We start from the raw sequence: 71444 nt of genomic DNA, 5'->3' as shown, positions 1-71444 counted from the left end.
AAGGAAATCTTTCCGGATTTGCCGCTGTGGCGACGTTTCTAATTTGGACTTTAGTCAAACAACCCAGCCCTGGAACTCAGCGCCTGTTTAGAAATTGGTACGTAATGCAATCGAAGGAATGTGACTTGGGAGCAAATTGGTGCAGCGTGCACGTAAAATAAATACAAATTGAAATTCGATTTGCACAATCAGGTAGAACACGAGAGACAATGTAATCAACAGTCTAGCGCTGCTTTCTTTAAGTGGAGTGTAATTTTTCAATGATGACATCAGTGAACATCTACAACTTCTATCATAATGAATTGGTAATAAGCAACTACTCATGGACCACTTGTTCAGCCCTTAAATAGCTTTACGTACACAAACACACACACACACACACACACAGAAAAGAGAGAGGAAGAGAGAGAGAGCAGATTTCTCTCTCTGTGTGTGTGTGTGTGTGTGTCTCTCTCAGTGTCAGGCATTTTAACCTTTGGAGACCTTTGTTTTGGGGGCAGATTTCTCTGTGGGACATTTGAACATCAGAAGGCTTAGAAGATTTGAGCAGTAGTTTGGGGTTCGACGGGGCAGAACGGACTGCACTTTGAGGCTTGTCTAAACGCCATTTGAACATGCCAGTGTACTAAAAAAGTCCAGAACACACTCTAATTTGCGGAGCAACGAGCAGATGTAAGAGGTCATTTAAATTATGCATGGGTGTAGTGTAGGGAAAGGGCAGAATGAGAAAAAAAAGGAGGCGGAGTTTAAAAAAAGAACACAACTCTTCATCTTGTTCTGGGTGGGCCCAGCCAGCTGCTGACCGCCTCTGAAATCACTACAGCACCACGACTCTATAAACAGCATCCAGCACAAGACTGCACAACCTCCGCTATGTACTTACAGTGTGTGTAGAGAGAGGGTACAGCCCGCTCTAATTAATAGACTCAGCATGGCTCAGTCCTGGCCCCTACAAGCAAGGCACTGGGGCCTTTAACTCCATAAATATGTGTGTGTGTGTGTGTGTGTGTGTGTGTTATGAAAATGGCAGGATAGACACACCCTGTGGTTAAACTGGGGTTGCTTCCTAGTTCAGTTTAAAGGTGGAACTGGTGGAGCCAGCATGAGGGTGTGTCGCCACGACAACACTCGACTACTGTCATGGGTGTTAAGAGTGAATCATGCAGGAGAACATATATTTAAGCCAGTCTTTTTTTAGGAATATTGTGTTTTTTTCCCAGAAGAGCCAAACACAGCATCTCTCTTTGGTTGGTCATCAGCGAATCGGTGTCAAAAAATGCCCTGTAGGTCATCTCATACGCCAGTCTCATGTTACTATGGTAACCCCACTACGGCTGTATTTTGTGTGAAATGCCGTAATTTGAGGGAAACCTCAGGAAATCAGCCTGAGTTACCTAACAGCGCTAACGAATTGCCTGAATCCAAGACGACAGCGGAAAGGTGCTCCCAGAATCTCTCATTTGGTCTGATTTTTTTGTGATGTTTGATTTGATTTGATCACGGCATCATCCACAGAGCCCTCTGTCTCTCTCTCTCTTATTCCTTCTGAAACCTGACTCCACGTCTGCTTCAAACGGCACTGTCATCATAAAACTGTTACCAACAATCATGCCTTTATCAGAAATCTCTGTGATTCAGTTCAGTTTTTCCACGGTCAAACTTAATCTCCTCTTCTCTCTCTGTCTCTCTCTCCCCACACACACACACACACACACACACACACACACACACACAGAGTTTGTGAGCCAATCAATTTCAAACTCAGAACATCACATTTCAGATTGTAAACCACTCTTTGACCCCACCCTCTCTCTTCCCCCACCCTAACCACCACCTTATCCACACCTGCACACACTCCTCCCAAACCCTGGGCTCTAGCCACTGCTGGGGAGGGGAGTGTTTCTCTGGGTTTTAGGGGAGGGTCTCTCTTGACTGGCTGTGATAAATGACAGCTCCCCGAAATAGAAACATGAAAATAATAAATAGCAGAACGACAGGAAACAGGACCTGCGCATGTCCGCCACTCCCTGAGTGGTGTGTTTAAGTGTGTGTGTGTGTGTGTGAGTTCACGCATGTGTGTGAGTGTGAGTGTGCGCGTGCGTGTATGTGTATCTGTGTGTGTGTGTGTGTGTGTGTGTGTGTGTGTGTGTGTGTGTGTGTGTGTGTGTATGTGTCTGTGTGTGAGGGTGTTTGTATGTGTGAGTGTGTGTGTGTGTGTGCGTGTGTGTGTGTGTGTGTGTGAGTGTGTATGTGTATCTGTGTGTGTGTGTGTGTGTGTGTGTGTGTGTGTGTGTGTGTGTGCGTGCGTGTGTGTGAGGGTGTTTGTGTGTGTGAGTGTGTGTGTGTGTGCGTGTGTGTGTGTGTGTGCGTGCGTGTGTGTGAGGGTGTTTGTGTGTGTGAGTGTGTGTGTGAGTGTGTGTGTGTGTGCGTGTGTGGTGTGTGTGTGTGTATGTGTGTGTGTGTGAGGGTGTTTGTGTGCGTGAGTGTGTGTGTGTGTGTGTGTGTGAGGGTGTTTGTGTGTGTGAGTGTGTGTGTGTGTGTGTGTGTGTGTGTGTGTGTGTGCGTGCGTGTGTGTGAGGGTGTTTGTGTGTGTGAGTGTGTGTGTGAGTGTGTGTGTGTGTGCGTGTGTGGTGTGTGTGTGTGTATGTGTGTGTGTGTGAGGGTGTTTGTGTGTGTGAGTGTGTGTGTGTGTGTGTGTGTGTGAGGGTGTTTGTGTGTGTGAGTGTGTGTGTGTGTGTGTGTGTGTGTGTGCGTGTGTGTGTGTGTGTGCGTGTGTGTGTGTGTATGTGTGTGTGTGTGTGTGTGTGTGTGTGTGTGTGTGTGTTGATGAATAAGCACAGCTGGGGAGTGAAGGTGACGGATGAAAATGCTGTGTCATGCTGTGGACACTCCTACATGTTCACAAACAGTTAAACAAGCTTCCCTTCTGTCAGAACACCACTATAAGTGTTTGCAAGTTCTAGGAAAAATCAACACGTCAAAAATGCACGTGGAATTCTTGACACAGAAGACTGCAGTGACATAGATTAAACTTAAACTAAAAGATTAAGACACATAAATGCAAATGCTCACAGACATGCCTGGGAAAATCTTATCAACCTCTATTATCTACACCTAAGTTTTTGTCATGACATCTTATAAGGAGTGGCAGTGTATCATTTGCCTCTGAGGTGAAGTGACGTTGAGTGAGTGAGATGTTGTGATGAAGGCCTGTGCAGTGTCTTCACGTACTGATGTAGAATGTACTGGGAGCCTGGCTTCCCTCAAACTGCACCATGAGGATTCTACTGGTCTTGTTGTCATGGCGAAGCCACAGACCCACACCCAAAATCACGCCGCCAGCCAACTACATGAGAAAGAGATAGAAACGATGAGAGAGAGACAGAGAGAGAAAGAGAGAGAAGGAGAGAGAAGGGGGGGTATAAAAAGAGAGAAAGGGACAGAGAGAGAGACAGAGAGAGAAAGAGAGAGAAGGAGGGGGGTATAAAAAGAGAGAAAGGGACAGAGAGAGAGAAAGGGAGAAAGACAGAGAAAGAGAGAGAGAGACAGAGAGAGAAAGAAGGGGGGAGAAAAGGAGAAAGACGGAGAGAGACAGAGAGAGAGAGAGAGAGAGAGAGAGAGAGCAAGAGAGAGAGAGAGAGAGAGTGAGAGAAAGAAGGACATACTTAGTTTAACAAGTTACATCCTAACATGTATGTTATGTCAAACAGTTTCAAGCAAAAGTTTTATAAACACTCAGCTGTTTACAACTTTAAAGAATTTATTTAGCTTAGAAAAGTAACATGCGCTCTTCTCTTGACTCAGTCAAATCAATGCTGTTTACCCGCTGTCAATAAAAAAAAAGAGACAAAAAAAAAAAAAGACTGAAAGCTTATTTACAGGGTAGACAGGAATTTGGGGGGGAGGGGATTCTGGGAGATTTCACTATCAGTGTTTAAAATGCCTTATTATAGTGCAGTGTTAGAATCTCAGTCCTATTGTTTGAAGACAAGCAGGAAAGAGCTACTTCTGTAAGAGAATGGGGGGAGAAAAAAAAAAAAACAGAAGCTGGCAGGAAGGAGTGACGTGAGTATATATTTTCACTGTCACTCAAAATGCCAACCAGCAGAACACAATGGCAGGAAGTATGAAGTATCAGGAGATTCACAGCCTCTGTGTGTGTGTGTGTGTGTGTGTGTGTGTTCGGCATACACACACTTACATATCTAACACCACACATACGCTTCTGCACTCTCTCCCTCACTCTCTCTCTCTCTCTCTCTCTCTCTCTTTCTCTGAGTAAAGGCCATATTAATATGGGAAATGCTTGGGACAGAAGATGAAAGTACAGAACCAGAAACCATAACCATAAAACAGACGCTGTTCGCTGTCCTTTATATATTATGCAGTAGAACAAACAGAGTGAGGGGCCAGAAACTGTAACAACATCCTCAACGTGGCACTGAGGAAGGTCACTGGATGAAGGTCACGGGAATTGAAAAGGAAGTGACATTGTTACATCTGTCAAACTTTGCGTTGCACTGGGATTGTTATCTGTCGATACATTTCAGATTACGTGACAGTTAAAATTAAGATTCCATTTACGATTAAAGAGGTACTTAACACCGGTTTACCGTCGTTGTTCTGTGAGTGTAACAGCACAGAAGACAGTCCCACGATAACCAAACTCAGTGTCAAAATGCATTTGAAATGTGTGAATGACTGGGCCCTGTTTCTCACATGACTCTGTTTGGGCTAAGGGCTTTTCTACTATACTTATATAACATTCAAATGGCCCTGAACGGGCTTAACTAATACCAGATAAACATCCCATGAATGGCGTGAATGGAGACTTCATCGGTCTCACTGACCCAGGAAGGTGAGAGTAGTGACTAAGAGCCAAATGAGAAGGAAAAGGAACTCTGATGGGTAGAGGGAGGGGTCAAAGTTTTAAAACACAGCAAATACATCTTTGTTCCAGGCCTTGTTCACCACTGTCTCATACACAAAATGGAAGCACTGTGTTTATTTTAAGGTTTTTTAGGAGATTTTTCCCCCCACAAGAGTCTATTTACAACTCTCATATACATAATAGCACAAGAAACAGTCTCCAGCCAAAGACTGGATAACAGCTTGGCTAAGTTCAAACAAACCATTAGGCAAATACATCATTAAGACCCCTGTGCTGAGGGCGACTTTCCTGTTTGCTGGCGTGAAGAATGCATACAAGTAAATACTTACAAGATAAATGTGATGTTATAGTTCCATCTATAGGAATATCAGGAAACCTTAACAAAGGATAAATCCTGAGATATGTGGCTTTTTTTTTGTTTTGTTTTGTTTTTTACAGTAAGCTTATACTGAGGCCTGGTGTAATTTTGTCTTCCTCTATGTATGGAACTCTGTTGGCAGCTCTCTCCAAAACACCGCTGTAATTATAGAGTAAGTAAAAATACTAAAAAGCCACAGATTGCCACAGACTGCAACAGGGCTACACACACACACACACACACACACACACACACGCACACACTCAGTCCCCCTCATAGACACATGCACATGCAATCTTTACACCCACATGATGTGCATACACACACACGCGCACGCACACACACACACACACACACAGCCCCTGTAGAGCATGGGGTGGTTTGCAATAGGTCTGAAGCGTTTAAAGGCAAAGAAAGCAGATAAGAAAAGCAAAGCCATTCATCTGTCTGTGCTGACGTTTGTTTATTCCTGTTCTCAGAAAGCCACAGTAATGTGCACGACACGGTTTGTGATCCTGTCACAAAGTCAGTGAAAAGATGTTCGTCTTAGTTCTGTGTTTAAAAATGGCAATCTAAGCCCCCAAAGAGCAGTCTGTGTCCTTACATTACAGTCTGGCCATTGACTGTCATGTCGGACAAACAGATTTCTATCAAATACAGCAGGGGGAAAGAAAGAAAGAAAGAGAGTAAGAAAGAAAGAAAGAAAGAAAGAAAGAAAGAAAGAAAGAAAGAAAGAACAAGATGCAAACTTCAGATGAAGCGTAACATAAGTTTATTGAAAATAAATTATATTATTTATACGTTTATACTCATTATTTTAAAGACCTATACGCAGTTGGTTTTTGCAAGAAACAATCTGATTGTTGACGTTTTTTCTTTATACAGACTATCAGTGGTTATTTTACCCAAGCATGTCTCTAAGCACAATGTAAAACATAATAAAACATGCATAATAAAACCACTTGTGTGGCATGGACAAGAACAGAGACATTTACAAAACCATGCTCACGGACGTAAAATACGCACTCACCCAAAAAATGAAGTTGAAGAAAAAAAGCGTGTATTTAATACACTGATTGCAGCCCGTGACAGCCATGGTTTACGCTATTCTATTTCTCAGGAGAGTTAAAGCAAAAAAAAGAAAGTGTGCGCTGGTGAGAAGATGTTCTATCCAAGGATGCGCGACCGTTATTTGAGGACAGGAAGGTGTCCGATTCCCATTCGGAACAGAGCACTCTGCCGTTCTACTGCCTGTGGGGGTATTTCACTGTGTGTTTATGGGGAGCGGGAATTCAGTTCAACTCTGGTCTCAAATTAAGAGTGAAAACCGAAACCAAGAGACTGCCCACTGAGCGACGCGACTACACGAACGCACCGAGGCGGACACATGAATTTTCTGCGCTCGAAACAAGTAATAGAGAGGAAGCAGAGAGGAAAGAAAGAAAGAAAGAAAGAAAGAAGAATGTGCCAAGCGCAATCCTGTTTACTGCGATGGTCGGCATATCCACGTACCCACTCCCATTTTGGCCTGAACACTCCTAATTAAAAAAAAAAACTTTAACAAGCTATTTAATAGACTTATATTCAGTACGGGGTTGACGTAATGTACGTAACGTTTTAATGTAACAGTACAACGGGAAATATCACCAGTGATATATCACCAAACTTTTAACGTATTTTTTAAAAATCTGAAATTAAAAGAATGATAAATTATGAATTCCGAATAATAATCATGGATAAATTCATGACATGATTGTGGGTATGATATTTGGTGCAATCGCTCTGCAAAGCTCGCTAAAACAGTATTTGAAACAACTCACTATTTCAGACTAAAACACACTTAACTGCAGGGGCGTAGGTTTGGTCTGAACATTGATAGAGACGCCCCCTCCCAAACCAAATGTCTAATGCAAAACCAATGAATAGGGAGGGTGTGTAACCACTGCAAAAACAAAATGAAAAACAAACAAACAAAACAAACAAACGAACAAAAAAACAGAGGACTGTTTAATGCTTACAACCGGAGCATATCACCAAATTAGCCAAATTGACAAACACACGCGCACACACAAACACTATTTAGGGTTGCCGCCCGTCCCGTGTAATAGCCTACGTGATCGTCTCATATTTCCAAATAAAATTCAGTGTCCCTCACTGAATCAATACGAGATGCAACTTGTCCCGTAAGTTCGTGCACAGAACTGTTAGTATAAGGAGGGTGTCTTCCTCACTTAGCCTACATCTAGTTGGCAGGGTTTTGGCGCTTCTTACAACCAGATGTAGCCACAGCCTCTCAAGTTAGAAACGGCAAAGCCAATCCTATTAGCGATATTGGACTATTGCTAGGGACAATTCAGTAGTGGCTGGATATTAGTAGGGACATGCCCCTACCGTCCCCACCAAATTCTACGCCCTTGCTTAACTTAGATTTTTAACTATTTGTTATTTTAATTAGTAGCGAGCGGTGCTAAATCTGTCAGTTACTGGGAGTCTGTTTCCTCCAGTCCGCCGGTAAAAAAAAACCCCAAAGTGTAAGACCGCCCTCTTTTGGTGAATACAGGGTACATGTTGCAGTTTGTCATAAATTATCCAGACAATGTCATGCCAATCAATATAAAATCAGATGTACTGAGTTTATTCTTGATAGTCAGGCCAAACGTGTATATCGAACACTTAAATTAACCCGGTGAGATTTAATCTTTTCATCGGACAGCAGTTGACATGAAATGAAATCGTTTGCACCATGATATAGAGGAGGGGGAAGAGGAGGAGGAGATGTTTGTCACTTCTTCAAGCTACGCAACAGCCGAAGGCACAATCAACCGGTACGGCCATCGCCTAACAGCTTTCTTTCGTGTTAAATTTACGTTGATGACAAAGAGAGAGCTCAACATACAAACGTCCCAAACATAAAAATATCCAACACGCACAATACACACACACAAACACGCACTGTTGGAGGCAGAGAGAGAGAGAGAGAGATGTTTTGTCTGAGGCAGTGATACACACGCTCACACACACAGACGACTGACACTAAGGGAGCCGCCACAGCACAGAAAAAAAAACCCAGCCGTTCTCTTCACACCCCCGTTATTGAATCCCAGATGTGTGTCCTGAGGGAGGATGGGAGACACGTGAGCAACCAGGAGCCGAACACCTAAAAACCAGGCAGTTTCCTCCACTAAGAGCATATTGGCGCTGGGCTTCAACAGGCTACAGCCAGCGAGCTACTTAACAAGTGTGGTACGATTTGGATGCGGAGGAACACGATTTTGTCTAAGGGAGAGATTTTTTTTCAGTGAATGAAAGACCCTCCCAGTTGCCTCGCCGTCTATCTCAAGCAATTTTCAAGACAGGACCGTTATCAGACTGTTGTCATCACAACCTACCAGGAACAGGGTTTATGTTTCTCCAAGCCGCATGACTGGTTACGGGCATCAAGTAGGAGAATCGATCGGGGCAATTTTAAATGCATGATCGAATTTTAAATGCATGAACTGACGACTGCTGTGAAAAGACAGTCAGATTTACAGCGCTGAATTGTTGCATCGGTGCCGAGGGTGGACCAGTGGCTGCTTCATTTTCAACAAACAGAAAACGGGTCTTTCGCTACGGCTGATGGACGTTGCTTTTAGAGGGGAGGTTGCAACACAATAAGACACGCGGCTGTGGAGTTATGAAGGCTCGGCGGTTAACTGGCGCTGTCAGTTCAGCAAAGCCACTGTCACCTTGCGCCGAATGATACTATCGCCGAAACTGGCTCCCCAAAATCAGGGAAGGGGAAGGGGTGTCATGCTCTTGGATTGAAATCCATAGAACTAAATCTCTTTTTCTGTCGCACGGATTAATTAAACGTTTGTGACGTTTGTGTGTTTTTTACCTAGCGGATGACAAGGTTTTGGGTTTCTATTGTCTGGTTTTGTGGATTGGTAGAGGGAACGACAACGCTTTCTATAGCACGCTGAAAAACAAAGGCACGTCTGGCCACAGCAATACATTTAACTCTATTTTTGTATAACGACAGAGGGCTATATTTTTTCAGCTCATTAATTAATTAACATCCCTTTTTTCTTTCATTTTTGTGTGTTTGACTGCTAATGCTCCAAGTCCATTCTCTGCGCTCTTTCTATGCACATGTGTTATGCAGGTATAAACGACGGGTGCTTGTAGCCTTTTAGTTAGCGTAGTGATGCCCGGTGCTGGTTGGAGATATGCCTAGGGGGACGCGATGGGCCAAGGCGACGAGAAGGATCGCATAGTGATAAACGTAGGAGGGATCAAACATCAAACCTACCGCAGTACCCTGCGCACCTTGCCTGGCACCCGGCTAGCTTGGCTTGCTGAGCCCGATGCCCCGAATAATTTCGACTACGATGCCAATATCGGGGAGTTCTTCTTTGATCGTCACCCGGGCGTCTTTGCGCACATTCTCAACTATTACCGGACAGGGAAACTCCACTGCCCGGCCGACGTGTGTGGGCCGTTATACGAGGAGGAACTGTCATTCTGGGGGATTGACGAAACCGACGTGGAACCATGTTGCTGGATGACCTACCGGCAGCACCGCGAAGCCGAGGAAGCGTTAGACAGTTTCGGCGGAGGAGCGTTGGACATTGGACACGAGGAACCAGAGGTCGACGGTGTAACAGAAGCGGCGGAAGGGGATGAGGGCGTTGAGATGACCCGGAGACTGGCGCAGGGAGACTCACCCGACAACCGCTCCGGGCGGTGGCACTATTGGCAGAAACGGGTTTGGGCGCTTTTTGAAGATCCGTATTCCTCGAGATATGCACGGGTGAGTAACAACACAGATCATTCGTGCTCACCTTATGTCTGGTTTTTAAGTCTCTGGTAACCACCAGCGTCTGTATCAAAGCAAAAGGATTGCCTCAAGAATGGATCAAATAAGCCTCCATAAATGCTTTATTACTGGAATATGAGTCATAAATATCATGAATCAATCTCGCTGCATCGTTTGTGCCATTATTAAATGATCACAAGTGAGCTAATATAAATTAGCCCCCCCCCCCCCCCCCCCCCCCACCACACACACACACACACACACACACACCCTTCAAGTCTTTGCACTTCTGTTTCCAATGACCTTGAGATGAAGTCTTACTGATTTTTATTTCAAATGGACACACAGTGATTCTGAACATAAAGCCAATGTAGCGAAAAGGTACACCTCGATCAACAGTCAGGGTTTATATAGAGGCAGAGACGAACAGAAGCCACAAAATGACAGAGATCCATCAACATAGATTGGCTTCTCCTCAGTAGCAGTGGTGCTGTTGACTGCCTGCTTCTCTGCTTTGATGTGCTATAAGCAGCCACCTCGCCCTCAGGAGACACACACACACACACACACACACACAAACACACACACACACACCTTCAAAAAACATGTGCCTCTCGTTTGACAGGATTGGTTTGTCATTACAGTATTTTCCATGTTCTCTCTTTAACCAATACGACCCCTCGGTGTGATCCTGACACTAATCACTCCATGTGTCCTGTAAGCCCTTAAAAGGGGCTAACCGTGAACCCTGCTCTCCTGGCACGCCTGGCAAGCCCGTGCACAGGTAAAACGGGTCAGGAGGACTCTCTCTAACTCACTGTGTTGGCACAGACAGAGACTGGCATGGCTCAGCTCCAGACACAGAGAGAGAGAGAGAGAGAGAGAGAGAGAGAGGGAACTGGCAGTGGAAAGAGGTTAGAGCGTGTAGCCTTACAAAGAGCTTTCTCATCCACTCGGACTCCTCTGGTGCTGCTCTGTTGAGATAGTAGGGGGATTGTGGTAAAACTGGGTTTGGATGGGAATGTTTTATTCATCTGGTTTTCTTTTTTTTTGGGGGGGGGGGGGGCTCTAGTCCCTCTCCACTGCTGGGAAGCAAGCTGTCATGTCTGTGGAAACGCAGAGCTGAGAGGAGAGAACTGAGCGCTCCTCCTGAACACAGCACTGACAGAGAGACAAGGCTTTTGATTACGTTTTCACTGCCAGCTATTCAAATATCAAATATCCTCTCAGAGCTAATAGGCTGGATTCATGTCTTCGGTTTTGTTATGTTGCATGAAACACTGTCTTATTGCTTTCTGGACTAAGCCATTGTAGACTGTGCATATTAAAAGTAGAGAGATATGAAAATGCATCCAACATAAACAAAAAAAAATGTCAGATTTTTTTTAAGTGCACAGTTTTTTTTTTTTTTACTGTTGAAGCTATTTTAAACACAATTCCATTAAGTCACTTGATCTTAATTACATTATAAGCAGACAACTCAATTACTCTCCACGCACAGTGAGAGAGAGAGAGAGAGAGAGAGAGAAAGCAGTACTTTCACTTAATGTGTGTGTGTTTGTGTGTTTGTGTGTGTGTGTGTGTGGGGGGGGGGGGGGGGTAGCTCACTTTTCACCAAACAAGAGAGCAGGGCTGGACAAGCAAGTGGGTTGCACTGAGGACAATGCAATAATGCAATGGCAGTTTCCATTCTCAAAGAAAGCTTTCATAACATCAATACATATCTGTAAGAAATTTGACAGTATCCCACTAATCTAGCAGAAGTAAAAAACCATGACCGGTCAGTCATGCCCAGTGTGGAGCATTATACAGCATGCTTTAATGTTTTTAGTTTGTTTGGATTAATATGAATTATGCAGAGAGTAATCTCTCTATCTCTCAAACAACAACAACAACAACAACAGCAACAAAGAACAGAGGGTAGAATCCAAGAGCAATCAAACTCACCTTGAGAGCTCCTTTTATAACAATTGCATAAGAGGCAATAGCTGAGCGTTTTACTCGTCAAACAAGCATTAACAGCAGTAGGATTCATTCAGTATTGATCAGTCCATCTACAGTTGTCATATGCACTCACTGTGGTTGGTTCCAGGGCAGCTTTGTTTTGAATGGAAGGCAAAAGGCTTCGACTGGGTGCCTTGGATGGCCCTAACAGGATGAGATCTGGGCTTGTCTAGGCTTGACTAATGATAATTACCTCCCAACATGTCACTCATTACCATAGCCTGGCATGAAAGATGGTTAATACTGCAGTATCAGCGAGACACATACATGCACGCGCACACATGCACAAGCATGCATACATGCATGCACACACATACATACACACGCACACACACACATTATACACTCCTGCATGCATGCGCACACATACACACACACACACACACACACATTATACACTCACACATGCATGCGCACACATACACATACACATACACACACACTCACACACAGGTGTGAGTCAGCAACATGCATAAAGTTGAGACATGCGGGTCATATGGAAACAAAAATCTGTGTGTGTGTGTGCGCGTGTGTGTGTTTTTAAACAGCAAATTAAAGGAATAAAAACAATCCCAAAATGTCAGAGTAAGTGCCTACAGCTGATGTTTGTGTCCTTTGTTATTAATGTTTTTATTTGTTTTAACAGTTGACTTGGTGTTGGGAGGGGGTTGTCTTAGCTCATGTTACACTGATGAGCGCAGGGGCTAATTGTTGACACGTCTGCTGTCCGTTCCTCACGGTGTGTGAGACACCGTAGAATTAACAGCAGTCTCATTTCAGCTGTCTCTCAGAACCAGCCGGCTGGTCATGACCTCTGACCCTGGCTCCTAGCCTAAGCAATTAGCCGTTGATAAGCCTACCGCGGCACAGCACGGTCACACCTGCAGAGGTCAGTCCCGCCAGTACAGGTGGAGAAAGGAAAGAGAGAAAGAGGTTCTATTGGACAGGACCCCGTGAGATTAAGGTAATCAAGACTTAAGAGTAATTAATGAGAGAACTTAGTTAGATTTAATCCAATCACACAGAGCTTCTAAATGACAGATTCATTAACGGGGGTTATAAAACAGGCAGAGATGCGGCTGTCATCACGCTTTTATGAGTGTTATCACTTTTGAGAATTAAAAAAAAAAAAAAAGGAGCCTTAGACAAATGGTCTGTTCATCTAAATCCGTTTGTCCTTCGCATGACAAAATCCATAAAACTCAATTTTCAAAGGAAGCCACAGTTCCACCCACAATTTCTTAGTAAATTATCACCAGTTTTATGCAATAAATAATAACAATAATTAAATAAAACAGAGTTTAGGAGTGCTCTTTCCTTGGAAAATAGACAAAGCGAATAAAACATGAAGATGAAGAATAATCACACAGATTCTACTGCTGTCTCTTCAGGAAATATCTTGAGTAATATATACAGTCTCTCTCTCTCTCTCTCTCTTCCTCTCTCTCTCTTCCTCTCTCTCTCTCTCACTCTCTCTTCCTCTCACTCTCTCTCTCTCTCTGTCTTTCTCTGTGTCTTTCAGTGACTGCTTTGGGAGAGCTCCGAGTTAAATGGAATTAAAAGTTCCATGCAGGGCTTACTAACTGACTTTGAGCATGGTCATGGAGAGAATGAAGTCATACTTGCGTTGTGATTAATTACATGTATTTTCAATTGGTCTGACCACTTCACCTCCCATGTACAAAGAACCAAAGGCAAACCCCCCCCCCCCCCCCCCCCCCCCCAAAAAAAACAGACAAACATACAAAGTCAGATAGTCTATTCTTTCACTTTTCAATGGATCAGTCCCTCACATCTTCCATTCATTTTCCCCATACTATCCTCCTGTGTTCAGTCTTTCACATCCACTCCCTCTCTGTCCTCTTTACCACCTTCTTTCTCTTTCTCTTCTCTCTCCCTCTCTTTTTCCTTTAAATTTCTACTCAGCTTCCCTCCTGCGTGTAAGTGACCCATTTTCACTTCGTAAATGTCTTTTCTCCTCACTTCTCTCTCCTTTTCACTCCTCTCTCTTCCCTTCAAACACATTCACTCTTTTCTTCTGCCACTCCGACTTTAAATGTGACTCCCCCACCCCATTCACTCCCTCCTTAAACACACTGGTGTGCTCTCCATCTTTCCTCTCCATTTAAAACATATTGCCTCTGTCCACGTTCTCCGCTCTGCTCATCTGTCTCAGAGTGTGACGAGACAGGATTGCCCTGAAAGAGCATTACACACACGCACACACGCACACACGCACACACGCACACACACACACACACACACACACACACACAAACACACACACAAACACAGACAAACCACTCCCAATCTAAGCACAGTCACTATCTGGGTACACAGGGAGAGAATGATCCTAATGATAAAAGAAAACTGCCTATTTGGGGGTGTGTGACTGCAAGTGTGTGTGTGTGTGTGTGTGTGTGTGTGTGTGTGTGTGTGTGTGAAAGAGAGAGAGAGAGTGAGACAGAGAGAAAGCATGTGGGGTGAGTGAATGGTCTGTGTGTGTGTGTGTGTGTGTGTGTGTGTGTGTGTGTAAGAGAGAATGTGGGGTGAATGAATGGTGAATGCGTGTGTGTGTGTCTGTATGTGTGTCTGTGTGTCTTCACTGCCTCAGACAAAACATCTCTCACTCTGCCTCAAAGAGCCAACAAAGGACGTCTAGGGAATTTGGTCTGTTTGACTGAGTAGTCTTTGACCCAGATACTGTAGAACAGTGCCTATGGAAGAGGTCTTAATGCAATGTCTCCTGTTCCCTTCCAAGGTCTGAAAACTGCTAGCAGTGCCTATACTCTGAAGCATTGGACAGGACAGTAATTATAAATGGCAAAGCGGCCTCTCAGTCGTCTCACAGAGCCCAATTACAAGTTCATTTATGATCAGTCAATAACTAAATGGCTGCTAATTTATAGTTGCTTGGCTTCCAACAGACACTAAATGTAGTCCTCCTTTTATTTAACAGTGTGACCCCTGCAATTATTAAGTGCATATCTGACCAAGAGACACAGATCAAACATGTTCTCAGAGGAGCAGTGTGATAACTGCCTTTAAATGGTCTCTGTGGTTAGAAACTGTTTTGAGAGGTGAAAGTGTAACTATGGATGATGCAAGTTGTACAGCCCATAATAACTTTGATTTACTTAAGCCTTTTTTTTAAACAACTTAACAGCAACAGCAACCACATAACATTTTCTGGGCTGATTCAGTCAAAGTGAATATTTTTTTGATCAGCTGAGATAGAAAGGCACAGTCTACCAGCTCTCAAGATCGTATGAAGAAAACCACGACCAAGGCAACAACGAGGAGACTAAAATATGCAAAACAGAGCACGTTGGACGCGCAAAATGAAATCCCTTCCCCTTCATAATTAAATCGCCGTTCCAAACAATCTTCCGCGTCACCATGGAAACCGATACAACGAAACACGCGAACCAGTGGTCTCCGCGCTCTGGTCTAACTCTAACTCAGTGATCGAAGCTCTTGCGCGTTACGAGGTTGGAAGCCAGCTCCCAGCTTCGTCCTTGGTCCCAGGGGACTGGAGCACTTAGCATGTCCGGAATGACCTTGGCAGGGTAAGCCTATTGTCCCTGGTGTAGGGAACCAAGGCTAAATTTAGACCGCGAGGCTGGGAAGGAGAGCTCAATCGGCGCCATACTCTGTCATCCTACGCTGCCCTTGGCCATGTGCAGTGACCTTGGCTAACGTTGACAACTACAGTAAGAAAACAACTGCGTTTCGTTGTACTTGTACTTATACTATGCGCAATGACAATAAAGTTGAATCTAATCTAATCTAATATAAAAAAAAAAGAGGCAGATCTGGGGAAGACTGGATGGCCCTCTGTTGACACGGCACTGTTCTGTCGAACGGTCAGAAATACTGAGGCGGAAATACTATCCCGTCTTACTTTGCTGTCCCCGTTTCTGCTGAAACAAGCCGTTTATCAGTGATTAGTAATGCAGAGATGCTGCACTGAATCTAAATGTCCCTGAACTGTTTTTGTTCCTTTGAACTGTTCCAACTCTTTTTTATATTCTGTTGTTCGTCTTACGCTGATGCAATGGTTCTGCTGTTAAGACAAACTGTACTTGTTTTCTTACTTGGAATATATTTATTTTGCTGTGACACGATGTATTTACCTCTGGAATTGTTCCAGGTTTGGTATATGTTAATGACTACGTTAAAGTCATTTTTCTTCACTTTTTTTGTCTCTGTGTCTCTCACTTGCTCTATTGCCTCCTTCCACATTCTTTCTACTGTCTTTCTCTCCCTCTCCCTCTCTCACAGTGGATTGCTTTTGCGTCTCTGTTCTTCATCCTGGTTTCCATCACTACCTTCTGTCTGGAGACTCATGAGGCCTTCAACCCCATCTTCAACCGTACGGAGATCGAGGTCGTGAACAATGAGACCATGGAGCGTACCTATCAGGAGACGGAGACCATGGTGCAGCTCACCTACATCGAGGGCGTCTGTGTCGTGTGGTTCACCTTCGAGTTTCTCGTAAGAATCGTCTTCTGTCCCAACAAACTTAAGTTCATCAAAAACGCCCTCAACATCATCGATTTCGTGGCCATCCTGCCGTTTTACTTGGAGGTAGGCTTGAGCGGGCTCTCCTCCAAAGCGGCCAAGGACGTCCTGGGCTTTTTGCGCGTGGTACGGTTCGTCCGAATCCTACGTATCTTCAAGCTGACGCGTCACTTCGTGGGTCTTCGCGTCTTGGGTCACACGCTCCGCGCTAGTACCAACGAGTTCATCCTCCTCATCATCTTCCTTGCGCTGGGAGTCCTCATCTTTGCGACCATGATCTACTACGCTGAACGAATCGGCGCCAACCCGGCGGACCCGAGAGCCAGTGCGCACACGCATTTCAAGAACATCCCGATCGGCTTCTGGTGGGCGGTGGTAACCATGACGACCCTCGGCTACGGCGACATGTACCCTCAGACTACGTCGGGCATGTTGGTGGGCGCCCTGTGCGCCCTGGCGGGAGTGCTGACCATCGCGATGCCCGTGCCCGTCATCGTCAACAACTTCGGCATGTACTACTCCCTGGCCATGGCAAAACAAAAGTTACCAAAGAAAAAAAACAAGCATATCCCGCGGGCACCGCAGCTAGGTTCTCCGAACTACTGTAAGTCGGTCATAAATTCTCCCCAACCCAGCACTCACAGCGACACCTGCCCATTGGCACAGGAAGAGGTCTCTGAGATCAGATACCAAGGTAGGTCACATGGCACAGATACATTACATTACATTTACATTTATTCATTTAGCAGACAGCAGCTTCCAAGACAGACAGAATACAAACTAAGCATATAGCCATTAAGGAGCTGACTGCTTCTCTGTTCTGAAAGGCACCAGTTTAACAAAAATACAGGTGATAACATACCCATAGTGTGTGCCACACATAGCCTTTGTAAAACCTTTAGGACAACACAATAAGAGCTGTTGGTGGTTTTAATAAAATTAACTGATTCTTTACATGAGGGCTATGCATATTGTTTAGACATTTTGGTCAGTCATGAGAGCATACTAGAATTTTCCATCTCATTATGTTGAATGGCATCATTAAACTACATCCATTGCCTGACATGACCCTGTCACAGAGTGATAAAAACCATGGTTCTTCTTACATGGATTACAGCAGGCTTATGTCATGTAGCTAGGATGTGGCATCTCAGTGGTGTCTAATATTGTTGTCATGGTTACGATACTATTGTGCAGATGTGATAAATATTGAGATAGTGTCAGGTACTATGTCATTGTCTTTTCTGAGCTGTCATGTGGTTTGTCTGTGATATTCAGGTAGGCTTTTCCATTCTAGGGACCAGGGGTCATATAGGTTGTGAGATAAGAAGCTGAGCCAAGTGACTTGGTCCTTATCTTAACAGACTAATTGACAGTCATATGGTGTCACGTGGCAAGGTCATATGGTAAAATCAGTCAGACTAAGAACCAGGCAGGTTCAATCTCTGGTCTCTAGACGTTTGTATCTCTGCGAGATATGTGTCCTCCGATGAATTGCCGACGCAAGGGCATGGGAAAAATGACAAGTGTTGCTGGAGCATGGCAATTAGCCGTAGCATCCGCAATCATCTCAATTACAGGGCTATTATCTGTCAAAGTCATGCGGTGCTAATAGCCAGACTTCCTGTGGGCCGAGGAAAGGGCAAAACACTCTCTGTCTTTGATTAACGTGAAACTAAGATCCACCAGATCCTCGTCTTGCATCTTGTAATATATATGGTAACACTGGCTATAGTCGGAACTGAGTAAACCGCAAAAAAGACAGTCTCTCAAATGTTACATTGGATCCCCCGCATTTAAGAACACAATTCACATTAACAGGAACTCCATATTAACAGGAATTCTGGGTTAAATCTGGGATTCTCCAAGATAATTGTGCTAAGAGGAAATGGTATCACAAGGTAATGATGTTATCTCTTACTGAAGTGTTGCTAAGCAGCAGAGAGTTTTGTAAGCCTCAGATGAAAGTCAAACTCTGTATTATTTAATAATATTGCCTCTCCACTCATATAAATACACATTTTGGGATGTCTTAACAGGCTTTTTTTTAGCAGGTGTCTCTCAATATACATTATTTGTATGTTCCTTACAGCTCCTCTAAAATCTGGACCATGTCAGAAAACATTACTTGCATGGACCTAATATCATATTATGATGTACTTAAAAGGGCACCTATTCCATTAATGAATTGACCTTAGCTTCATGATAAGAAACCGCACATTGCCTTAGCAAGCATAGCAGACAGGCTTTCCTAATCTCTTTACAGCAAGCTATGATCTTCAGCTCAGTCTGTGAGCTGCCTCAGGCCAGATGACGCACCAGATACAGGCAATTTTACACCCGAAGTTAAACTGGCAGATTCTCTGGATTCTTCTACACTGCAATGGTTATGTAGACCATAAACAGTGGTGTGAAAAGTAGACAGAAATCAGAGAGGAGCCATGTGGTGCACTGAGATGTTATTAGGGTGGCATAAAAGTGATATAAAATGACATAAGAGAGGTGACATAAAGTGACAAGATGAGACATAAGGCTCTCATATATATGTATGAGGCCATAGTTGTTCCTGTTTTCCTTTCTCTGTTGTGTTTTGAAGATTTCAAAGTGAACGGCGAGGCATCAAAAGCAGCCCTAGCCAATGAGGACTGTCCTCATATAGACCAGGCGGTGTCTCCGGAAGAAGTCTTCAGCCCAGTGGACAGAGAAAGACCTTGTTTCCTCCTGACCTCGGGAGAACGGACCAATCACACAGGGGCAAGAGTCAGGAAGGGTAGGTAACCGGCCAATCAGAGCTAAAGACTTGCTATTCAGAGCACAATGAGTGTGCTTCAGGTAAAAACGGAGCAGCGGTCAAACAAAGAGGCTCTTAATCTATTACAGCACTACAAAGCATGTCAGTTTAATGTAACAGGCCGACCAATCAGCATTCAGCTTTTCCACACACACAGCCAATGTTCACTCTTCTCACACTTCATTGTCAGGTTCAATGTAATGGCACTGCACTTGAAGAGGGACAGGGATTTCAATGTGAAATACACATCTGTTTTTCCTTAGCCCTAGCAACTGGCGTAATCCAAGATAGGATATTACACCAAAAAAAAAAGACAATACAAGACACCTGTTTAGCATATTTAGAGATCCAAAGAACAACTACCAACCGCACTTGTTTATGAAATTGCATGAAACCAGTTGCTATAAACACTTTTGTTTAGTTCACTGAGAAAAAAACAAAATGAACACGTTATCCTTCAGTCTACACATGGACAGGCAGAAGGGTACACTCTCTTCTATAGTGAAGGATTCAACAATGCTCCAGTTTCCTTGGCATGAATGTGATTGCATCAAAGCCTCTTTCTGAATGATAATGATATGCTTATGTCAGGTCTAAAAAAAGTGCTTGTTTTGGGAATTAACTGATGCATGCATATTCACAGTTAGTTGGGTGGTAGCAGTGACTCACACAGAAATGCAGCATGGGATACTAGGCATGTGGGCACATGACAAGATCTCAGCCATTCAGAGCTCACACCTCTAGCTGACCTGGGAACAGTTCGTGGCCACCTAAATACCAAACAGAGCAGAACTCAGGAGTGTCATGGCAACCATGACCGGCAAAAGGCCATCTGTGAAACAAAATGACACCTACCACTTCAGGGGGGAGGACAGACACTGCTCCTAATTCTATTCAATAACAAAAACATCATACCTGAGTTTTTGTGGAGAAATTACTCATTGCCATGCCAATTTCTAGCTTATGAAATATTGTTGATGACTTACTGAAAAACAGAGTGAAATTTCTGGTGTGGTATAAGAGTGGGGGGTGGGGGGGGGGGGGCTAAGCTGTTGTTTATGATTACAAGTATAGATTTTTATTTATTTATTTATCTATTTATCTAATTATTTATTTATTTATTTGTCATGTAGCTCAAATCAGTAACACAATCAGCCAAACTGAAAAAAAGAAAAACAAAAATCAAAGCAAAATCCAGTTGCTTGTTGTAATACCTTAAATGAGAAAGAGGGCCTTCTCACAGGAGATGTGATGTTTTCTACGCCCAGTAACCAACGTGTCTTTTGATCTGTGATTACCTGGGCAGAGCTGGGGTAGGGTTGGGGGGGGGGGTCGAGCTGAGGAGCCTGGCTGAGGTCTTTGATGTCTCTCTGAAGCTGTGTGACGCTGTACGAACACGAAGGCCCCCCCCCCCCCATGCATGCAAACACATTGTCTGAAGCATACAACGCATGGTAGAGGGACGCAGCTGACTTGGCAATGCTCTTGTCTTCTCAAGAGGATCATCACCAAGCAGATATTCAGGATAATCCATAGAACATGATAGTGACAGTGTATGAGTGCACACAGACATGTACACACATACACACACGCACACACACACACTCACTAACGCACATGCACATGCACACACGCACACACACACACACACACACACATTCTCTCTCTTTCTCTCTCTCTCTCTCTGTTTCACCCTCCAGACCTCTACACAGACATATTCATATATATAAAGGTGCACAGAGGCAATTTTTTTTTTTTGGTTGTGCTGCACTGAAAGCCTTTTCTCTCTTCAAATGAAGGTTATGAAAAGCCATGGAAGCACAGCAGCATGTCTGGAGGCGTGGCCTCTGTCTCAGCTCCGCCCTGCAGCCCGCCCTGCCTAATCCAGCAGACACACTCCCCCATTCCATCCATCCTGTAGCATGGACAAGTCCACTAACCTAGCGATCTACTCCCAGAGACGCCTGTTCACACTGTGTGTCATCAACCAACCTCTCATCTGGTCTCTGACTTTCCCCTCTTCAGTTTTCATTTCTCCTACTGATTTTTCTGTCTTTCTTTCTTTCTGTTTTTTTTTTGGGGTCGAGTGGGAGGACTCTTAGGTCTTCTCTTCTCTTCTCTTCTCTTCTCTTCTCTTCTCTTCTCTTCTCTTCTCTTCTCACATCTCAACTCATTCCCTCCTTTTCAAACTTCTGCACTTTCACGCTTTCCTTTTTCTTACCCCCTTTTGCCCCCCCTATTCTTTCATTCCTCCCCTCCCTTCCCCATCAGTATTTTTAAACCAGTGGTTTTTCATCAGGTGCTACTAGACACCAGTTAAGCAAGACGAGAAAACGGCTACTAATTACGAACGACAGGTTGATTAGATTCATCAGACGAGAAGTACTAACCAGTCAAGATTTCTAGTGATACACACATCACTGACACAAAACTTTGACTGAAGAAAACTCATTTGCATTTGCATGTCTTGCATGCGAATCAGTCTGAGAAATAATGTAAGTCTAATCAAAACGTGTAAGAACATTTTTTTTTCACATCCAAAGCTTCTTCAGGCATATTAATTGCAGATAAAACATGGAATTATGTAAGATCACATAGCAGTAGCAAAAGAGACGTTTTCTTTGCTGACATTTTGTTTGCCTTTCCCCAAAACTTCTCTCTCTTTCTCTCTCTCTCTTTCGTGTTGGAAGATGATGATAACCATCAGATTAGTAGCATCAGTCAAACTTTTCCAAACAAAACAAAGGCTAAAATACAAACATGATGCACTTTAATGAGTTATGACGGAACCACGTGTCTACCTGAGCAAACGAAATGAAGCTTATTTAAAATACCAGCCAAGAGAAAAAAAAAAAAAGTCATTTTATTTTGAGCAGACTTTGACATTTATTTTTCATAAATTTAGTTTCAAACTGTGATGATTTGGAGTATAATGTAGATATCAGTGTAAAGTCCATTTAAAAATCATTGCTCGCCTACTGTAGCATATTTCAAAATCATCTCTCTTCAAGGCGATCACTGAAAAGACAGGATAGAGATGTATTATACTAGAATACGTGTAGTCAATTTAAGTAAAAAAAAAAAAAAACAATTTTAAAAAGTGAATATTACAATATCTATGTACTTTTGGGGTTACTTGGGGAAAGGTAAATGCATGCACTTTTATGCAAAAAAAACAAGTATGCGAATGACAAACTGTGTAAATAAAAATCCTTGCATGAAATAAATTTTGTATTGAATCTATGTATAGACTCTGTTCTTATTTGAAAAAAAAAAAACAAACAAATGAAAAAAAGACAAAAACAAAACAAAAAAAAAACATGCATACATCTTGCCTCCTTGTTGCCTGGCAACCAGCTATGCACCTCCAGTACTCCGATTTCTCTCTGATCCCTGACCTCGGTTTGTGTTAATTTTCAGTCAATCCTCTTTCAGTCTTCTTAAACGGACGTGTGTAAACCCAGCTACTCCGAATTCATTAATCGATTCACAGTCAACTTGGCATCTGCAACATAGGAATATGCAGTGCTTCTCAGACAAATCTCCGGAGAACTAAGCATTTCTCCTGATTTGCCAAAAGGACATTGGATGAAACACGGCAGAGAAGCTTGATTTGATTTGATGAGGCTTGTTTGAGGTCAGGGGTCAAAGAGAAAGTATGTGAGTGAAAGGAAAGAGAGAGGAAGCAGGTGTAGCCTTGCCCTGCTATCCATAGACCTAATGCATGGTGCGCACGCGTATGCACACACACACACACACACACACACAAACACACACACACACTAAAAACTATCAAGCATGAGTCAGCATCGTTGTCATATTCAACCTTCCTCATACTTGCAGCATGACTCAACGTATTGATGCCCGAAAAGGGCTGTATTCTGTGAAACGAAATCGTGTCGTGCCGTGTCGTGTCGTGCAGCAGAATGCTTGACTAAAAAGCATGGAGAAGAGCATGGTAAAAATGCAAGAACTTTTACCATGGAAAATAAACAAACAAACAAAACAAAAAACAAACAAACAAACAATCGAAGCACTCTCTCATGATGCTGGTCTTTCCTCATTCTTCTTCTTCTTCCCTCTCTCTCTCTCTCTCTCTCTTTCTTTGCCTGCATGCATGGTTCAGGGGTTCCTTACCCACCCCTTCTCCATCTCCATCCTTTCTGTTTTTCTTTTTTCTGTTTGAGTGTGTATTAATATGTGTTTTGTTTTTCCCTTGTCGTTGTTGTTGTTTTTGTTTTTTTGTTTTCTTGTTTTCTTTATGTGTTTTAGAGGCCCAGAGAGGGAATCAAGGCAGAGCTCCTCCTACAGAATCAGTGTGTGTCATGAACCAGGGTGTGCCAACCACTATGTGTATGACACACGCTGCCACATCTCCCACCTGAGAGAGAGACAGAAAAAGAAAGAGAGAGAGAGAGAGAGAGAGAGAGAGAAAGAGAGAAAAAGAGAGAGACTGTGCGTGCGTGCGCGTATGTGTGTGCGTGTGGGGTAGTTCAACATTTCTTTCATGGGTGTAACGCAGGCTAACTCAGCATAGATGTAGCACAGTAGCACAGAAGAACCCATCGTTGTCTAGCCATAAGTAGCTCTATTTTATGTGAGTGGTTTTTGTGCTGTCGTACTGTGTGAAGTGCCTATGTTCAGTGTGTGTATGTGTATGTGTGTGTGTGTGTGTGTGTGTGTGTGTATGGATCAGTGTTGTACATAGTGCTTTCGTGTGCTGGTGTTGTGTATCCAAACGTAAACCTTTTATAAGTGACTATCAGATATTTCTGTTTTTTGGTGTGCCTCTGTTTCAATGTTGTAAAATCGTTGCCCCCTCCAAAAACGCTTGTCACCACTCAGAATGATATTATCTGCACATATTCTCCAGTCATGTCCACTTAAGGGAAAAAAAAAAAAAAACATTAGCAAAGAAAAGTTCTTTCAAGTTTTTTGTACAACCGTTAGTGACCACGTAGTAAATGCCTTTTGCACTGTTTGCACCTGTCAACTTTTACATTCCTTTCAATATGTTTTAGAGTTTGAAAATACTGACACACCTCAGTTTATGACTTCAACCTTTTACATTTTGTTAAGAGGAAATAAGTATTACATTTACGTATCAGTTGACCGCTAAAAAAAAAAAAAAAAGGAGAGAAAAGAAAGAAAAAAGCAGACTGCAATCATGAGTAACTCTGATTCATTTACTGACTGAAGTCCTTCAAGGACAAAGAAACTTGCTGAAACGTTCTTAAAATGTTTCGTTTAGGTTTCAGAAACATAAGCTCTAGGGAGTATGAGAAAGGCAGTAAACTATGTGAACTGCTTTTGAATAGAAAGGAACATTTCCGGCTGATGCGTTTCTTGACTGACAATCCTACACGACGAACAGCAATGTTCTTGAGATTGTTTCAGCTCAAGATGTTATCAACATACCAGAGACGACAGATGTTTAAAAACAGGGTTCTTAGAAGACGGCTTAATGAGACAACAGAACCCGTAATGTGTCTTAAAAGTTTATTTCAACGTTTCTTGCGTAACAGTGAAACTGGGAGCAGTACAGTAAAGGAACCACTGCAAACACACTGCCAGTCATCTGTACGATGTCAGCTGTCCCTTTACAAACAGGCCAGACCTTCTAAACATCTCAGACCAGAGCACAACTTACTGATACAAACAGCCATTGTGGTTTTGAGAAGTCTGCATCACTAATGTGGTATCTCCAAAAGGAACAAATGCTAGTCCACATCTAAAGAAGAAACATCTAGGCAAAAAAAAAAACAACTAACTAACTAACAAACAAATAAACACACAAAAAAAAACAACCCATCTCCTCATGTGCTGTTTAGTGAGACTGTTTTCAAAGTGTGTGTTTCAACGCCATGCTATTCATAGTGTGGGTAGTTATCCAAAACCAGGTGGTGTTTTAACTGATTGTTTTAGTTGACTTCTTGTTAAGGCAATTTTGTGTCTTTTCTGAGAAAAAATAATGAAATGAAAATAAGCAATGAAAAAAAAAAAAACGAATAAAAAAAAACGAAACTCCAAATATATCCGTGAAAAGTGTGTCATTGAGTGCTGAACAGGAGTTGATGGGGGTTTTTGGATCGTGATCAGTGTTCACTCAGCACGCTCAAGAGGATGCTCTAAAAACATCTTTGTCTGAAAATGAGAAACATGAACTATCTGGCTGAGTAACTATAAGGAGTGACATATTGTGCGTTCTAGCGGCAGTAAACAAGGTTTAAGAGATCAGCCAATATCAACTAACCAAGTCACTGACCTTGAGTGAAGGTCAGGCATTCTGAGAAATGAATTAGAATGCATTCTTTTTCACCTTACTACACATAATCTACCATTATACACCCCAACAAATAACAACACATAAAAACTGAATGCAGGGGGTTACTGGCTTGAGGGAGGGGTACAGATACTTCTTTGTAAAGACAAAGTAAGTAGTGAATGGGATTCTCATGTCCCTTTGAGTGAGGTTCAGCTGGGGGGAGACAGATAATTAAGTCTACACTATAAAACCATAAAAAGTTGGAATTCTGGGAGATGAAGTTTTTTTTTGTTTTGTTTTTTTTTTCCCTCCTGACAGTTAACACCATTGCAGTGAGCCAGAGGCCCGGTTCAGTTAAAACTACATCAGTCGTCAGTTGGTGACTGTAGAGGGCTCCAGAGTAGGGTTATTTAAGGGGACCCACTGTCAGGACTGTCAGAGACAGGGGGAGGTGATAGAAAGGGCCCTGCAGGAGAAAGCCGCCCAAGTCCTGGACACTGGCGTCAGGGGTGGAGGGTGAATGATGAGGCCAGTACAAGACAGTAAGTCATCAAGAGTCAAAACTCGGGCTGTATTTCACAGGCCCAGCTCTCGGCTGCCCGGAACAGACACAACAGCACTTGTCCTGCGGGATTTATCCCTGGTCATTGCCTATGAGTCATTCTGACCAACCATGAAACATTGGCGAAAAGCGTGTGTGTGTGTGTGTGTGCGTGCACACGCACGTGAGACAACCACAGGTAGGGATAATGACACACTGTATATTTAGACTAAACCATCAGCTGTGTGTGGTCACTGGGTTAAAAGCTTTACTTTCTCTGTTTTATCACTGACTATCACTCACACATGGATGTGATTTAAAGGCACTGTTTCCTGTTTGTTGCCACACACACACACACACACACACACACACTGATAAATGTTTGCAACAGTGCACAGAGTTGCACTGTTGACAAATTCAACCATAAACCTCATTTAATTCCCTTTAAAGACATCATGGTATTTCAGCCTAGGCTAAATAAATCACTAGATCTAAAGCAGAAACTCAACTCCGCAGAACACAGACCACTTGAAGCATTACAATGTATTTTTTCATATGTGTTTTGCACGAACTTTATATTTTGGTAAAAGTGTCTGACCATACACCTATAAGGCTGAATTATTAAACAAACATTAAGACCTTAATTTGGTTGCACAGGATCTTAAAATTTAATTGTACTTTGGAAAGGAACATATTAATGACTTGTCTTCAGATGAATTCTGAAACAGATATTACTTTTTAAAATTATTTTTACATTTATTTATTTATTTGTTTGTTTTGCTGCAGACCACAACAACAAAACTAGCATGACCTCGTTTTTGATCACAATAGCAGTGTGTTTGCAATGCAACTATCCAACTGACTTCAAACTTTAGAAACAGCTTAGGTCTCCTCACTGCTCTTCATGCAACATAATGCTATGGAATGGCCCGCACCACAGCCAATCAGAAGAGGTATGGTTTCTCCCAGCGCAGGGATTGGCCGTGGTTCTGTGACATCACAAAGGGAACCATCTCCACACATTCCATGCTCGTTCCAGCCCCAAGAGAGCAGTCGACCACCTGAACAGAAAAGCACGAATCAGACACAACTGCACAACAAGCGGTTACACAGTGAGCTGACACAGGTAAAAAGGACACGAGTTGTTTTTTTGGACACAAAAAGAATAATCAGATGGAGTCAAAAAGACGGTCACACCTTCTTTGAATTCACAAGTCCTGTAATGAAGTGCATTTACAACTGACTAAATGGTCATAAAATACTACTCATCAGCCAAATAAAGACCCACAAAACATTATCCTTGTATCTACACCAAATATAAAATATCAAATATCAAGTATCAAAGATCCATACTGATATCTGAATATTTGGTCATTTACAATATAATTACACTGGTGCTTTTTTTTTTTTTTTTTACTGTGCTTGATTCTTTGCTTCAGAAGAAACAAAACAAACGGACAAAAAAGCCTAAAAAGTCCTTCAAAGAAACGTTTAAAAAAATCAGATGCTGAGACAGATTTAAAAAAAAACAGAAAAAAGAAGTCAACGAAAGTGAAGCACAGGGTTGATTAAAACAGAGTCAGAGACAAGTACTGTCACTTCAGGCAAGATCTCCAGTGTGAGTGTGTGTGTGTGTGTGTGTGTGTGTGTGTGTGTGTGTGTGTGTGTGTGTGTGTGTGTGGGGAGGGGGGGGGGGGGGTTGACTTCTTACGGGACAGAGAATATAAAGAAGCTGGATATCTGTGCTGGGACACAACATCCACACATAGATATTGAGAGAGTACTGGCACAGGGAGGGAGAACCCAGAGCAGAACTGACACGTCACGAAAATAAAAAGTTAAAGCAGATTTTGAGCCTTGGTAAGGGAATGTTAAATGGAGTCCTTATGAATATCTTAGGAGTGTGAGTTTGCAGCTGCACGGAAAGGCGTTTAGCTCATCTTCTCACACACACACACACACACACACACACAAACAGACACACAGACAGACACACAGACACGCAAGCCTGAGGTGAAACACTAAATATTCTAAGGGTGAGTCCAGTACAGTACGAATGGATTCAAATGCTTCTCCACATGTCCAGCTGGTGGGTGTGGTCAAGTCTGCATCACCGTGGAAACACGTGCCGTGGCAACACAGTTGCATAACAGGTCCCGTCGCCACAGCAACCGAAGTGCACTTGCCTTCTAAAGGGTAATTCGTTCCTCCAGATTCGCTCTTTTTCATCCCTTTCGTTTGCTTTGAGACGTTCGTTCTTCATTCTTTCCCTTTTTTTTTTTTTTTTTTTGTTTTGCTTGTTTTTCTTTTTGTTTTTTTGTTATCTGTGACCTCAATCTCTGTACATTTACAATCTAACCCTATTTTTTGGACACAGAACGACAAAGAACTCATTCATGACTTCTTCATCATTTTCTTAAATCTCTGACTAAAGACACAGAGCTATAAATGTAACCCTACATTAAATAACCGTGGAGGAACATGAGCGCCCAGCTCACTGTTCACCTCACAATGTGTCTGTCACACTGGAGTGAGTGCTTTATGCTGGGAACCCTGTAGTATTCATTCAGCAATAGTTTCCAAGTCTCTTCGCTCGCTGCTGTGCAGCACACTGTTGTTTCCATGGAGACGACTCCTATAGACCATGGCAACATATAGAGCAGCATACTAATCTGTAGAAGGATGAGCAATAAAACAAAGAGACAAGGACACTTTCCCTTTCTCCTCTTTCACTAACACACACACACACACACACACACACACACACACACACACACACACACTTTATTATTTGTGTGTAAGCACTGCACTAATTCAAGAATACAGTCAGAGTGCAAAACTCTCATTATTGCAGCAATACTTTATTGCTTACGGTGATCGGAGTGAAGATGATGAGATTGTTGTGGGGGTATCAGAGGAGTTTAAGGAAAGGGGTTAACCTGCATGGTATTTATGAATCACTGCGAGAATGTCTCCAGTGTAGACCGGCTTTCTGCACGACCTGTTACAGTGGCATAGATACCAGCTGAACTCCAGACAGACACAGAGAGAGAGAGAGAGAGAGAGAGAGAGAAAGAGTCAAAAAAGAAGGATCTGAAAGAGACACTCAGAGAAATACTGTTATAATGTCACAGCCTTAAATTTCCATCCCATAAAACAACTACCACAACCCATCAACTCTGCCTGTACCTTTAGAGTCTAAACACAATCAAGAAAAAAACTGTGCCCCTGCTCTCTCAAATAATTGTGATTAAACTGATTGGATTCTCTTCTCTTGGTCTCCTTTACTTTTCTGCGACCTGCATTTCAAGTGTCTTGACTGCAAAAATGCAGAAATATTTCAGTCGGAGCACCGTGAAAATCCACAGGACAAGCTTGATACGGACCCAACGTTTTAAGCGGCTTACGAGTCAGTGCAGTGAGGACGGGAACGTAAGACGAGTCGGTGCAGTGAGGAGGGGAACATAAGACGAGTCGGTGCAGTGAGGACAGGAACGTAAGATGAGTCGGTGCAGTGAGGACGCTGTGTGTAAGACGAGTCGGTGCAGTGAGGACAGGAACGTAAGATGAGACGGTGCAGTGAGGAGGGGAACATAAGACGAGTCGGTGCAGTGAGGACAGGAACGTAAGATGAGTCGGTGCAGTGAGGACGCTGTGTGTAAGACGAGCCGGTGCAGTGAGGACACTGTGTGTAAGACGAGTCGGTGCAGTGAGGACGCTGTGTGTAAGACGAGTCGGTGCAGTGAGGACGCTGTGTGTAAGACGAGTCAGTGCAGTGAGGAGGGGAACGTAAGACGAGTCGGTGCAGTGAGGATGCTGTGTGTAAGATGAGTCGGTGCAGTGAGGACAGGAACGTAAGACGAGTCGGTGCAGTGAGGACGCTGTGTGTAAGACGAGTCGGTGCAGTGAGGACGCTGTGTGTAAGACGAGCCGGTGCAGTGAGGACGCTGTGTGTAAGACGAGCCGGTGCAGTGAGGACGCTGTGTGTAAGACGAGCCGGTGCAGTGAGGACGCTGTGTGTAAGACGAGTCGGTGCAGTGAGGACGCTGTGTGTAAGACGAGTCGGTGCAGTGAGGACGCTGTGTGTAAGACAAGCTGGTGCACTGAGGACGCTGTGTGTAAGACGAGTCGGTGCAGTGAGGACGCTGTGTGTAAGACAAGCTGGTGCAGTGAGGACGCTGTGTGTAAGACGAGTCGGTGCAGTGAGGACGCTGTGTGTAAGACGAGTCGGTGCAGTGAGGACGGGAACGTAAGACGAGTCAGTGCAGTGAGGAGGGGAACGTAAGATGAGTCGGTGCAGTGAGGACGCTGTGTGTAAGACGAGTCGGTGCAGTGAGGATGCTGTGTGTAAGATGAGTCGGTGCAGTGAGGACGCTGTGTGTAAGATGAGTCAGTGCAGTGAGGAGGGGAACGTAAGACAAGTCGGTGCAGTGAGGACGCTGTGTGTAAGACGAGCCGGTGCAGTGAGGAGGGGAACGTAAGACGAGTCGGTGCAGTGAGGACGCTGTGTGTAAGACGAGTCGGTGCAGTGAGGACGCTGTGTGTAAGACGAGCCGGTGCAGTGAGGAGGGGAACGTAAGACGAGTCGGTGCAGTGAGGACGCTGTGTGTAAGACGAGTCGGTGCAGTGAGGACGGGAACGTAAGACGAGTCGGTGCAGTGAGGACCCTGTGTGTAAGACGAGTCGGTGCAGTGAGGACGCTGTGTGTAAGACGAGTCGGTGCAGTGAGGACGGGAACGTAAGACGAGTCGGTGCAGTGAGGACGCTGTGTGTAAGACGAGTCGGTGCAGTGAGGACGCTGTGTGTAAGACGAGCCGGTGCAGTGAGGACGCTGTGTGTAAGACGAGTCGGTGCAGTGAGGACGCTGTGTGTAAGACGAGTCGGTGCAGTGAGGACACTGTGTGTAAGACAAGCTGGTGCAGTGAGGACGCTGTGTGTAAGACACGTTGGTGCAGTGAGGAGGGGAACGTAAGACGAGTCGGTGCAGTGAGGACGCTGTGTGTAAGACGAGCCGGTGCAGTGAGGAGGGGAACGTAAGACGAGTCGGTGCAGTGAGGACGCTGTGTGTAAGACGAGCCGGTGCAGTGAGGAGGGGAACGTAAGACGAGTCGGTGCAGTGAGGACGCTGTGTGTAAGACGAGTCGGTGCAGTGAGGACACTGTGTGTAAGATGAGCCGGTGCAGTGAGGAGGGGAACGTAAGACGAGTCGGTGCAGTGAGGACGCTGTGTGTAAGACGAGTCGGTGCAGTGAGGACGCTGTGTGTAAGACGAGTCGGTGCAGTGAGGACGCTGTGTGTAAGACGAGTCGGTGCAGTGAGGACGCTGTGTGTAAGACGAGCCGGTGCAGTGAGGAGGGGAACGTAAGACGAGTCGGTGCAGTGAGGACGCTGTGTGTAAGACGAGTCGGTGCAGTGAGGACACTGTGTGTAAGACAAGCTGGTGCAGTGAGGACGCTGTGTGTAAGACGAGCCAGTGCAGTGAGGACGCTGTGTGTAAGACGAGTCGGTGCAGTGAGGAGGGGAACGTAAGACGAGTCGGTGCAGTGAGGACGCTGTGTGTAAGACAAGTCGGTGCAGTGAGGACGCTGTGTGTAAGACGAGTCGGTGCAGTGAGGACGCTGTGTGTAAGATGAGTCGGTGCAGTGAGGACGCTGTGTGTAAGACGAGTCGGTGCAGTGAGGACACTGTGTGTAAGACGAGTCGGTGCAGTGAGGACACTGTGTGTAAGAAAAGCCAGTGCAGTGAAGACGGGAACGTAAGACGAGCCGGTGCAGTGAGGACGCTGTGTGTGCTCCGCAGCTCTGCCAGGTCTGGTGTGTGACAGATGTCTGGTTCTATAGACACTACAGGTGGTATAAAGGAGAGAGAGGGGTATGGCCTTGTCGATGAAGACTCTGCTGTCTGCAGGATTTCAGACAGAATGACCTCAGAGGTAATGTTTGAATCCCTAAATGAAAAATGGCATCTCAATGACTTACATTAATAAAAACAACACACGGAGGCATGTAAGTATAAGAGATACTGTTTTATTTGATAGAAAGAATGGCTTGTGTATGTATGTGTATATATATATATATATATATACACACACACACACACACACACACACACACACACACACACACACACATATATATATATATATATATATATATATATATATAATGTTATAATGGCCACACAAGGAACTATCTAGGTTTCTGAAGTGTGAAAATATATTTTAAAACTCGTTATTTACACATTAACACATCCGTAAAAAGGAATAGAGCCAGAGACACAGGAAAAGCTGTGGTTTCACATCGTGTCAGATCTCATAACAACACTGTAATAACACCATATCAAAATGGCATGGGTTTTTTGATTTCCCCCTTTTAGATTCAAGTTCTCACTCTGCTTCCTCAGGCTTCAGCTTGGCCCACATCCTGTCCCAGAATGCACTGCGCTGGTCTGGATCGCGAGGCCAGTCCAGGTAGGTTCTGGTCCTCATCAGCCTAGCCAATCTGTGGTGGGCCAACAGAAGGTGAGGAGGGATCTTCTCCAGAAAAACCAGGATCAGGATGTCTCTGTGCTCCACCTGTAGCCTGCAAGTGGCCAGCTTCAACTCCAGGGAGCACCAGTTGCTGCGGAGGTAGCGGTGACTGACCTGGCACAGGGTGTGGCGACTGTGGTACAGGCCGTCCGTGATGTTCTCCACGATGTCTTTCCCTGGCTGGAAGTCCCTGTCGTGCAGACAAAGGCATAAGTGCGAAGGGCCTCGCCGCTCCAGGTTGGGCAGGAGCTCCTCCACAATCCAGTTTTCTCGTCTTTCCCGCTATAAGACACAAAAGCGTCGTAGCGGTACTTCCGCTTTTCTTTCCTCCGCGTGGTCTCATGTCGCCAGCCGCGGATAATGTAGGCTAGTAGAGCGGGGGTACATACGGCCCGGTAAAGTGGTGGAATGACGCCGCTAAGATGAGGAGGAACATGGCCAAAAACATGGACAAAAAGAGCAAAAACCCCACGTTGAAGGGGCAGTCCTCCTCGGCAAACCTCGAAAAATTTGCCATGCTGATACCGTTGGCTGACAGGCACTGTAACTCATCTGAACGAGGAAAAAATGCAGCAACCTCGACTTTTTTTTCGTCTTTCGCCCACTTGACAATCCACGTATTGTCACAACTACAAAAAAGCTGAAGTTTAGTCAAAGATAAAATCCGGAGGCTGGACAGATTTTCGGCAAAGCTGTAAAATAGAGTCACGGGACCTGTGAGCTGAAGCGAAAACGTTTTCAGAGATTTCAGGTCTTTGGTCAAGGACCCATCCAAATTTAAAAGTCTGCAGTTGAACAGGTCCAGCAGCTGAAGTTTGGTAAGGTTGTGGAACATGACAGCAATATTTGGCTGTCTGGATAGGTCAACATTCTGAAGTTTTAATATCCTTAGATGAATAAGCTGATTGATAACTGATAAATCTCCAATGTTCTCAGACCAGTCTGAACGAAACTCAAAGGTCTCCACAGATCTGATATATTTTCCAGCAAATTCTGATCCACCGAGGAAGTATCTAGAGGCTGTTACGAGTTTGATGACAGAATTTAAGAATGTTCCGTTGCAGTCCTCGATGGTCACTCCCTTGCCTACAAGCCACATGGTTAATCGTGATTTTAAAGAGCTGTTCCTTCCGATACTCACATGCAACGGTTTGCCACCTGTGTTTATATGGAGATATTTCAGTAGACAAAGTCTGTTATCAAACATTTCCGTTAAATTCAATCTGACCACAGGTTCAGAGACCGGTGAATTCAAATATTCAAAAAATAATTCCCGAAGATTAAACAAGTATTTGAACGCTCCAGAATCCACATACTTCAGAGGGTTCTGTTGGAGATTGAGACTGCTAAGGCTATTTAAACCAGTAAAAGTACGCTCACTAATAACCGAGATCCTGTTTTGTGACTACTAATGTACTCAACTGGCCTAATCCATAAAAAGCATCCTCCTCAATAAAAGAGATTCCACTCTGTTCCACATGCAGCACAGTCAAACTGACAAAACAAAGAAACTGTCGAGAAAATTCTAGGCACTAAGTTATGTATCAAACAAAGCTCTGACAACCATAGCATGTCTTGTGAGTGAGGCACACAGAGGCTGGTCAAGTTCGTTATATGTCGAAAAACAGAAAGGTTCCTGAGATTATGAATAAAACTGATGTCCAGGGGCACCAGTTCCTCTGAGAGCTCACTGCTAGTTCTTAGTAAGACGGCTCTGAGTCCTGTGCAGTTGTCAGTAAATCTGCTTTTTTCATTTATCTTTCCGTACTTCAGATTTATTTCTTGGGTTGAATATACTGCGACAATTCAACATATTTCTTCTAAATCAAGTTCTGTCAGATCTAAATGATAAAAACGATCTATTTTCTTAATGCCAGAGTGGGATATGTTTGTTAGCCAGAAGTAAACCACTGTATAGGCTCAACCTGGACAAATATGGAGCATAAGAGTTTGATCCCTGATCAACATTTTTAATTTGCACTGAATTCTAAATCAACAGTTACGTTTTCAAAAGAAGCAGGTTCACTGTCAGACACGTTCAGCAAAGAGCAGTCAGGATAGGTAAGCGTCTGTATCTCTGACATATATATATATATATATATATATATATATATATATACGTTGAAGCGAGTTGAAATCTGTAAGTCTGCATATTACCTCAGCCATGTCTGTGTCACATGGTGTCTTAAAAAACAGGTTACTCAACTTTGACATCCCCGTGAAAACGTCGGCCGACATTTCTGAGAACCTGTAAAATTCTAAGCTCAAAAACGCCAGGTTGGGCAGGTGGTTAAAAACCTCCAGCTTGAGCGCAGCCTCACAACAAGGGAAACTGTCGTATTCGTGACTCAAGCCCCTCAAGTTCGATTAATCCCCGGAAAGCACCTGGATGGATCTCTGAGTAACACCCACGGATGACCAGGAACACCAGACTGTGCAAGTGTGAGAAGGAACCGCTGACAATGGCAGGAGGAACACTGCCGACCACAGAACCGGAGGAGATGCAGACGTTCTCCACGTGAGACGGGAGGTCCTTGAGATCCTCCTTCACGTCCACGACCTCCTGACAGACATGACACTTGCGCACCAGCCAGCAGTCCACCCTGAAGGTCCACAGTACCAGCCAAACGAGTCCGGACCACAGATCCATCCTCTAACTGAGAGGCACTGCCTCACAGTTATCACGGCGTTATCGGAATCTCTTTTCCTACGGATTGTTCTAAAAAGTCTGTCTGAACCAGCGACTTGGCTTGTAGATACGGTGTTAAAGTTCAGAGTGTCAGCCTTAAACACTGAGAGAGGTAGTGGGTAAATCTGTCACCTTTACTGTGCGAGTGAGTCATAGCCTGAGTGTGACTCTGATAGGCTAGAATAAGAATGTGGGTCGCATGCAGACCCAAGCAGCACCCCTCATGTGCTCTGAACATCTGAAGGCAAATTATCACTCCATGGGGATTAAAATCACCCTTTCAGTCACTGTGTGTGGCAAACTGGTCATTGTTGGCATCACCAGTGTAATGACTGAAAAAAGTGGAAAGTGTTACCACCAAAACAATTTCAATTTCTTCATTCTCTCAACTTTTGCTGCTACTACTGCCACTAATACTATTACTACAAGAAAATAATAATAGTAATAATTGTGCTTTAATTGATTCTGATTTATAAGGAAGCACTGCTTACCAAGATATAGTAATGTAACATAAACTCAAACCAACAGAGAGACATCGTTTCTTCGTATGTCACGTTAAACACTTCCCAGATATCGCAGGGAAGCACAGGGTTTCTCATATATTATATATATATCGTATATTACATGTTATATGTTGTATATTATATATTACACATTATAAATATCTCATCAGGGTTGTCCCTGCAACTCCCATCTCACTGACGACTACAGACTGTAAGACATGACATTTTATTGTAGAGAGATGACTAACCTAGTCCTCATTACCAGTGTCTCCATAATACTAACAGGCGTGATACTGGTAACAGTCTTTATGTAGTAGGCAGCGCAAAAACCAGTAACACTCACGTGCAGTCTTAAAACAAAACAAAAGTTTATAAAAACCTCTCTCTCTACACAACTGCAAAGAACACAAGCAATCATTATATGACACATATTGTAAGAGCAAATAATATTATACAAAAAGACTTGATAAGGATTCACATTCTCAATTATCCAAATTAAATTACCTATTTTAAGAATAAAAGAAATCATTAATGAGTGATTGATTACATGATTCCATCCAAGTACAGCCAGATGATGTTTACATTACATCACATTGCTCTTTATTCATTTTGCAGACACTTTTATCCAAAGCCACTTCCAACACAGGCAGAATAATAAACAAACCCCAAAAAAACAAGCAAATAGCCACTGAGGAGCTGACTGTTGCAAAAGTGCCTCCTCTCAGTTCATTATCTGGTTAGATACATACGCGGGTCAGTTAAAGGGAAATGACAGAGGGAGTGACACGTGGGTCAAAGACACACAGTGATAATAAGCTGTCACGTGCAGAGTGTCACTATTAAGTGCCATATTAATCCACATGGTAAAAAGAGCCAGTGCTCACGGGCCAGCACAGACAGGGGCGTGGTGTAGTTCAAATCACACAGTCATGGTAGCAGGTAGGGGTCGAGTATAGAAGCCTGACTGGGTAAGTGGCTCGTGGAGGTGAGGGTTTCCCGGGAAAAAATATATAAATGTTAAAAATAAGTCTATCTATGTTTACACGGAAAGAAGAACAGAGACTGAACTCTCCAGTAACACAGTCACACCTTCACGCTCTCGCTTCCTCACCATTCCCAAAGTGTCTCACTTAATCTTTATTTATCCGCGGTTCACGTCGGAGAACCCCAACACGGTCAACTACCAACCCCAATGTCAGTCAACCTCAACACTCTCTCAGTTAAAACAGGACTGAGACAGACAGACAGACAGCATTATCTGTTTCTCCACACTCCTCACCGATTGCCACAGAGGCTTCTGAAGCAAGCACAACCTAAGAAAATATTAACGGTTGAATATTAACTGTTGAATAATTATCACTGACCGTCGTTTGAAAAACACATGGATTTTGACGGATCAGAACCGAGAGAACTGGGGCGACCTCACCTGTGTGGTGAGAAGGAAAAGCTTTGGCCGAAAGTCTCTCCCTCTTCCCGAAAAACTTCAGTTTGTTTATTCACGGCGGGTAAAAGTGGGTAAATATTTCATTACGCGTGGTGCGGGTGTGGACAGACAATTAACTACACATGAGACAAAGCAGGGCTTGAAAAACGGAATTCTTCCATCGATTTTTTTTTTTTTTTAACATTTCAAAAACATTGTCCATTCTTCCAAACTGACAGTGATAGTTTGACACTAAAAGATATCAGGGGACAGAATTCATTCAAAGAGCTCTTTAAAAGTTACACAAGGGCGGTCCAGTTAATTGCTTCCATTGAAGATACTCATCTGTACTATGGGCCACAGTCTCCAGTTAGAAGTTTCTCATTACTGTAATCCGAACATAAAATCGTCAAAGGAATCCAGAGAGCAGTTTAAAGTCACAGATTAGTGTTAATAGGTCCAGTTAGCCATTTGTGATATCTCCTAATAGCCACGGGACGTTTCTCAGTTAATCCCTCAAAAGAGAGAGAGAGAGAGAGAGAGAAGAAAAAATCATTTTTCTCAGTTTCTCTCTTTCTTTACCAGAGGCTCTCTCTCTCAGTGTCACTATAGATACAGCCAATAGGAATAAACCGTGCTCTGAGTTAACTGAAGGCAAACAGGAGCATGTGAGATCCACTGCCATGGCAACAGCGAAGGTATCGTTCTGTCCGAAACCAGAGCAGTACCTCCCTCTCCTTTTCTTCCTTGGCCGTTCCGAACGCAGCAGGTCCATTTCACCTGCTCTGTGTCGGCTCCTTTTCCCACGGGCTCAGTCTGTTTCACTGGGTCTGGTCATTTGGCCTCCATAACATATTCAACAGTTTCATATCTTATAATGTCCACTTCAACACACCTGCAGTCTTTTCTTCATATCACGCCACATACGGTTCCTTTCAGCTCAGTTTCAGTCCTATATCTCCAGATTGTCAAATCATGTTTTGCTTTGTAATCGTTTGTTTTTTCAACCCCCATTAATGATTATTAACAATCAGATAATTAATAATCAGATCTTCAGGTAAACCTTCATGTGGTCTAACTGTGAGGCCATAAGCCCTCACTCGCACAGTATATGAGCAGTATACAGTCTTGTTTACTGACTCCAATCAAGATGTGAAGCGGCCACTTCTCTGCATGCAGGGCTTTCAAGGTTGTTTAGAAACACTGGCTAAAAGATTCACCTGAACCTACAGACAGCACAAACACACATACACGCAGGGGGCAGCAACCAAGAGATGGAACAGAGGGACCTTGAGATCTTTCAGATGGAAACCATGGAAACCAGAACATGTCTTTCATAAGATTCAAACTTTCATGCACTCAAACTAACAAAAACATATATGGTATACACACACGCACGCACACACACACACACACACACACACACACACAGAGCATTAAGCCATCACTAAAGTAAAGGGACTTACCCACAATAGCTAGGTTGTGCTCAGATCCACATGAAATCTGCAAAGGCAATGAGACAATACAATGAGAAAACAATTACCATCAAACCATTTCCAGGAGGGATTCTGCTGCATGTAGTGAACGATTCATCTAAACAAGCCCACTGCATGCCACTGCGTGCCCACTGCATGCCTTATACAGACAAAAACACGCACACACACACACACACACACACAAACACACAAACAGACACACACACACACACAGACACACACAGACACACACACACACACACATACACAAACACACAAACAGACACACAGACACACACACAAACACACACACACACACACACACACACACACACACACACACACACACACACAGACACACAATCACACACAGAGCTCCTCAGTTCTTGTTTTAAGCAGTAAAACAAACAGGCATCAGTAGGGGTTTGTCATGTATCGGTCTGTGTGATGGAGGTGAGGAGGACTGCAGGGTGGCCAGGCGTCTCTGGGTAGACTTTAAAGACTCCCTGAGCCACGCGCACACAGCAGGAATGACAGAGCAAAACCGGAGATTGATGCTGGATTCCCGACGATGACAGGAGACGGGGAGAAAAGCAGCCCGTGCGGAGCTCCAGGGAAGCAAACCAAAGCGACGCCAGCTGCTTATGTATCACAGCTGGATTTCAGAGCCTTTGTCCGACGACAGCCGCCCAGAGCCGAGATCAGGCCTGCGTTTGGCTTCTGCTTCAGGTCCAGCCCAGGGCAAAGGTGCCTACTTTTAGGATTAAAATGAATCTTTGCAATAGTAGCCTCTAGAGAGAGGTCACTGACGGTACATGCAGCACACTGTCAGTATGATGAAGTCCAGTTTCCTCAGGATCACTGGCCAACATAAGGGGATAAGGTTAGGGGTCACAGAGAGGACCCTGCTTCATAAACTTAAAAATAATTGCGTAGTCTCCTGGTCTCGTCCAGTAATACCGTTCAAACAATTCACCGAACTGGCGAAAGAAAAACGGACAGCACTCTGTTGAGACTGGCTGTACTAATCCATTCATATAAGTACTAATCCATTCATATAAGAGTTACTGTAGTGTAAGAGCATCAACAACAATGTGTGTGTGTGTGTGTGTGTGTGTGTGTGTGTCTGTGTGTGTGTGTGTGTGTGTGTGTGTCTGTGTCTGTGTGTATGTCTCTCTCTTGTATATGTCAAATCTCTTATACACATACCTTACACGGAACCGTGTGGGAGTCAAAGAGATGAACATTTGTCCTGAACATGTCGGGTTCTCTCTCTCTCCCCGTCCTAACACCCCCTCACAAAGCAGAGTAAAGAGCCAGAGAAAAAAAAAGCCCCTCCACCCCCTTCCCCCTCCGCCCAACTTTCAGATTATGGGGCAAGCAGCTGTCCTATACAGTCATGACAATTTTACAAAAGGACGTCCACACTGGTCTAGCCTTCAACATGGGTAAACCTCAAACTGCTTCAAACACCACATGGAAATGCAAAAATGAAAGAAAAAAACAGAAAAAGGAAGAAAAAAAGAAGAAAAACGACAGGAGAGCGGTTGGCTCCACTCGCATCCGTGACCACTGCAGACGCTTGGAGTCTGATATACTGCAGGTAATATACAGGGGGCAGCTTCATCTGTGCTGAGGGGAGGTGGTGGTGTTTTAGTGTGTGCAGTGATGATGTATGTTTATGTATCTTTTAAGCACAGCTAAGGAGAACAGGACATTCTACATTCTACATTCCATTATGATGTCAGACAACTTCAATCAGACATTCTACTGGCTACATTGTATCACTCATTTATGGCATTATCTTTCTTCATTCAGTTCTCCTTTGGGAACGCAGACGCAGTAGCTTAGCGCAGCTTAGAGGTATCTTTTAAGAGAAAGGGTTGGATCAAACTTGACGATTTCAGTTAATGTACACTAAGGTTTTGAGATGAGACTGTTAGATTTGATTTTTTTTTTTTTTCCTACTGCTGCTCTGTGCTGCGTGAGTCCTCTTTGCAAGCGGTTGCCGGCAGGCAGACAAACGGATCAGGAGCCTGTATGTTTGTCTGGTACGTAAGTGCATCTCCCGTATGTGTCCCCTGCTCTAGCGTGTCCTTGCGGAGAACGCAGTCACAAAACCCATCATTATAACAGCAGAGGTAATGGACAGGAGGAGGCCAGGGGGGTCAGACGTCACGCCTCCCATTTTACTGTAGCTGCACAGGGCCCTCCTCCTCGGCTAACCTTAAGGTCACCTTTAAACGTGCCCGTGCGGATGAGGTGACCTAATTCCAGCGTCCACCTTGTGCGTGACTGAAAACACATCAGACGGCTCTTTATTTATGGGTTCTGTCAGCTACGCAGACCGTGCTGAAATGAAACCTTTATGGATGTTGCGTGCTTGGCTGGTTAAGCAAACACAATACGGGCTTGTTAGTCTGAGTGTGTACTTATGATATTTTGAGAATTTTTTGTCTACCTGTGTGTACCAGTGTTTGCAAAGCTTTCTGTTTGTGTTTGAGATTTTGATTTGACTCCGTGTGTGTGTGTGTGTGTGTGTGTGTGTGCGCGCGCGCACGTGTGCATGTTCGAGAGCACAATCTCCTTCCAAGCACATAAGTCAATTCCAGAATACAGTAGTCCTTTAACAGGTCACAATACACAAACTACTACTGTCAGTAAATGACCTCTGCTTTCAATCATTCATTAATATCAACAGACTCCCTCTCTCCCTCCCTCCCTCCCTCACCAGCTGATGACTCATCTGCCACTGAGACCACAGACTCGACTGAGCTTTCCCACAATGCCTCTCGGCGCAGGCGGGTGAGTGGTTCTCCGAGCAGGCCTCAGAACACAGAGGAAAACCCTGCACCTGCTCCTAACATGACACTGCTCCATCTCACCAACAGCTCAATCAAACCAAAGCAATGGAGGCATTTTATACAAGCACATTTCTAATCACCAGATAACCATCGCCAGGCAGAAAGGTCTCCAGGACCGGCCCTGGGAAATGCAGGAACATTTTGAAAAGATTTTCAGGGTGTTTTAATGGTCTTGGTCTACATATCTGTGTGCCGACCCAAGTGTGTCCTCTTCAGAAAGTCTGTTTTTCGTTTGGCCTGCGTCTTGATTATTCCTGATTATCTGGAAGCGCCGCACAGTAACGACTCCATTACCAACCACTTTTTGGGCCTGTGAGTAGTTCACACAAAAAAGGCGCGGCCCGATACCCCTGGGGTGGTTCCTAAATCTGGGTCTTACAGTTTGAGCAGCAGCTGTAGCGCATTAACAGACTGAGGCCAGGGGTTGATGGGAAACCAGTACACTCCGGACTGAGTATTAGGGCAAGGGTCACGGTCAAGGTCGCAGGTCATAAATGATTAGGCGCCTTGGCAGCTGCACGGTGTTGCTGGTTTTCAAACCGCACTCTCCCTCCAAGCAGAGTATATCAGCTCATCACGCTCCACAGCGTAGAGAGCAAAAAGGTGCGTAACCAGCCTCACACATACCAGGGGAAGGAGGCAAAGACCAGGTGAGACCAGGCGAGGCCATGGTAACACACGAGGTTGTCGGACGGCTGGGCGTTCTAAATCGGGACGATAATGTGGTGAAAACAAATAACGCTTTTAAAGGGCAGCGTGAAAGGGCGCTCTTTAACAAGCGTTATACACGTCGAACGGCGTTTTGACTCCACATCGCCGACGGCAAAGTCACATTCGCATCGCCAGTCAGAGGGGAACAAAAAGAAACAAGAGAATTGAGAGACGCCTTCTCGAACCAAAAAAAAAAAAAGCTAAACCGATTCCTCAGCGTGTCTTTCTTCATCTCCAGAGAGCAGTGTATATTACAGAGTATTGTTTACGCCGTCGCTTCATCAACTCATAAAAAGGCACGGAGCGGACTGAGCCGTGGGGACATTGTAGGATCAGCAGCTTTGAAGGATAAATATGATAAGTTGTGAGTTTGGCTGGCGAAAGCAAAGAGGCATCGTGGACAGAGTCGCAGGAGGATAACTGTCTGTCCATATGAGCGGACCAGAGATACTCAGTCACAGTGACTGTGTTTAGACAGAAACTATCTCCATCTTAACTGCTGGAGAAACAGGGAGACATCAATGCAAAATGGCATTCATGCTTTCTCTCTCTCTCTCTCTCTCTTTTACACACACACACACACACACAGTCATACAGACAGTGCCTTTCACACAAAGACACTCCAGCAGACAGCTTCTTTAGGTCACCTTGCTTTGATAAGGCTCCCTATGACCTAATGTTAGAGTAAGTATTCACTTCAAGCAGAACCAGAAAAGACAAAGAATTTTTACCGACATTTCTCTCTCTCTCTCTGTTACTACATACACACATTCCAGGGTTAGTAATGACCTTCAGGCCCTGTGAAGGCACTGTCTCCAGGCAGGATGGGAAAGTCTGTGCCACTCATCTACACTGTCTTATCGCCCCCTGCTGGTGCTCATGTATCACTTCACTTTTAACACAATTTATCTCCGGCCCACCTGTTTCACCACAGAGCTGCTCCTCAGCAGACAAGTCCCACAGCATGAGAAATACTCTGATCACATCTATTCTGATCAGTCAGGACCTGGATCTGCATTTTAGTGCCTCTGCCATGCAGCTGGGCAGGGTCTGAAAACTGTCAGTCAAGCTGATAACAAATCAGTTGTATATTTTAAGAGAATCAAGCTAATATGCGTCTTTGGAACTACACTGAAATCACTGAAATAAATTACAAACGTTTCAAAACGAAAAGAAACTGAGATTTCTCATGGACAAGAATCTTTGCCAACTTAACAAATCCAATTTTTTGCCTAAAAGTTTTTATGTTGGATCTGCCATTGGGAAATTTGAAGATTTCATAACATCTGATGTAAAAGCACTACATACAGCTGTGGCGAATGTCTCTGTGGAGCAGGACACATTCACATCACCTTGACAGCAAAGAAGTGTGTGTAAAATTGTTGTGGTCTTAATCTAGAAACAACTTGGTGTAGACTGAATAGTCTTTCTGCCTCTTACTTAAAAGATTGTTTTTTTATATCCGTGGACCAAGGTGAAACTCTTACCTTTGTCGCTCCGCAAAGACTCTTGACCTCAGTGGGGACGCAGGCCAATGAACTCTCAGATGGGGAGTCAGCTGACGCATGTTCAGCACTCCCATTGGCTGACACAGTCCTGCCCAGCTGTCCGTAATTAGCTCTTCCCCACGTGAAGACCCTCCCACGCTCTGACAGACAGACACAGTAATGTACAAACATTAAGACACAGCAATGAAGTAATGATCAGAAGCACTGACACAGTGGGTTTGGTCAACATTCCACTGATACATTTAATAATAAAATACGTCTTTGGCCAAAATAAATACGCTTTAAGTAGCGGCGCATTGCAAAAGCTCTGTGTTTTCACCGTTAAGGCTAGTCTTAGCTTTAACTACTGCTTGCAGGTACGAGCGCGTGTGTAAAAAGAGAGAGACGGAGAGAGAGAGACATTTTCCTGTCGGTTTTCTTTCTCACCTGTCTGTGCGATGAGGTGTGTCCAACCGCTGTGAACATTGGTGATTTTTTCTCCGTCGAGCAGTGCGCGATCTAAAGCCACAGGCAGAGGCAGAAACGGCTCGGGGTTCGAAAGCTGACCGTGTTTGTTACTGCCCCAGACAATAACCTCTCCTTCACCTGCAACTCAACAAATACGGCACCATCACCGACAAAAACGCATCTACAAACAGGCTCGAGAAGACCTCACGGTTTTGAGAATACGACACCAAGAATAGCCAATAGTTATAAAGGCGGGTCTGAGTTAAGAGTTCTGGTCCAATGAGTGAGCAGTAATATCCCTTATGTCCAGCCCCCTAAACAAACTGTAATAAGGTCAGAGGGTCATCCAAAGCTCCAGCTGAAGGACAGAGTTCCTGCAAAATGCTGATCTTAACATGACAGAAAGTTTTGTCCAGCTGAAATGACTGGCAGTGGGTTTAAAGCACGGCTTGTCACTCACCTGTGAGACACACACAGTGGGCGGAGCCTGCTGCCACTCTCTGTGGATTCACCTGTTCCAGCCCTGGAGTAATCAACCAGGATGAATATGAGCACAACCGTTTATCATACAGGAAAATCGTTAAAACACGCCACAGTGTGGACACACACACACACACACACACACACTCACACAAAGGCCTAAATCAGAGAGCATGACTAAAATATGACCACACTGGGGATGAACGTGACTGTGTTCACCTCCCGTGTCAGTGTGTGTGTTTTGTTAATGTGTCTGAGAATGTGACACAGTGCACTGACAGACTGTGTGTGACTCAGTGGGAATAAGTGTGTGACGGTGAGTGGGTGTGTAAGAGTAATTTTATACGTCACACTGATGTGATTTGAGACACTGATTTAGTCTTTTTTTGATTGATGTGCTTTAATTGCCTGTCTTTTTCCTCTTTTTTTAAAAGCCTTAAACACTTATATCAGTACAGCATCCTGAGATAACACTGCTGTGAATTTGTGCTGCACAAATTAAGTAATTTATTATTTTATGTATTGCCTGTGCATGAGCGTGTGTAAGTATGTGTGTATATGCGTGTGTGTGTGTGTGTGTGTAATGGGCATATGAGTGTGTGTGTGTGTGGGGGGGGGGGGGGGGGGGGGGTGTATGTGTGTGTGAGCGTGTGTGTGCATACATGTGTGTGCGTATGTGTGTTTGTGTGTGTGTTTGTGTGTGTGTGCATGTGTGTGTGTGTGTGTGTGTGTGCGTCTACCTGGGATGAGACACGGCTCTTTGGAGGTGAGGTGAGGAGGGACAGGCTGTGGACTCAGCGCTCGCTTGGCCTGACTCGAGAGACCAGTACCCCACTGATACACACCACCCGCATCTGCGTTCAACACAGACACACACACACACACACACACACACGTAAGCACACACACGCACACACATACACACACACACACCCCGACTTATGGTGACAATGGCAAAACATTGTGAGTGATTAAGACTACTGAACACATGTCGCTGAAAAAGAGAGAGAGTGAGAGAAGAGAAAGAGAGAGTGAGAGGAGAGAGTGAGAGAAGAGACAGAGAGAGTGAGAGAAGAGAGAGTGAGAGGAGAGAAAGAGAGAGTGAGAGAAGAGAAAGAGAGAATGAGAGGAGAGAGTGAGAGAAGAGAGAGAAATGAAGTGAGACAGAGAAGGCTGGTGTATTTACCAGATACTGCGAGGGAGTGTCTGAGTCCTGCTGCTACACTGATGACTGGCTCTGTCAGAGACTGCACAGAAAGTCAGAACAATACAGAGAAAGAACATGAGAGTCCCGCAGAGTTGAATCAGTTCATCTGAACTCAAAGTTTAGTGGGAGAAATGTTTCATCACTCATCTAAGTGCAAGTATCCTCAACCTTATAAATAGCACAACAAGTGTGTGTGTGTGTGTGTGTGAGTGAGAGAAGGAGAGAGGGAGAGTGGTAGAGAGAGAGAGAGAGAGATCATGAAACACGCTGATAAGTCTAAATTACTTTCCAGGAAATTTTATACTAAATATCTCCAACACAAAACACAGAGCCATGATTCAGTATCAAAGGGGACTACTTGAAACATTTTAGAAATGAGCAGAGAACAATGTACAAAATACAAATAAACACATATAACTGACATGGCACTAGGAATGCACGCCTAAAGAGACAGCACATACTGACTCTCTTTGATATCAGACACAGACTCACTTTGATATCAGACACAGACTCACTGATATCAGACACAAGACTCACTTTGATATCAGACACAGACTCACTGATATCAGACACAGAATCACTGATATCAGACACAAGACTCACTTTGATATCAGACACAGACTCACTGACATCAGACACAGAATCACTGATATCAGATACAAGACTCACTTTGATATCAGACACAGACTCACTTTAATATCACACACAGACTCACTTTGATGTGTGTAGGTTCAGTAGAGTGTTTTAAAGTCTGGGAGATGCCGAGTTGTCCAAAAGCATTGGATCCACATGCGAAAACCTGCCCACCATCTGTGATACACACAAAATCTCTGTTGATCACTGAGTTCGGGTTCGACGATTGGCTGCCCTCTGTATGTTACAGGCATGCACTGAACGTCTCATCCCAGATATAGCCTACCTGTGAGGATGAGAGAGAAGTCCCACCCACAACACACGTGTTGGATAGCCCTCTGACTGGGCAGAGGACATAGCTGAAAATTCGTGACCTCTGAGGTATGACCAAGGCCCAACTGCCCTTTATGATTCTGTCCACATACCAGCAACTCTCCCGACTCTGTTCAGGAGACATGAAAACGACTGTCACTTACACCAGACTTCCAGAGGGTGGAACCCTTCCGCCATTTCAACCACAACAATAGTATTTCTCGGGCACAAGCTGTCTGTTCACTCAGCAACACGCGAGAAAACTTATTTAATCGATTTAAGATAGAATTGTCTTAAGTATACCTTTAAAAACAAAATGGAAAACATGGAATTATCATGTGTTTGTTACACTCGGTGAAGAGAAGTTGAACTCACCGGTAATAAGGGCCGTGTGCCCGCCGCCCCCGGTGACATACCGGACTTTATCTCTCTGCAGGGCGCCCTCTGCCTCCCGTGGCTCGGAGAGGTCTTCGGAATGACCCTGTCCTAACTGTCCGTAACTGTTCGCACCCTGACACACATGATTATGCGAAGAGAGGGACAAGGGTTGTGATTTTTCGCTGACTTCACAGGTGTAACTGGTCCAGCATTGTAACTTGTGCAGCTACACTTGTGTTGTACTCTGTCTTCTCTAACGGTGTCTGCGAGGCAAATATAGTTTTCTCACACTATATCATGAAGTTGTCGCTCAAATGCGAATTATAATGTATTACGAAATTAATCATTGTGTGAGACTGCAGCTACGCATAAGGTAAACATGAACATTAACGTCGTTTAGCTGTTAACAAATGTCCTCCAAACCACCAGCGGGCAAAATAAGAGTTCGGGCTCCTGTAATCTATAATCCTATAAAACAAACCTATTGTCTATGTCGAAAATGTTTTTAAATTGTTGTGACTTACCCACGTGTACAACTTGCATTTTAACAACAAAGTTGTTTCCATTACATGAAGAAGGCGCTGATAAATGACGACATTACGGAATGAGAATGACGTTTAGGGTCAAGAGTCTACGCCATTTTCAGTGTGGCAAGTAGAACATAGACGCACAGACATGTTTGATTATACGGGCCAGTTTTAAGTTATTAAATAAGAACTTTATGCGTTTAGTTATATGAAGTTATCTACTGAAGGTATTTTTGAACCAAAACTCTAATTTTGAGTTTATTGGCGTTCAAAGACCATCATGCTGTAAGTGGACTGAAGAATACACAAACCTAAAACTCATGCCCCGAGATCAGAAAGCAGGAGAAGTCGACAGAACCTCGAGGACAGTTCCTCTGTACTCCAGCTATCTTAATGTACCATGCCTCTAAGCAAACAGGTCATTGGTCATTGAAGTATGCTTATTTATGATTGTGAAATACCTGGATAACATGCTTCACCGGATCACACACACACATACACAAACATACATACACACACACACACACACACACACACAATCTTTGTACCACCTATATTGCAGACAATCATTGGAATAATCTTAGGATTTCTTCACAGTAAAAAAATAATGAAATTGGTTTTATTATCATAAGCACACATAGTTCTAATTACATTTAATAGTACATAAATATTTAGCACAATGAGGATCTTAAAAGGTGATGTTAACTCATTTTACTTGAGAAAATTACCATCCAAGTTCTTCACAAGCTAACCATCTAGAAGCTGGACAATTCTAGCAACATTCATCCGTAAAAATACTCTCACATATTGAATGTGTATTTACATATTGAATTTATATCCATATATCGAATATATATTTATATTGTACTTTTTCTTTATGAGTCCCAGCTGAAATCCCTGTATGCTGAACACATTGAAAACATGACTTTCTAAACAAGGAGCAAAGGGTTTAACAGTTAAGAGAGAGCATGATTGTAAAATGCATACACACAGAGGATTTTGACTGGTTTAAGCCTCACAAAACAGACAAAAACAACATATACTTCTGTCTTTCCCCCTACTATTGTTCACAAAGGGAAAAGGCAAGCTGGTTAACATGAAGTAAAGGTTTTTCTGCCAGACAAAAGGGATAAATCTGAAGGAATGTTGAAATAGAGAACATAAAAATGTTCATTTTTAAGGTGCATCATAATGTAAGTTTCACTTAAATGGCTTGAACACAAAAGCAAAACTAAAACCATTATGCATTATTCTAATGAAAGCACACAGAGTTTGCTTAGATTCATTTTTGCGAAATACAATGCTTCTTTATGACTGTATTATGATCGCAAATGCTGAGAAAGGATTCAGTTTTAACCAATGCTTGCATAAATACAGAAGAGCAAAAAAAAAAAAAAAAGTAATTCATTAAACAAAAGAATGTGAGGGGCAAAGTTAGTTACTGGAGGAATCCAATAACATGACAGAGTGGATGTAATTTGACTGTTTGATGGTTTGGTGTGAGATAAAAGTAATGGAAAATGAAGTAGAGAATTAAGAAACATAATCAAAGCCAGGGGACTGTCTTCCATGCGTAATGTAGTACACGTATGGAAAATGAAGTGAATACAACTTAGTGGGGGATTCTGGGAAATGTAGTGAGCATCTGCAGAAGGCTGCAGGTGGGTCAGACTCCCAGGTGTTTGTTGAGCCTGCTCAGGGCGTCTCCTACGATGTCCAGTTCGTGACGAAGCTCCTCGACCACGCTGTTGATGCTGGTTGTGTCTTTTAGCACGTCCACGCTCTGCGTGTACGGGTTGTAACGCACAGAGAACGGCCGCTTTATGGTCTTAGCAAACTCCCTGTTGGATCAAGAGAACATCCACTTTACTCTAGAGATATCCACTTCTGACTGGATACATGCATAGTCTAAAGTTACTTATACATGACTGAACACAGACAGATGTGAGAAAACAAACAATTTACAGTTTTCAAATGAAGACTAAAAACATTCATTTGAAAAATATATACATGCATTTGCACTGTCCGTTATGCACTGAAGTTTCACTCTTTCTCATCATCTGATTCACCCATATTTTCATACTTAAAAAAATGTCATATCGTTACATTGTTAAATCATAGACAACATCTTAACTTCTCGTACCTCATCTTAACCTTGGCCTCCTCAAAGCTGTCCGACACAAAGTAGACATCCTGGAATGTGGTGATGATGCATTCCTGTTTGCATGTGACCTTGGGGTCAAAGGGCATGATCCGGGCATTCCCTGACAGTGCATGCTGGGAAGAGACATCAGATTATTGTTCAGTAAACAGACGCAGAGACAAATGTAACAGTCGGTACAGGGTAATAATGACGCACCGAAATTTCACGCTAGTTCAGTATGTTAAAACTACAGACTGGGTTTCAAAGTGATGTTTTTTTTTTTTCTCCCCTGGTAAACCATATTTAGCACAAACTTTGTGTGATATTTTCCACAAGTGACTGTGAGTGTGGTAGTGTTAGCACTGGTGTAAGAAGTTATGCCGTTAATATCCTAGTTTGGAGTTTAGTTACCTTTAGCTCACTAATGGAGGACAAGAGTCCTGCCCCGTATGCTCTTAGTTTCCCCTCCTGTTTGCATAAGCCAAACTCCACAGTGAAGAAATAGCACTGTAACCAAATACAACAAAACACCAGTGACTTTCCAGCTTTAACACAAAGTGTAGGGTCTACATCAAAAGTTGATGCAGTGCCAAAGTAAGCCTCTGGTTACACTGTTTTCACTCTTGCTTTTTACACATACGCACAGCTTTCACATCGTGTGTAAAAGTACATTTCATGTTTAGTTTTGTCTCTCCTTTATTAACACTGGTGACTATTAAAACATCCTTTAGGGTGAAAAGGGTTGGTGTATCGTCATGATAACTTACAGTGGCTAGTTTCTGGACAGCATCGTCGGAGGCTCCCAGTGAAGCAAGGCCGATCTCCTGGGAGAACTGGGCAAAACTCGGCTCGGCCAACAGTGGCACGTGCCCCAGTAACTCATGACAAGTATCACTGAAAACACAAACAAAACCATGCATGTGACTAACCTATGACACATATACATACACACTCAAGACTGAAAAGGCAGTAGTGTACAGAAAACCTCAGACACCAATGACACCCAGACCAACAACTAATAAAATTAGGGAGCAACTCTAGCTCTGCGGAGCTGCTACACAATACCTGAAAGGCAGCCAAAAAAAAATAGACACACACACACACACACACACACACACAGCTGAGACATACTCTTAAAGCAAAATGACGACCACGAGCGACATCTGTCTCTCAGCTTTTTTAAGTATTACTGGTGGATTGATGGATTAGCAGTGTGTGTGTGTGTGTGTGTGTGTGTGTGTGTGTGTGTGTGTTGTGTGTGTGTGCGTGCGTGTGTGTGTGTGTGTGGGTGCACTCACGGTTCGGGTGTGTAGAGTGGGTCGGAGCTGTGTCGGACATACTGCGTGCAGTGGAACACACGGAATGCCAGCCCAGCCAGGAAGTCTCTGGGAGAAAGATATCCTGCCACTGGCCTAATGGTGAAGCCTGTGCGCTCTGAAATTAACACAATATACAGCCATGTCACACACAGACAGAGGTGTGTTACAAAGGCCTTCCTGTGTTCAGTCACCCCTTAGCACCATTTCAGGGGTCCTTTTGTTCTATGCCTTTTTTCAGGATTACTTTCAGACATATTTTGAACTTCAAATTTGTAAATAGATTGTAGTTACTGTTCTTTGATCGTATATTGCAACACAGACCAGGTCCTCAGTGGTTATAGTTGTCTACACCAGAGAGGTTTATTAAAAGCTGTGTAATGGCCAATATGAACAGGAGCCAGCTAGCACTGACAAAATTATGGACACACAGCTAAACACAGGACTAAAAGATAAACCCCGAGAAACAATGTTGGAATTGCACGCTCATGAAACATGTCCGAAGTGATATATATCCACTCAAAAAGTTCAGAAACTCCTCAAAGATGTGGCTGTAATTCCAGTGCAGTATGAATGTGATTGCAAAGCCAGTGCAGTGTGAATGTGATTGTAAAGTCTGTGCAGTGTGAACGTGATTATAAAGTCTGTGCAGTGTGAACGTGATTATAAAGCCAGTGTAGTGTGAATGTCTGTGCAGTGTGAACGTGATTATAAAGCCAGTGCGTTTTGAATGTGATTGTAAAGTCTGTGCAGTGTGAACGTGATTATAAAGCCTGTGCAGTGTGAATGTGATCGTAAAGCCAGTGCAGTGTCAGTGTAATTGTAAAAGCAGTGCAGTGTGAATGTGATTGTAAAGCCAGTGCAGTGTGAATGTGATTGTAAAACCAGTGCAGTGTGAATGTGATTGTAAAGCCAGTGCAGTGTGAGTGTAATTGTAAAACCAGTGCAGTGTGAATGTGATTGTAAAGCCAGTGCAGTGTGAATGTGATTGTAAAGCCAGTGCAGTGTCTGACCTCTGAGGAAGCGTGAGACATCCTCCAGCTGGGGAATATTGTCCTCCCGACACTCGCAGTGTTTGATTAGCAGAGGTAAATTCTTCAGGTACTCTCGACAGGCGTGGGTCGGATATAGCTTATTCAGCTCCCTAAACACCACGCCCCAAGTCTTCACCTCCTCCTCTGTAAACTCAATACGGGGGATGGGGTCTCCACTAGGACAGAGAAAAAAGAATAGATAAATACATAAATGAGCAAAATCAGAGATGATGAAGAACTGTTTAGCTTTAACTGAAAAATGATCAATTTTCTTTTGGCTCCGATGGGACTTACTTGATTTCACCTATCTAAATTATAGATAGCATTTCTGAATGGTGAAATTAATTAGTATCTAAATTATAAATAATAATAGTTAGTCTGATCATTTAAAAAAATGTTCAGACTAACTATTATTAAGTATAGAGAGTATGTTTTAATTGTTAAGCCATTCACTAACCAAATCTTTAGACAATATTTTTGAATTGTCAAACTAATTAGTGTCTACAATAAACATAGCACTTCTGAATTGTGAAACTAATTAGTATGTAAATTATAGAGAGTTTTATTTTAATGGAAAGCTCAATCAACAATTAAATTTAAAGGCAATATTTTTAAATTGTGAAATTAATTCAAATCCAAGTATATAGACAGTATTATTGAAATGTGATACTAATTAGTATCTAAATTTGTGTCTAATAATTTTGATCTGTGAAGCGAGTCTTAATGAGTTTATTGCATGCTTAATGAACTTACTGTTTGTAACTCATGGCCAGATCTGCAAAATACTTTCTTCGTTTGCGGTAGACATTGTCCTTGAAGCCCTGTTGGACAGAGAAAGAGACAGAGACAGAGGCGTCTGTTAGACAGAGACTGAGGGAACAGGACGGGCAGTCAGGCGGAGACGAGAGCGCGCTCAGGGTAGTATGTCGCGTCTGCTTACCGGGTGGTCTGCATCCAGGTCTGATCCGTACATGAGGACACGGTTAGCGCATTTATCCAGGTCAGAGATCTTCTTGGGAAACCACGGCACATTGTCCATGTCTGGAAAAAACAGATTCAAAATGATTTTGAATATATGAATACAGTTTTGCACGCTACATGTCCTGTATCACGTCCACTTTAAACACACAATGTTTTATATTGATTTCCAAACAAATTAAAATTCCTCTTTTATTTATGGATTTCTTTAAACGTTGTTATGTCCGACCTTCTTCCGGTAAACGGTTGTCTGGCGCGTCCATCTCCACTATGTTGACGTGTTTTCGGAGAAGCTGAATGATCTCGTTGAGCTGCTCGTGGTTACTGTCGCAGTCCACGAAGATTTCGAACTCCGAGTTGCGCCTCCGCGATTTTCTGGATTCGATGTGCACGAGGTTAACGTGATTTTCCTGCCGATGAAATAAGAAGTGGTAATTCCGTGTGTTAATAACAAAAAGAGAGACATTCCATCCCAGGTGTAATGATCCAGACATAGAAATCCTCCAAACTGAATCGAAGTGGAGATAAAACCGTTTTTAGGCTGCAGAAAAGACATGGAAACCAGTGACAAAATTCAATCATACTGACTGACTACACATAGCAGTTTAAATTATACGTTAACAATCACCTATAGCTGTGTCTACCTGGAAGAGTTTCAGCGCCTTGACGAGTCCCCCAACTTCATTCTTCAGTGAGAATACTATAGCGGCACGACCCCGCTCAGTGGAGGCGCTTTTGTTGTCTTTATTCTCCTCGATCTTAGGGAAAGCAGATTTGTTCATCTGAAAAATGAAATCAAATACGTAACTAAATAAGTGAACAAATCAGTCGGTAAACAAACAAATAAATAACCTGCTCCATCGATATGGGTTTGAAAAATATCGATGGCGATATTAAATAAATTATTTTGTTCTCACATATATATTTTAGGCAAATGTGCTGTAACGCAAAGACCGAAAATCGCTTTACTTTAACCATAAATTAATTGTTACCAAACACGCCAAGGGGTTATTTTATTTTCGCAATAGTCAATTATATTATTTAAAGTGACATATAAATAGTTAAACAGAATTAACGTTATATTTGAAAAATAATCGTTGCGGTCTGATAGCGCTAATAAGATCGGTGTTACTTAAGTGAATGGGGGCGAATAATTAATTCTCAACCACTGACTCTTAGGATATACAGGATATAATCTCATAGATATCCTCAGTAAAAAGATAACTGTTTGGACGCATTGCAGATACAGACAACTGACATTTCTTAAAACGGTCACTACAATTACCTATTATACCACACTGGATTTGCTTTAGTGAAAACAACTAATTTACCCAATTGAAATGTATGAGCCTGTTTAACATGTATGAAATGTATGACATGGACATGAAATTAAATGTGTGAATAGTATAAGCCTGTATGAAATGCTTGAAATGTATGACACGGGCTATCTAGTTATCAAACTTGTAAACTTGTACACACACCACAAAAACAAAGAGAAATCAAAATATAAATATAGAACTGACATGTGATTTATAAACGAATTATACTGTACACCTGTAAAGTAATAATGTTGTCTAATAATCTACATATTTGACGAATGGCTGCGAAAAAGAAATCATCCGATTAGCGTACTTGGCACGGGTCTCCTTATGCCACTTTAGCTGATCATTCTCTATCTGCGTCAATTCAGAACCACGGTCAGCGACTGTTATGACGAACGTGCTCTAAGCGGCAAGCGGCTAAGGGGGCACAGCCCTCCGGATATCTTCAAAGCGACAAAATTAATTCATATTTCGATCGAGGACACAATTACACAATCAAACATAAGTCTCTGCATTCAGTAACATAACTGATTTACCTAGTTAAACATACTTGTTCCCCCCAAAATTAGGCTACAAACGATCATTGAGTCAACTCATCACGCAATTTCTCCGAATTAGCGGAAGACCTTTTGTTTTAACTCTCGTTAAATATTTATTAAGCCCCTCCTCAGTTTCCACTGTTACCGACTAACCATATTTCTCCGAGAGAGCATAGGGGACACAGTTCGGAAAACCAGCTGTCGCGGTCCCAGTCTTCCCGCCAGTAGGATTCCCGACAGCATCAGTGCATTTGAAAGCGGCTCAGACTAGTCGCGCGGGTCAGGTCGGCACACTTCAGCTCACTGTCTTGGTTTAACAAAGACAGGCCGGGTGTCTGTCTCGAAGTGCAATCCCATTTAGAGCGCGAGGAAGCCTATTATTAGCATCGCTTTACCTCTAATCTAACGTGGGATTAGTGTGCAATTAATCACTCTACTATAGGCTACACGCACTTCTCTTAAGAGCAGGTGACTACATTGGAAGCAGACACGTTAAACAGCTCCAGGGGAAGAAACCTGGGTTGTTTGCACTGCAATTAAATTGGATTATATTGATGTTTTAAATCACACACTGCTTTGTACTTGACACAAGGGCAAATCCCCTGTCACCTCTCATTTCCGCACCCCTTTAATTCTATGGGCAAGGGTGGTCTCCTAATCCACTTTGATTTTACCTTATGTAAAACTCAGCAATATCTTCACTCTGTATTCAATTGATCAATTGCTTGTGTGCCTTGTATCCACGCAGTGTTTGCCAATTTGATGATGACAAAACCGTATTTTATTATTTAGGAAAGAACATTCCCTTCCATGGTCTATTCTTTGTTACCTTACAGGAAATATTTGACGCCTTTGACCTTCTTAGCGCCTGACGCACTGAAATTCTCACGCAATTGACACACGCGGCTTAGCGTCTTTATTCAGAGTGGAGATGGTTAATCGCGTGATAAAAATCGGGACAACAGTCTCGCGACGAGAACTTTGGCCCATTGAAAAGCCTATACTCAAGTCATGGGCAATTTTACCTGTAAGTTAAATTAATTTGACAATTAACCGGCTCAAATCAACTAACTGTAAATCACCCAAATGAATTCATCTGACTGGTTAAAATTAAAACTGTTAACTCAGTACTCCTCAGAACTCCGTAATAATTCACAAAGTTTATTTCTGTGCATTATTTAACCGTTAAAACTGCAAAAGCATAACTAATGATAAATTGGTACCTCATTATTGAGCTGCTTCTCCTCCAAAGACAAGCCAATGTTCATTGAGTCAAAAGATCTTCCTCGGCGCGGTCCCTCGCTTTTTGTGGAGTACATTCTGAGATCTTTCAGTAGTAGGCTATTTATTTGCCTCTGCTATAATGTGACCAGTCTGTTATCTCTATTGGTTTAACTGTCTGTGGTGATATAGTACAATGAGAACAGTGCGCTTTGGTATTTATGAACAGCGCTAAGAGGCGAGCGAGGGGGCGGGGGCTGCTGTTTGGACGGACGGAAACTAATCTCCCTCAGGACAGCAAATGGAAAAAGAGGATCGCTGGCGTCACAGGGGCATTCATCTGAGGGGCATACCTTTTTTTATCTTCTTCGCAATCATACACAAAAAAGAGACTTCGAGAATAATGTAAGCGTACTTCGTCAGCGTTACTTGACGTCGCATCGAAGATCAGGAAAAGCAACACTTCTGCACTCTAATCAAAACGCTCACCTTTCTCCTGCGTTCCCTAATGAAAAACAGAGGCGACTCTGTTTATCCAAAATCGTGATGCGTCATTGATTCTGAAGAGCCATGTAGCATTCAGCTGTGAAAAATAAATACATTTCTATTCACCTACTGTGGTATAGACCCTGCTAAGATCATAAAACTTTCTGTGTTTTAGTAACAGTTTTAACTGGCTTGTTTTGAAGTTCAGGAGAGAATATTTATGTCCTATCCTATCAAAGCATAGAGATGAACATATATCTCCATTTTTGCACAATTTGTTAAATGTTGTATAACCGCAGAGCAATCTTCTCACATTTTCATTTTTCCCCTAGTGACAGGCAGATTTATCTGATTTTGAGTATAAAATCATATTTATGTTTCTGTGATATTTTCTCTGGTTGATGTCTATGGGTTTATAGTCAGTTTCCTGTGCAATCAGTCCAGTCAAACGCTTTGTGGTATTTTGCAACAGTAAATTCAGCGCCGACTTTCTCGTCACCGTTTGTGATGCGGTTATAACAGTCTACACAGAGAGATGATGGCCGTAGCCCGAAATGCATGGTCCGAGCAATTGTGGGCAAATAGCAAAGCGTTGTGAGTAAATATTTGACATGACTAGAGAGCAGAAACAAAGACAGTCGACCTAAAACGGTTTGACTCAACAGGTATTTTCCCACATAATGATTAAGAGGGGGAAATACAGTACAACCTAAGATAAAAACACTCAAAGGTATTAAGTCGTCTTTTAAATGATTTGTCAATGCTTGGCTTTGGCTGCATTTAAGACTAACGGACTTACGGGGTGCCTGAGTAGTGATGTTCATTGTTTAAAATGAAATGTGAGAACTTCTGTGTGTGTGTGTGTGTGTGTGTGTGTGAGAGAGAGAGAGAGAGAGAGAGGAGTGTTGATAGGTGGGATTGAAAGCTGCTCTAGAGCAGTTACACTGCAGAAGCACGTCTCAGATGATACCAAGCGTAAAACATGGGTGCCCTCACACATACACACATGGGGAGAGAGAGAGAGAGAGAGAGAAACCGTCAGCCTCACCACCGTGTGGCATTATAAATTGGTGCTGAAAGATGCACCTTTTTGCAGAACGATTTCTTGTGTTCCAGAGGTGAACGCTTCATCTTCTATGGCCAGTGTGGGCTGTATGTAACTGCCACTGCCCCCTACCTTTCAGCTGTGTGTGTGTGTTTACGCAGGTCAGTAATTTTCCAGACTTAAAGTGTGTGGAGGGTCGCTTAGTGTTTTTAAGAGGATTCAGGTTGATCCTGGTTTTCCTCTGTGAGGACAGAAGATGTTGTGTGCATGTGTGTGTGTGTAAGTGTAAACCAGAAGACAAGGCTTAACTCCACTGAAGGTCAACTTAGAAGCCTCCGGATATTTTTACTGAGATGGTCAACCTTGTGAGAGGTTCTCACCATACGTTACTGTCTAACTCTTAATTATGGTAATTATAGAGAATAACCGTAAAAGGTTTCATCCAGGGTGACCTGGATTCAATGACGATGTGAATTCAATTCAATTTAATTCAATTCAATTCAATTCAACACATTTCAATTCAGTTCAGCAAGCTTTTTTGGGATGGCTACAATATGCGCTATATTGCCCAAGTAGATCATTTTTTGTGATAATGCATGTTAATAGCAAACTGGAGGAACACAATTCGCTCTCCCTTACCAACCTTCTCATTCCTCTCCAGATCTGCTCTGACCTTGTGGAGCTGTGTGTGTGTGTGTGTGTGTGTGTGCGTATGTGTGTGTGCGTGGGCTTTAGGACCCAGTGGGACCCTGATCCCCAGGCCATCCTCTGGGCGTCTGAGACATGTGTCTGCTACACATGAGACCCCTGATCAGGTGGTCCTCAAGTCATGGCTCCTGTAGCTGATACATACTCCTTTACACAAGCAACAGAGGCACTGAGGGTTACTTCCCGGAATTGGGGAGGGGTGTCTGTGCCCGTCTGTGTGTGTACGTGTGTGTGTGTGTGTGTGTGTAATGATGAGAGAGAAAAAGAAAAACGAGTCTTGTCTCATTGGCTTCCTGCTGCACCAGATGGTGAATGGATAGCCCTAGTCATTGAACAGCAGTCTGTTCAGTGGACAGGGATTTACTTCTGAAGGAAGTAAATCTGTGATGTAATGTCTAGTGTGTGTGTGTGTGTGTGTGTGTGTGTGTGTGTGTGTGTGCGTGCATGTGCATGTGTGTGTTACTGTGTAAATCAACAATCCAAAAGAACTTTCTGGAAAACCATTTCGTCTCATTCCTCAAACATTAAAACCTGGCAAACCTGATTTTGTGTGATACAGGTCTCTTGATTCAGAGCATGCAGTGCTGAGTTTCTTTTAGTTCTTGACCTCCTCCATTCATGGACATGTAGATAGTTACTAAAGGTTTAATCAGTGTTCCCAGCTGCCAAGTGCGCAAAATCATCTATATCATTTTCAGGGTCGGTGTGATTACTCAAAACGATACCCTGTCATTCATCGTTTCCTAATCTCAGCGCTCTGATGCTTGTGTGGGAGAGAGAAACGTAGCCCCCAGTGTGTTATATAAGCATGAAATGACAAGGTATTCACAGATAATAAGTGTTACTTAGAGATAAACTCTAATAAACCTGGCACTGATGCAGAGCCTTGGTAATGCAATATTCTGTCTTTAACTGTGTTAACCCCAGTTATCTGGTGTTTGTCCTTCAGCTTGTGTTGGCATATAATGGCAGATTTGACTGCACTTTGTCAGCATTAGCTCGGTCTTAATCAGCAAGGAGACACACCAAAAGCTCCATTACAAAGACGCAGGCAAGGAGACACACCAAAAGCTCCATTACAAAGACGCAGGCAAGGAGACAGGCTCTGGAGATTCTGCTGCAGCTTAATCTCATCTGTCACTCTTCTCCTCCACTTTGATCCCTCTATCGCAGGGGCCCCTCCTATTGATTTCTGTTTGTTTGCCTTCCGCCAGGTGGGACTGCAAACCCTGCATGGTTTACACACACACACACACACACACACACACACACACACACACCAGAGTTTGCACGTCGTATGTGTCTAGCTCTATGCAAGACATTACTGTTTCGTAGGTAATATTCTCAGAGCTGTCGTCTCCAGCTATAAAAATCAGTGCATTGTTTTTGTCTTGAATTTCAACCTATATGTGAGTGAAAATTCACTATCACTTATTTCTGAGGTTTTTACTAATCGTTCCCAAGTAAAAACTGGTATGTTACCTCTGAATGCTTTTTTTTTTTTTTACTTAATTTAGAAGCTTGTCAACATCTATGCGATGCCTGCTTTCATTAAACTATTGTGATACTACAAAGGAACTGAAGTGGTATATGACATAAAGAAACTGGGATATCAGCTGAGATGCTTTCCCATTGCCACTCATACCATGAAAACCAGTGATCTGCTCTCTCTGGCTCTGTGTGTGAGTCAGGCCACTCATTATACCTGAATGAACCTGTGTGATCTCTATAGAGGAGAAAAATAGTAATAAAGACTCCATGGCTTTCTTTCTCTCTCTGTCATTGAGATCACTTGGATAATTAATTCAAGTTGTTGCCATGTAGGATGTAACCTGTGCATGTATGGCATAGCTTCTAGCAGTGGAGAGTAACCATGGTTAGGGCTGGAGCCAAGGAAAGAAGATTAGGCTAATGGTTTTCTCAATCTGAACTTAGTACTACATTTTCTGTTTGTTTTGTATGATGCATCACACAGATATTGATATTCTGATACACACACACACATATATATACACACACATATATGTATGTATGTATGTATGTATGTATGCGTGTATGTATGCATGTATGCATGTATGTATGTATGTATGTTATGTATTGGGGTGGAGCCGAATCCAAATAAGGTAATATGGTTCGGTAAAACACCAATAGTGGGGTTTTTTACGAACATTTATTTCGTACAAATGTTTTAGAAATTGTTTGTTTTCGGGAAGAAAAAAACAGCTATTGTTTGTCATTACGACGGAGTATTAGGGCCACACTGAGGGGGCCACACTGAGGGGAGACCCCCCCCCCCCGAGATTTCGAGAATAAGGTCGTACCATTCTGAGAATAAAGTCGTAATTTCAGAGGAGCAGAAGAGCAACCACATGTGCCAAAAGATGAAGTCTTTCGTTATTCGTGAAACCTACACTAAGGTATAACTTCACAAGATGTTCCATGTTCCTCATTTAAACGCAGGCGGCAGGCTGCTCATCTCATATTTCCCCTCAACGGTAGTCTCGTAATATTATGACTTTTTCTCGTAAAATGACAACTTTATTCTTGTAATATTATTACTTTTTTCTTGAAAAATTACGACTTTATTCTCGTGGCAACTCCTCCCAAGTCGGTGGGATTCTTTTTTTTCACTTATTTCACCACTTTAATATCCTAAAACTAGAAGTGTAATTAAAACAAAAACAGGACTGTTGCACCTATTCCCACTTTTATTCGAATACAAATAATTTTGCTGCCTGAACAAATATAACACAAATACAAATACTGGGCTCTCTGCACATACCTAATATATACGTATATATGTTTATATGTATGTAAAATACATACATATACACACATGCTATAACATTTAATTTCCAGGGAAGGCAGGGATTTCAACTGTGATAAATGTGAAAACCCCCCCCCCCCATGTTCAATGACATCGGTGGAACAAAAAAGAAAAAAGAAAATCTTTCACTCATCATTGCACTTAAATAAAATGGACCCACCCAAGCTGAGGCGAAACAAGCTGTAAGAGTGACGTTCTCTCTCTCTCTGTCTCTCTCTCTGTCTCTGTCTCTCTGAGTGCTGAGCTGTGTATTCACTCTGTGGTTAGACAGACTCGGGGGGTTGGTGGGGTGGGGGGGTAGGGGGGCAGAAGCGGCTGTATTGTGCTGTCCCTCTGGTTGCTGTGTGCCTGCTTCAGTGAAGAGCTCTCAGCTCCTATTGAGAGAGAACAAACGTTGGGCTGAGGCACACGGGTTACGCACTCATCTCATTAGAGACACGCTCAGGTCGCCCAAGCCTTCCCAAAACAGCTAGAGCCATGAGACATGCATCCTTAAACCTTTTCCAAACAGTCAGACAAGCTACTGCAAACAGGTACAGTTCGACCTGTTCAACTGTAACACAGACAGTCATTAATAATCAACATTCACAGGTTCTGGCACAAAATGGCCTGTAGCAACTGACAAGGGATGAAGCAACGCCAAAGAAATTAACGAATTATAAGCTCTCAGGTCCAATGGTATCTACTGAGGTAAAAGATGAAACAAATAAGAAATCAATAAGTTGGTTTTGAATCAGAGTGGTTTGCCTAACGTCATCTTTATAGACCTCACCAATTCCATTCATTTCAATCAATGGATTCACCACATGCACACACACACAAACACACACACACGGAGCCTGTGCAAGGAGATGCCCTTAATCTTAGCCAAGGCGTATTATCACCACTAACACAAGGCCATGCAAATGCACAAACCCACTCCCACATCACACGGACACAAAGACACAGCCCGAGGTTGTTTTTTTTTTTTTTTTTTTTTTTTCGCAGTACGTTTCTGGGATCTCTGTCCGCTCCAACCCGTACAGGGACAGCAGAGCAGCTGTCGTTATTGTAGAGTCACCTCAAGCTATTATAATCACCAAATCTACCATGAATTTCTAACGAGACTAACAGCTGGATGAATGGGGCTGTATTGAGACTAAAAATAGAGACAGTCAAGTATTCTGTGACGTTTCTGCTTCCTGAACATCAACAGGTATTAGTTACGACTTAGTTACTGTAAGCCACTGAATGTACACACTCCCTCTCTCTCTTACAAACACGCACAGCGTATGTAGTCCAAAAACACTGCCCTGCCCCTGAACACAAACATGGGTTCAAACACAGCCCTGTGTCTTTTGGCTAATATGTCAGTGGGCAGTGACGTGGTTTAAAAGATCTTGTGCGTTTTCTGTAAGGTAAGATCATTCCCTCAACTGAGCTTAGCAAACAGCGGCATATGTTCTCTGTTGACAAGGTGTACTGTGTACACACGCGCAAACACACACGCATAAACTTTACAGAATAACCGTCAACGTAACACAAATCTGAGTAATGCTGTCATTCGTCAAAAGTTCAGTCAGAAAACGCGCCTGTTTCCGCTTGATCTCTGACATTTCCAGGGCTTTGACAGGTCAACTCTTCAGTAAACGCGGCAAACAGATGACCTGCCATGATCTGTAAACATCACTTTGGCTCCTGGAGCTTGTCCACTCGAGGAAGAAACCTGTCAATCATTCCTTCCTCTCCTTATCACAGCAGCCAGCTCAAAGACAACGGTGCAAGGGAACATTTGGTGAAAAAAAAAAAAAAAAGTGGTTTTACAAGGACGCGCCGGTTTTGGGAATGAACGTGGCAATGGCGTGATAGGAGCTATTCTGGGAAGGCAGGAAGAGAAGAGGAACGAGGGATGAGGTGGGAACAAGGGAAAGTTTCATTGTGCTGCTGTTGACAGGAGATAGAGCGGTGGCAGAGACAGGATATGACTTGAAGGGACTTTGATTACAGACAGGTACACAGTCAGGTTTAATGAACTCCAGCTAACCCTGGATCATTCATAACCGGGTGTAGGGGGAGAGAGGGGGAGAGAGAGAGAGAGAGAGAGAGAGAATAAAAGAAGTGTACGTGCAATACCACACACGTCTCAATGTGCGCACACGAACAGTCATCCGTTGACCCCGCCCCACTCTGTCGCAGTGTCTCATGCATCTTTAATGACAACCGCATAAAAACCTCATTGTTGTTATTGTGGGTGCAAACATTAGTCAGAATCCTGTGGTATATTTTCAAAGAAGTAATTTTTGTGTGTGTGTGTGTGTACATCTTTGATACTTCTGTCCAGAAACCATGCTTTGTTTATAGTGTTAGGAAGTAACAGAACAGGCACAAAAGTGTGAGGTGTGTGGGCAAAGAGGTTGTTTGGGGCTGTGAATGGTCTGGCCCACTCTGTAAGCGTGTGTTTATGTTTGTGAAAAAGCAGTTGTTTCATTATTAGGTCATGCATGTCGGGGGACAGTGGGAACACATGGCTCGGGTGACTGACGGCTGACAGAAATAGCAGCCGAGCCTCGGCGTTACCGGCGCCAGGAGGCCAACGTGGGTTTGATCCGAGCCGCTTCCGATCCTGTCTCATCAGGGTCCTGTGCACTCACACAGTCCACAACCAGAACTGACAGCAGAACTGCACTTGGCTTCATTTCTCCAGCAGAACCTGTCACATGGGAAGGCCTCAGGACATGAGATGTGGAAAGCACCATTTAAACTCACACAGCTACACACGTGACTCAAACTGCTACCAGGCTTACCACCTCATCCATATGTTCTGATGTCCATACATCACAGAGAGAGAGAGAGAGAGAGAGAGAGAGAGAGAGAGAGAGAGAGAAAGAAAGAGAGAAAGAGAGAGAGAGAGAGAGAGAGAGAGAGAGAGAGAGAATACATCTACTGTGGAAATTCCTGGCCTTTTGCATGACAACTGAACCCAAAAGAACATAAACACGGATAAGAGCATGGTAGGCCAGAGGGCCGAATGCTCCGCAGTCTAAAATTAGCAGCTAGGGCTTATGCTGACAAACCTGTTATCCATCTCATACTGGGTCCCTACTTGTCTCTCTCTCTCTCTCTGTCTGTCTGTCTGTCTCTCTCGGCCTCCCACGGCTGCATTTCCATGAGAAAGAGGCCATCTTTGTGCGAGACGTCTCTGTGCTACTCTGCATATCAATCTGAAGCTTTAATTAAAGAGCTGCTATATTCCGCTGGCGTCACACGCGTGGGGGGGGGGGGGGGGGGGGGGGGGGGAGTACGCAGGGCCTGCGCTCTCCCCTCTTCGCTCCCGTGTCACGGGCCAACACGTCGCAACATTTGGAACGCAGATGAGCCTGTTGATCACAGACGCGCGGCTCCTTTTATCTCCGTACCAATCGCTGCCGCCGCCGTCGTGCCGCCCTTGCGGTCGCCCGGGGAGATGGGACGCAGGTAAACACTTGAGCGCGCTCAGTCACACACAATCCTCAGACCAATCAGAGCGACGGAGCATAAGAACGGGCCACGAGCACGCTCGAAAACTTTCAGTGTCTCGAAAAACAGATAAATTGACATGAAAAAATGATGTGAAGGAAAAACAGAGAAAACCTACTGTACAAAAATATGGATACATCAGAAAAGGATTATTTCCTTAATTCGTTTTAATGAAACTACAACATAATACATATTGTTATGCATATTTAAAAACAACAAGAAAACAAAAAGGACTAAATACTACTTATTGTGTGTTTCCAAAAACAACCATATTTTTAAATCAGCTACAAAAAATTCATCTGTCCGAGAACACGTAAGACTGAACTATCTGATCATCACCAGACTGTGTTATGATGTACAACCTCATGTAACCATTAAAACACATTTCCTCACTTACGGTTCCCTGTGGTATGGGTGCTATTGAAATCAAAACAAAACATCATATGCACTCACGTGTGCCAGGAGAAATATCCATGTTTTTACAAGTATGAATACAGATGTGCTTTAAGCCTGGTCACAAATATGCACATCTCTCACACACACACACACACACACACACAGCGCATAATGAGCTGAAATTAAATGGTCACTATGGTCATTTCGGACCATTTTTACACTATTAAAGAATAAAAAAAGGTCTTTAGAAAACACCTGATACAAAAGCTGTGTTTTAAACTGAGATCCTACACAGGCTGTTCAGAATTACAATACCCTGTCCTCTGAAAGCATGAGTGTGCTGTACAGTTTCAGCCACGTCACTAGCACACAGAGAAGAAAAACAGAGAACAGACTGTACAAAACGTGTCCTTTGTTCTGAAGCACAGGACTGAAACCAGTGCACATGCAGACACACACACACAGTCGTGTTGTGACAGTGTACTCCCAGCAGCCCCTTATGTAGGTTCTCTCGGCTTGGATCAGCTCAGTTTGGATCCGTCTGGTTTGGTTCAGCTGGGAGGGAGCACTCTTTCCTGACAACATCTGCCAGATTAGGCTCTGACTCGGACAACATGGATAACCAGTGTTTCATCTGGAAATGAAAAACAGCAGGAGAGGAGAGGAGAGGAGAGAAGAGAAGAGAAGAGAAGAGAAGAGAAGAGAAGAGAAGAGAAGAGAAGAGAAGAGAAATTAAACACACCTTTCCAGCAGTAAGAACTGTCCCCTCTGAAGTAAAACAGCATAAAAATGTGCAGTCAGTTGAACAGTTTGGTCAGTCAGCGAGTGAGTGAGAGAGTGAGAGAGAAAGCGAGGTGGAGATGGATGGGTTGAGGGATGGCAGGTAAAGAAACAGAGAGGGGTGCATCAGGAAACAGTCACACAGAGTCCGGGGGGGGGGGGGTGGGGGGGGGGTGGGGGGGGGGGGGGGCAGGGGGTACTCACCGCTGAGCTGTGCTGAGGGATCAGGGTTTTAGCGGCAGTTAGACAGTTCCTCTCCGTCAGAAGCCCTTTCTTCACCAGGTCTGACATGACATCCTAAAGAGTACACACACACACACCCCAGGTCTGACATGACATCCGAAAGAGTACACACACACACACACACCAGGTCTGACATGACATCCGAAAGAGTACACACACACACACACACCAGGTCTGACATGACATCCGAAAGAGTACACACACACACACCCCAGTTCTGACATGACATCCTAAACAGTACACACACCCCCCAGTTCTGACATGACATCCGAAAGAGTACACACACACACAAGTTATGATATGACATCCTAAAAGGTACACACACACACACACACACATCAGTTATGATATGACATCCTAAAAGGTACACACACACCAGTTCTGACATGACATTCGAAAGAGTACACACCCACACACACAAGTGCGCACAGACGCACACACACAAGTTCTGATGTGACATCCTAAAGAGTACACACATATACACACACACACACACACACACACACACACACACACACCAGTTCTGTAGGCTAGGGATGTACCTGAATCCGAATACGTTATTCGGGAAAGCACAAATAATGCGATGGAAACAGATATTTCTCCTACCCGAAGTTGCTCGTTATTTTTTGGGAAAAAAGCCCATGATTGACATGTCTGTGTGTCAGCCATTCCGTTTCTTCAAATCGATTCGTATCATTGTGGATGTCCAGAAGATAAAAATGCCCATTCTGTTTGCAACATAGGGCTTTGATTTCACTAACTAGGCGTTTCCTTTACTACATATTAATGAAAAGTGATTTCTATATTCTGTAGTCGCCCTCAATGAGTCAGGGGCGGGAGCTAGTGAGACAAAAGCCTGGTGTGGCAGCTGGTTTACCCCCGCAACCTGTAGTTTTTAGCAGTATGTATTAATTTCCTCCATTAAAAAAAAATACAGTCCAAAGTCGTTTTGTTGACTACACATTACTAGAAAGTGATCGCTGTATTCTGTAGTCGCCCCCATCGAATCAGCGCAACTTACAGCTGTAACATATTAATTCACGTTTCCCCGGCGAACAGCAGTAACACCAACACATCAAGAATCGCGAACGCAGCATCACTGGAATTTAAGACTATTCCTTTCAACTGAAGGATAATTTCCTATATATCTTTAGGGTAGTGCAAGACAGAAACTTTTTAATTTATAAAACATTATTTCAGTTTCTGATTGTCCTCCCGTAAAACGGGCGGGAGGGGGTTGGGTTCCAGACAGCTCATACAACTTAGTTTGGTTAAAAATAAAAAAGAAGAAAAAAAAAGGGAGATGAAAAGTAGAGTATGAGGATGTGCAGATCTATTTCATAATTAATTATATTCAAATATTAAATCGATTTGATGCGTTGAAGGCACAAGAATTGCATTGCCAATGAATATTAGGTTAGAAAACATAACATTTGCCTGATTTCATGTGACGTCCTGTATAAACCACTATCCAAATACAGATACAGAGACAGATAATTTTGTTGGTTGAACAGATACAAATAATCTCTGTACCGCTCTAGTATATCCACAGACACACGGTAAAACTCACCCAGACTACACAGTCTGAACAGCGATCTTAAAAAAAATCTTAAAGAGAAATCAGTCCTAAACGCTAAAAATGACTGTGTGTTACACTCATGGCATGTAAACCCTAGCCCAAATGGAGAAAAAAAAACTCTTAAAAAGAGCATTTAACTCCACACTGAAAACAGAAATAAAATACTCTATGCACACTTCACGCATCCCACTCAGACAAATTTTGTTCTGAAACCAACTTTCAGTATGATGCCTAAAACAAACTGAGACACTTTCTGAACACGAGCCTGTCCAGTGTCTATGGGGGCTGTATGCGAGGACTGAGGCCTGATCAAAGAGGAGTCACCCTCAGTCCAGATAATGCTATTTATTAAGACTACATAAGGCAATCATGGCAGTGTGATGGTGTTGCCTTGGACAGATATGGTTTTTAAACAGTGAGGGTTAGCTGGCTGTATATGTGGCGATGTGACAGATATGGTTTTTAAACAGTGAGGGTTAGCTGGCTGTATATGTGGTATGTGTATGGTGGTGTGACAGATGTGGTTTTTAACAGTGAGGGTTAGCTGGCTGTATATGTGGCGGTGTGACAGATATGGTTTTTAAACAGTGAGGGTTAGCTGGCTGTATATGTGGTATGTGTATGGTGGTGTGACAGATGTGGTTTTTAACAGTGAGGGTTAGCTGGCTGTATATGTGGTATGTGTAAGGCGGTGTGACAGATATGGTTTTTAAACAGTGAGGGTTAGCTGGCTGTATATGTGGTATGTGTATGGCGGTGTGACAGATATGGTTTTTAAACAGTGAGGGTTAGCTGGCTGTATATGTGGTATGTGTATGGCGGTGTGACAGATGTGGTTTTTAAACAGTGAGGGTTAGCTGGCTGTATATGTGGTATGTGTAAGGCGGTGTGACAGATGTGGTTTTTAAACAGTGAGGGTTAGCTGGCTGTATATGTGGTATGTGTAAGGCGGTGTGACAGATGTGGTTTTTAAACAGTGAGGGTTAGCTGGCTGTATATGTGGTATGTGTAAGGCGGTGTGACAGATATGGTTTTTAAACAGTGAGGGTTAGCTGACTGTATATGTGGTGGTGTGACAGATGTGGTTTTTAACAGTGAGGGTTAGCTGGCTGTATATGTGGTATGTGTATGGCGGTGTGACAGATGTGGTTTTTAAACAGTGAGGGTTAGCTGACTGTATATGTGGCGGTGTGACAGATGTGGTTTTTAACAGTGAGGGTTAGCTGGCTGTATATCTGGCGATGTGACAGATGTGGTTTTTAAACAGTGAGGGTTAGCTGACTGTATATGTGGTATGTGTATGGTGGTGTGACAGATGTGGTTTTTAACAGTGAGGGTTAGCTGGCTGTATATGTGGTATGTGTATGGTGGTGTGACAGATGTGGTTTTTAACAGTGAGGGTTAGCTGGCTGTATATGTGGTATGTGTAAGGCGGTGTGACAGATATGGTTTTTAAACAGTGAGGGTTAGCTGACTGTATATGTGGCGGTGTGACAGATGTGGTTTTTAACAGTGAGGGTTAGCTGGCTGTATATCTGGCGATGTGACAGATATGGTTTTTAAACAGTGAGGGTTAGCTGGTTGTATATGTGGTATGTGTATGGTGGTGTGACAGATGTGGTTTTTAACAGTGAGGGTTAGCTGGCTGTATATGTGGTATGTGTATGGTGGTGTGACAGATGTGGTTTTTAACAGTGAGGGTTAGCTGACTGTATATGTGGTATGTGTATGGCGGTGTGACAGATATGGTTTTTAAACAGTGAGGGTGAGCTGGCTGTGTATGTGGTATGTGTAAGGCGGTGTGACAGATATGGTTTTTAAACAGTGAGGGTTAGCTGACTGTATATGTGGCGGTGTGACAGATGTGGTTTTTAACAGTGAGGGTTAGCTGGCTGTATATCTGGCGATGTGACAGATATGGTTTTTAAACAGTGAGGGTTAGCTGGTTGTATATGTGGTATGTGTAAGGCGGTGTGACAGATATGGTTTTTAAACAGTGAGGGTTAGCTGGCTGTATATGTGGTATGTGTATGGTGGTGTGACAGATGTGGTTTTTAACAGTGAGGGTTAGCTGACTGTATATCTGGCGATGTGACAGATATGGTTTTTAAACAGTGAGGGTTAGCTGACTGTATATGTGGTATGTGTATGGCCGTGCGACAGATGTGGTTTTTAACAGTGAGGGTTAGCTGGCTGTATATGTGGTATGTGTAAGGCGGTGTGACAGATATGGTTTTTAAACAGTGAGGGTTAGTTGGCTGTATATGTGGTATGTGTATGGCCGTGTGACAGTCTTGCCTTGGACAGATCTGTAAGGGTGGTAGGCGTATGGCGGTGTGACAGTCTTGCCTTGGACAGATCTGTAAGGATGCTGGAGAGAAACTCTGCAGCGCTCTCCTCCAGTGCCTGCAGCTGGACGTCTGTCTCTGCCGCCTCCCTCTGCTCATCCCTCGCTTCCTCCTTCTCTCTGTCCGAGTCTGTCTGTTGTTCTGTCCGGCACTGCACGCACTCTGTGTGGTACTGCAAAATGCGTAAAACACTCCCCACCAAAGACAGACCTGCAATACACAAGACATATGTGCATATGTGTGTGTAGATGTTTCTCTGGCTACTCTGTGTGTTTTTACAGTGATGTCTGTCTGAAAGCAGCACATGGTGTGTGTGTATTTGCGTTTAGGTGTGGGCGTGTATGTGTGTGTGTAGGTGTGTGTGTGTGTGTAGGTGTGTGTGTGTAAAGGAGTGGGTGTGTGTGTGTGCGTGTAGGTATGGGCGTGTATGTGTGTGTAGGAGTGGGCAGGTGTGCGTGGGACTCTTACTGATGTGGCACTGCAGACAGCTGTATAAGGCTGAGAGCAAGGCCAGGGCCGGGGCCAGAAGACCTTTCTGTTCATGCAGGATTAGTGGGGGATCGTCAGGCTGACACAGGTCATCACAAACCACCTCAGAGACAAACGTCCACAGAGCAGTACCACAGCCTCCATCAGACACTATACACAGAGAGAGAGAGAGAGAGAGAGAGAGAGAGAGAGAGAGAGAGAAGACAATGTGCTTACTCACGAATGACCAGGAAGTATTAAAACAAACAACCTTGTAGGTTTTGCATCTGGGGCATGTAAACACTCTATGAATAGACAGTAGATAAACATGTGTGGGCATTATATATCTAGGAGAGGTAGGATGTTCAGAGGTAACTGATATTAGGTAACATGCACGTGGAATATTCCAGAAGCACGCTGCACGTCCTCTGAAGCTGAGTCAGAAGCTGCTGTTTTCAGTACACAAAAAGGGCGGAAAAGTGAATACTTCCTCACATTAGCATTTGGATGTTCTCCCAACTTAAAGCAGTATGACACAGTAGGAAAAGACAGATAACAGGACAGGAGGATTAATCAGGTGCTGTTGCCTTACCCAGACTGTGAACACCCTCATCCACAGTGGTTAGTAGCTGGAGAGCATGTAGGTACACTTCCAG

At 43.5% G+C, this 71444-nt stretch overlaps 5 protein-coding genes across 6 annotated transcripts in view; 1 reads left to right on the top strand and 4 right to left on the bottom strand.

Annotated features, from left to right (window-relative positions):
* LOC115826289 (CD81 antigen) overlaps positions 1–6497 on the bottom strand; it is a 14784-nt gene extending 8287 nt beyond the window's left edge. The window contains exons 1-2 of the mRNA XM_030790047.1: positions 6280–6497; positions 3232–3346 (exon numbers count right to left, since the gene is read on the bottom strand). Of these exons, the coding sequence (XP_030645907.1) occupies positions 3232–3346; positions 6280–6345 (181 nt within the window). The 5' untranslated portion in view covers positions 6346–6497. The remainder of the gene's footprint in view (positions 1–3231; positions 3347–6279) is intronic.
* A 2980-nt stretch (positions 6498–9477) lies between these two features.
* Positions 9478–23754, top strand: kcnc1b (potassium voltage-gated channel, Shaw-related subfamily, member 1b). 2 transcript variants are annotated; one of them, XM_030790311.1, is made up of 4 exons: positions 9478–10044; positions 16339–17272; positions 19175–19348; positions 23642–23754. In XM_030790311.1, exons 1-4 carry the CDS (start codon positions 9478–9480, stop codon positions 23752–23754), a joined length of 1788 nt encoding a protein of 595 aa, XP_030646171.1. The 2 variants fall into 2 exon arrangements, with proteins under 2 accessions (XP_030646171.1, XP_030646170.1); XM_030790310.1 differs by lacking the exon at positions 23642–23754 and adding an exon at positions 21169–21290.
* Positions 23755–27044: 3290 nt separating this feature from the next.
* sergef (secretion regulating guanine nucleotide exchange factor) lies at positions 27045–47899 on the bottom strand. The gene is made up of 11 exons (XM_030790534.1): positions 47858–47899; positions 47331–47466; positions 46930–47085; positions 46726–46820; positions 45990–46050; positions 45544–45657; positions 44784–44846; positions 44303–44461; positions 43856–44016; positions 38785–38821; positions 27045–27236 (listed from the first exon to the last, which is right to left on the bottom strand). The coding sequence occupies exons 1-11, from the start codon at positions 47897–47899 to the stop codon at positions 27058–27060; spliced, it is 1203 nt and encodes a 400-aa protein (XP_030646394.1). The 3' UTR covers positions 27045–27057.
* Positions 47900–49526: 1627 nt separating this feature from the next.
* On the bottom strand, positions 49527–56511 carry tph1a (tryptophan hydroxylase 1 (tryptophan 5-monooxygenase) a). The gene is made up of 11 exons (XM_030789951.1): positions 56416–56511; positions 53976–54113; positions 53561–53741; positions 53294–53394; positions 53107–53174; positions 52333–52529; positions 51302–51437; positions 50771–50897; positions 50415–50510; positions 50004–50137; positions 49527–49701 (listed from the first exon to the last, which is right to left on the bottom strand). Exons 1-11 carry the CDS (start codon positions 56509–56511, stop codon positions 49527–49529), a joined length of 1449 nt encoding a protein of 482 aa, XP_030645811.1.
* An 8695-nt stretch (positions 56512–65206) lies between these two features.
* Positions 65207–71444, bottom strand: part of saal1 (serum amyloid A-like 1) — a 13385-nt gene continuing 7147 nt past the window's right edge. Inside the window, exons 9-13 of the mRNA XM_030790369.1 lie at positions 71381–71444; positions 70789–70959; positions 70322–70530; positions 66355–66447; positions 65207–66004 (exon numbers count right to left, since the gene is read on the bottom strand). The exon at positions 71381–71444 is cut by the window's right edge and continues 19 nt beyond it. Coding sequence (XP_030646229.1) covers positions 65897–66004; positions 66355–66447; positions 70322–70530; positions 70789–70959; positions 71381–71444 — 645 coding nt within the window. The 3' untranslated portion in view covers positions 65207–65896. The remainder of the gene's footprint in view (positions 66005–66354; positions 66448–70321; positions 70531–70788; positions 70960–71380) is intronic.

The sequence above is a fragment of the Chanos chanos genome, chromosome 13 (assembly GCF_902362185.1).
Source record: "Chanos chanos chromosome 13, fChaCha1.1, whole genome shotgun sequence".
In the NCBI taxonomy this organism is placed as follows: Eukaryota; Metazoa; Chordata; class Actinopteri; order Gonorynchiformes; family Chanidae; genus Chanos; species Chanos chanos.
Note: the sequence above shows the minus strand (reverse complement) of the source record. Positions and strands in the feature narration are given on the sequence as shown.

Bases quoted from the DNA above. Each gene is read 5' to 3' on its own strand.
- tph1a (XM_030789951.1), bottom strand. From the start codon at position 56,511: ATGTACTCCACAAAAAGCGAGGGACCGCGCCGAGGAAGATCTTTTGAC. The intron at 53,395-53,560 runs GTCGGACATAAC...TGTTTTTTCCAG, and splicing joins CAACCGTTTACCGGAAGAAG to ACATGGACAATGTGCCGTGG. The intron at 50,898-51,301 runs GTGAGTGCACCC...TTGTGTTTTCAG, and splicing joins CCACTCTACACACCCGAACC to TGATACTTGTCATGAGTTAC.
- sergef (XM_030790534.1), bottom strand. From the start codon at position 47,899: ATGGAAACAACTTTGTTGTTAAAATGCAAGTTGTACACGTGG. The intron at 47,467-47,857 runs GTAAGTCACAAC...CATGTGTGTCAG, and splicing joins AATGCAAGTTGTACACGTGG to GGTGCGAACAGTTACGGACA. The intron at 44,462-44,783 runs GTGAGTGACAAG...GTTGAGTTGCAG, and splicing joins CCACTGTGTGTGTCTCACAG to GTGAAGGAGAGGTTATTGTC.
- kcnc1b (XM_030790310.1), top strand. From the start codon at position 9,478: ATGGGCCAAGGCGACGAGAAGGATCGCATAGTGATAAACGTAGGAGGG. The intron at 10,045-16,338 runs GTGAGTAACAAC...CCTCTCTCACAG, and splicing joins ATTCCTCGAGATATGCACGG to TGGATTGCTTTTGCGTCTCT. The intron at 17,273-19,174 runs GTAGGTCACATG...TGTGTTTTGAAG, and splicing joins CTCTGAGATCAGATACCAAG to ATTTCAAAGTGAACGGCGAG.